The sequence below is a fragment of the Coregonus clupeaformis genome, chromosome 6 (assembly GCF_020615455.1).
Source record: "Coregonus clupeaformis isolate EN_2021a chromosome 6, ASM2061545v1, whole genome shotgun sequence".
NCBI classification, from domain to species: domain Eukaryota; kingdom Metazoa; phylum Chordata; class Actinopteri; order Salmoniformes; family Salmonidae; genus Coregonus; species Coregonus clupeaformis.
This window is the reverse complement of record NC_059197.1, coordinates 23,183,259-23,246,625: the sequence shown is the minus strand read 5'-3', so window position 1 is coordinate 23,246,625 and position 63,367 is coordinate 23,183,259. Positions and strand designations below refer to the sequence as shown.

Sequence of the window (63,367 nt, the reverse complement as noted above, 5' to 3'; positions counted from 1 at the left end):
TCAATCAAATTCAATCAATCAAATGTAATTATAAAGCCCTTTTTATATCAGCAGATGTCACAAAGTGCTATACAGAAATCCCATTAAGAGCACCATCATCTCCACAAACAAGTCTCCCCTATCTGACCTCCCCGTCTTCACACTACTCAACACTGCAGCCAATCAGAGCAGATCACCACTCTGAGTGGTTTCACCTCCTCCACCCATCTCAAACCTATAATCATGGCCATCAACTCGACCGCATACACTGACACATAATCAGTTAACAGATTACATACTCTAACATTGAAATCTGGGATATACACCCCTGCCCACACCCTACCATTCACAGGATCCTTTGAACCATCTATACTGTATATATCCTTAAAAATGAATACAACCGATTATCTATATATATCTCTCCACACCCCTTCTCACGTCCTCACCCCATACTCTCCTACCCTCAATCATATCCAGATCTAGACTTGGTTTCGGAAACAGCCACGGAGGAACGTTCCCCAATGCAATTGCCGGCCCCATCTCTTTCTCCCCCAGTCCATATTCTACCACTTTCTGCCCAATTGTCCACCCGTACGCCCTCTGCTTACCCACTCCTCGCTCCCAACATTCTCCAGTTGCCGTGACCGCAGGATGTCCTTCTGAACTCCCTTTCAACCTCGCCCAGTACGCTAATGCAAGTTTGTCCCACCTTATCCTCAGTGGCAGTTCCCCACCATCCACCTGCAATGCCTTAACAGGTGTCGTCGTCCTGAAGGCACCCACGCACAATCTCAGGGCCCTTGACTGTATCCTATCCAGGTGCTGTAGTATCGTTTGGCTGCTGATCCACATACAAAGCACCCATAATCCAAAGATGATCTGATCAATGCCTGATACATACACAACAGTGTTTGTCTATCTGACCCCCAATCATATCCTGCCACTGCCCTCATGAGGTTCAACACCTTCCTACACTTAATTTCAATATACTGAACATGTCTCTTCCACGTGTGCCTCTCATCAAACCACATACCTAAATACTTAAACTCAGACACCCTACCTATATCATGACTGTATATTTGCAGACTAACATCTTTAATCTTCCTCCTAGAAAACACCATAAAGCAGGACTTGGCCACAGACATCCTAAACCCCCATGTTAGAGACCAATCTTCCACAACTCCCACAACTTCTTGCATCTTCCTCATCACATATTTCACATTCCCACCTCTCTTCCATACAGCCTCATCATCAGCATACAACGCCACACCCACTCCCTGTCCCACCTTCTTAAATATGAAATCTATCATCAGGGTGAACAACACAGGACTAACCACACTTCCCTGAGGAGTACCATTGTCCACTTCAAACCACATTGACAATTCTGACCACACCCTCACCAGTATGACCCCGATCTAATAGGAAGTCCAGGATCCAGTTATACAGACGTTCCCCAATGCCTCCCTTTTCTCTATCTTAATCGTTCTTCTCGCCATTGCTCTCTTCCTTTTATACTCCATGAAATTAATTTATGTCAAGCCATTCATAAGTACCTGTAGAGCTATATCCCTTTCCTGCACCACCTTTGAGCACTCATCTGTCCACCATGGCACCACCCGCGTCTTCCTCCCCCCGAACCCACTGGTACAGTCACATCTGCAGCTGATATAATTACAGACGTTACTGCCTCAGCGCACTCATCCACAGACCCCTCCATTGATAACTTTTGTCCCGCCCATCTTCCAGTTAGCTTTCTCAAAGCACCACCTCATGTTATTGCCTCTACTCTGCATACACACATCCATATTTAACTTACATCGAACCGGAAAATGATCACCCGGCTATCTGACCAGCGCCCTCACTGAAAGATGGAGAGGAGTGTTGGTACCTGCCAACCTTCAGGGTCTACCATCCACAAAAGCCAAGCCAGGTCAGGGTGGTTTTAGACTCCAGCGTGCAGCAGTACTGTCTCTCCCTCAACAACATACTGCTCACAGGCCCAGACCTAAACAGCAGCCTCCTGGGAGTTCTCATCCGCTTCAGGAAAGAACCTGTAGCAATAACAGCAGACATCCAGCAGATGTTTAATTGTTTCATCGTGAGAGAAGATCACAGAAACTACCTGAGATTCCTCTGGTACCGAGACAACGACGTCACAAAAAACATAATCGAGTACAGGATGAAGGTCCACGTCTTCGACAATAGCCCATCTCCTGCCATCTCCATATACGGGCTCAGGCAAGCTGCACAAGAAGGTGAACAGGACCATGGGGCAGACACCCAACAGTTTGTGGAGAGACTTCTATGTCGATGATGGGCTCAAGTCTCTGCCCACAGATACAGAGGCCATCGATTTGCTACGGAGAACACAAACATCGCTAGCAGTGTCAAACCTACGACTGCACAAGATCGCATCGAACAGTGCAACCGTAATGGAAGTATTCACCCCAGAAGATCATGCCAAGGGCATTAAAGACCTAGGCCTCTGAGGAGAAACCACACCCATGCAACGCAGTCTTGGATTATGCTGGAAAATAACAAAGGACCCCTTTACCTTCAGAGTATCAGTCAGTGACATACCATTCACGCGTTGCTGAGTCCTGTCAACAGTAAATAGCCTCGTCGACCCTCTCGGCCTGGTAGCTCCGGTAACCATACAGAGCAGAGCCATACTGCGGGAACTCTCCTCAGGCACTTGCGATTGGGATTCACCACTCTCTGAAGAAAAGCTGAAAGAATGGGAAGGGACTCACTACAGGATCTGAAGCAGCTTCATATCCCACGTACGTACAGTGCCTTACAAAGGTATTCATCCCCCTTGGCGTTTTTCCTATTTTGTTGAATTACAACCTGTAATTTAAATTGATTTTTATTTGGATTTCATGTAATGGACATACACAAAATAGTCCAAATTGGTGAAGTTTAAAAAAACTAAAGATTAAATAACGGAAAAGTGGTGCGTGCATATGTATTCCCCCTAAATAAGATCTGGTGCAACCAATTACCTTCAGAAGTCACATAATTAGTTAAAAAGTCCACCTGTGTGCAATCTAAGTGTCACATGATCTGTCACATGATCTCAGTATATATATACACCTGTTCTGAAAGGCCCCAGAGTCTGCAACATCACTAAGCAAGGGGCACCACCAAGCAAGCAGCACCATGAAGATCAAGGAGCTCTCCAAACAGGTCAGGGACAAAGTTGTGGAGAAGTACAGATCAGGGTTGGGTTATAAAAAAATATCAGAAACTTTGAACATCCCACGGAGCACCATTAAATCCATTATAAAAAAATGGAAAGAATATGGCACCACAACAAACCTGCCAAGAGCGGGCCGCCCACCAAAACTCACGGACCAGGCAAGGAGGGCATTAATCAGAGAGGCAACAAAGAGACCAAAGATAACCCTGAAGGAGCTGCACAGTGGAGATTGGAGTATCTGTCCATAGGACCACTTTAAGCCGTACACTCCACAGAGCTGGGCTTTACGGAAGAGTGGCCAGAAAAAAGCCATTGCTTGAAGAAAAAAAGAAGCAAACATATTTGGTGTTCGCCAAAAGCCATGTGGGAGACTCCCCAAACATATGGAAGAAGGTACTCTGGTCAGATGAGACTAAAATTGAGCTTTTTGGCCATCAAGGACAACGCTATGTCTGGCGCAAACCCAACACCTCTCATCACCCCGAGAACACCATCCCCACTGTGAAGCATAGTGATGGCAGCATCATGCTGCAGGGACTGGGAAACTGGTCAGAAGCCCAGACCTCAATCCAATTGAGAATCTGTGGTATGACTTAAAGATTGCTGTACACCAGCGGAACCCATCAAACTTGAAGGAGCTGGAGCAGTTTTGCCTAGCTTATAGAGACATACCCCTAGAGACTTGCAGCTGTAATTGCTGCAAAAGGTGGCTCTACAAAGTATTGACTTTTGGGGGGTGAATAGTTATGCACGCTCAAGTTTTCTGTTTTTTTGTCTTATTTCTTGTTTGTTTCACCCCAAAAAATATTTTGCATCTTCAAAGTGGTAGGCATGTTGTGTAAATCAAATGATACAAACCCCCCAAAAATCCATTTTAATTCCAGGTTGTAAGGCAACAAAATAGGAAAAATGCCAAGGGGGTGAATACTTTCGCAAGTCACTGTACACCACGAACTCCCACTCGAAGGCAAAACGCACAGAGCTGTGTGTGTTTTTAGACGTTTCCAAGACGTGGGCTTCATTCTAGGGAAAGCCAAGCTAACCCCTCAGTCTGAGCCTACTATACACTGGCTCAAACTATGTGGAGCAGTGTTGGCAGTAGAAATGGCAGAGCTCATCCTAGATGAAATAGACCTCAAACCAGACACCATCAACTTCTACTGTGACAGCAAAGTAATCCTCGGGTACATATACAATGAGACTAAACGCTTCTATGTGTATGTGCACAACAGAGTCCAACACATCCGACAATCAACATGGCCAGAGCAGAGGCAATACATACCTACAGAACACAATCCCGTTGACCACACCTCAAGGTCAGTTCCCTCTTCCCAGCTCACCACTACGTCATGGTTCACAGGACCAGCGTTCCTGTACAAACCCGATCATGCCCAGCCAAAGACACAAGATCTGTTCGAGCTTGGATGTCAAAGTCCGCCCCCAGGTAACAAGCCTCATCACGCAAACCAGATACAGTAAACTTACCTCAGAACGATTTGAGTGCTTCTCCACATGGAATTCACTACTGAGAGCCGCTTCATTCCTCATCCACATTGCTCGCTCTCACAAGTCAGACTCGACAGGTCAACCGACCAAATGTAGAGGCTGGCATCAGTGCAACAAACCCTGACTCTGGAAGAACTGCCTCAAGTCAAAAAAGTCATCATCAGGTCTGTTCAAAAATACATATATTCTGAGGAGTTCACTGCACTTGAAGAGAAAAAATACATTCCTAAGAGCAGTTCACTCACAAAGCTGAATCCCATCCTGGACGAAGGTCTCATCAGAATAGGAGGCCATCTGAAACGCACAGCTGGACAGTGGTGAGAGAAATTCCCTTCATCCTACCAAGACACAACCACATATCTACACTGCTAGTACGGCACTACCATGAACAGGTGAAACATCAGGGCAGCCACTTCACTGGAGCAGCAGTCAGAGCAGCAGGCCTAGAGATCATTGGGGGTAAGAGGCTCATCAGCTCTGCACTACACAAGTGGAAGTTCCGTGGAAAAAATGAACAACAGAAAATGGCAGACCTGCCTCCCGAAAGCCTCAGTACATCCCCTCCCTTCACATACTTGGGGTTGGATGTCTTCGGCCCTTGGACAGTCACTGCTCGCCGTACCAGAGGAGGTCAAGCTCAAAGCAAAGCTGGGCAGTGTTGTTCACCTGCATGAGCACTAGGGCAGTGCACATCGAAGTCATCGAGTCCATGCCCTCAGGAGGTTCTTAGCCATCTGTAGAACAGCAAAGATCAGAATGTGGAACAAACTTCATAGGGGCATGTAAGGAGTTGGAACTCGGAAAGGAGAAACATCAGAGGCCTAGTGTCCAGAACTACCTCAGTGAACAAGGCTGTACATGGGAATTCAACCCTCCTCACTCTTCACACATGGGAGGTGCCTGGAAGCACATGATTAGGGTGGCATGCAGAATCCTTGACTCCATGTTGTACAAAACAAGTCGCTTCACCTCTCACACTAAATTCTGTGCACCCTTATGGCTGAGGTCACAGCTGTAATCAACGCCAGACCTCTCGTTTCCGTCTCCACCGATCCAGACTCCCTATACATCCTGACTCCTGCTATGCTACTTACCCAAAAGGTAAGATTTTACTGACAAAGATCTCTTCAAGAGCCAGTGGAGACAGGTGCAGAGTCTCGCCAGCAAGTTCTGGTCTCACTGGAGCCGCGAGTACCTCCCTACCTTGCTGAGCTGACGAAAGTGGACTGAAGCTCATCGCATCCTACAAGAGGGAGATCTTGTGTGCTTCTAAGAAGCCAACCTTACTGAAGCACACATTTGTATCACTCTGTATTGGCCTAGGCCTACTACCAGCTACATCACTCTCTTGGCCACCCACATCATCCTCTACTCTCTTCACTGCTTCAGCATAAAACACATTCTGTTCTACTCTGACCCAGGCAACCTCAACCTGTCTCTCGGGCACTTCTGATCGCCAGCAACATGGGCATCCCCAAAATATGACATATATTCTAATATGACTTTATCAGGTAAAGACTCTGCTTCAAAATTCAAAAGGACAGACAGTTTCTTCTCAGTTTCACCACGCTTGCCACCGGGTCTTGCACCAAATGGCGGGCGTCACAGACACAGGAATTTTACATTTTAGTTGCTCCACCTCAACACTTAACGTCACCCCAGTAATCACTAATTTCAAAGGCGCTCTGCTGCGGAGAGCAAAGCAAGTCACAGGTCTTGTCCCTAGTCGCGTGAAGTGTAGCGCCCACTCCATCTGGATGGAAAAAACACAGAAAATCATCACAATTCTACTTCGAGCTACCTTCACCGATTTAACAATACCCAACTTTTTTTTCTATCCAGCCTGAGACTACATACTGTATGGATCAGCCAAAAGGCAAGGATCCACTTTCTCCAAATAGTTCACTCCCACTGGGCCTGAATCATCCTTTGCATGACCATAGGGGCAATGGTCAGACTTGGAGGTCTTCACCACACCTGCCGCCCACCACACGTAATTCAGGTTCAATTTTGAAGCCATCAGAGACAGCAGAATACGGTTGGTACTTAGCACCATTCTTCCTCAACATACAGTGGGGAAAAAAGTATTTAGTCAGCCACCAATTGTGCAAGTTCTCCCACTTAAAAAGATGAGCGAGGCCTGTAATTTTCATCATAGGTACACGTCAACTATGACAGACAAATTGAGAGAAAGAAAATCCAGAAAACACATTGTAGGATTTTTAATGAATTTATTTGCAAATGATGGTGGAAAATAAGTATTTGGTCACCAACAAACAAGCAAGATTTCTGGCTCTCACAGACCTGTAATTTCTTCTTTAAGAGGCTCCTCTGTCCTCCACTCGTTACCTGTATTAATGGCACCTGTTTGAACTTGTTATCAGTATAAAAGACACCTGTCCACAACCTCAAACAGTCACACTCCAAACTCCACTATGGCCAAGACCAAAGAGCTGTCAAAGGACACCAGAAACAAAATTGTAGACCTGCACCAGGCTGGGAAGACTGAATCTGCAATAGGTAAGCAGCTTGGTTTGAAGAAATCAACTGTGGGAGCAATTATTAGGAAATGGAAGACATACAAGACCACTGATAATCTCCCTCGATCTGGGGCTCCACGCAAGATCTCACCCCGTGGGGTCAAAATGATCACAAGAACGGTGAGCAAAAATCCCAGAACCACACGGGGGACCTAGTGAATGACCTGCAGAGAGCTGGGACCAAAGTAACAAAGCCTACCATCAGTAACACACTACGCCGCCAGGGACTCAAATCCTGCAGTGCAAGACGTGTCCCCCTGCTTAAGCCAGTACATGTCCAGGCCTGTCTGAAGTTTGCTAGAGTGCATTTGGATGATCCAGAAGAGGATTGGGAGAATGTCATATGGTCAGATGAAACCAAAATAGAACTTTTTGGTAAAAACTCAACTCGTCGTGTTTGGAGGACAAAGAATGCTGAGTTGCATCCAAAGAACACCATACCTACTGTGAAGCATGGGGGTGGAAACATCATGCTTTGGGGCTGTTTTTCTGCAAAGGGACCAGGACGACTGATCTGTGTAAAGGAAAGAATGAATGGGGCCATGTATCGTGAGATTTTGAGTGAAAACCTCCTTCCATCAGCAAGGGCATTGAAGATGAAACGTGGCCGGGTCTTTCAGCATGACAATGATCCCAAACACACCGCCCGGGCAACGAAGGAGTGGCTTCGTAAGAAGCATTTCAAGGTCCTGGAGTGGCCTAGCCAGTCTCCAGATCTCAACCCCATAGAAAATCTTTGGAGGGAGTTGAAAGTCTGTGTTGCCCAGCGACAGCCCCAAAACATCACTGCTCTAGAGGAGATCTGCATGGAGGAATGGGCCAAAATACCAGCAACAGTGTGTGAAGACTTACAGAAAACGTTTGACCTGTGTCATTGTCAACAAAGGGTATATAACAAAGTATTGAGAAACTGTTGTTATTGACCAAATACTTATTTTCCACCACAATTTGCAAATAAATTCATAAAAAATCCTACAATGTGATTGTCTGGATTTTTTTTTCTCATTTTGTCTGTCATAGTTGACGTGTACCTATGATGAAAATTACATGCCTCTCTCATCTTTTTAAGTGGGAGAACTTGCACAATTGGTGGCTGACTAAATACTTTTCCCCCCCACTGTACATCTTCCTACTGCACTCGGCTCTTCTCTTTCTTCCTCGCTGTCCATAACCACGTCGATCCGTTCACCGCGCTCATGCCACGCCTTCATCTGCTGTACTGCCTGCAGAACACGCACTGATGGTTTTATCCAATACCCACCTTCTGTTCCTTACCCCAGTTTACTAGTCTGGCTATCTCTGGCCTCTCCATGCTCCCAAAACGTGCCACAGTCGTCAGCCAGGTCTCCTCCTCGTCAATCATCGCCTGTTTCTCGACACCATGGTCACGTTAAACTTCTTCTATGCTGCAGTAAAATTGATGACATGCGTGTCATGAATCATGAATCATGAAACATAAAATGTAGCCTATGCTAAAATATCTAGAAAATAACTAATTAATACAAACAAATACAAAACGGGGATAATTTGCATAGAAATTTGGACTCAATTAGGGGATTTATGTCAACTCAGCAAAATTGTTTCTCTGGCTTTGACTGTACCTTTTGTGTGCCAGTGTTTACTTTTCCATTAAAACAAATATGCACATTATAGTGCTGTTATGTGATCTTAATCTAGTATCATCACATACCACAAAACACCTGATATATTGTGATTTATTTCACTGAGCAGTGTGAATTTTACTATGATGACACTATAGTCACAGAGTTTCTAAACCATGCTTTTCTATGGTTCCACAGTGGAAGATCCATTATGGTAAATCTAGAGAAACAGCTTTAAAGGGATACTTTGGGATTTTGGCATTGAAGCCCTTTATCAACTTCCCCAGAGTCAGATGAACTCATGGATAGCCTACCATTTTTATGTCTCTGTGTCCTGTATGAAGGAAGTTAGAGGTAGTTTCGCGAGCCAATGCTATTAGCGTTAGCGCAATGACTGAAAGTCTACAAGAAAACTGGTATTCACATCTGACTCTGGGAACTAGATAAAGGGCTTGATTACCAAAATCCCAAAATATCTCTTTAATGCCCTTGTAGGCACAAAGAGGGATGAAAATAACTTTGGCTGCCACACAGACTGTGCCCTACATGGACATGGATGGATGAATGTCTCTGAAAGTTCCTCAAATTCTAAAAATCAGTTTTTGCTTTGTCATTATGGGGTATTGTGTGTAGATTGATGAGGGGAAAAAAAACGATTTAATCAATTTTAGAATAAGGCTGTAACATAACAAAATGTGGAAAAGTCAAGGGGTCTGAATACTTTCCGAAGGCACTGTATACTGTAAAACTCTTATGTAGTGTAACTATATCAATTTTAATGTTAAAATGTTTCTTACACTTTATGTATAGTTATTCCAGCTCCAAACTATGTCTATTATTATTATTATTATTATATTATTATTACTGATTACCAATTAAACCTAGAAGTTGGTGGAGAAATCATGCTCATTATGGTAATATTTTGGGATATCATCTCATTCCTTGTAGAGGGTAGTTATTGTTTTGTTCCACAAAGCAAATCCTTTAACAGATCACACCTTGAAAAGGCTCCTGAACACGATAGCCCTGATGGTGTTACTACTGCAGAGTGGGAAAAGTGATAATTATACTGATTTAAAAGGAGTCACAATATGATAATTATCAGGTAATTTCACATGAAATCAAATACCAAAAGGCTAAATAAGTCTGAATACTGATGTAAATAAGGTATGTCATTTCTAAAAACCTGTTTTCGCTTTGTCATTATGGGATATTGTGTGTAGATTGCTGAGGATTTTTATTTATTTAATTCATTTTAGAGTAAGGCTGTAAAGTAACAAAATGTGGAAAAAGTCAAGGGGTCTGAATACTTTCCAAAGGCACTGTACATATTTATGGTTTACAATATGCAAAGCTGAGGTTGAGGTTTTGTGTAAGCAGCCTGTTTTAATATTGGCAACATGCTATTTATATGATGCATCATGCAAAGTTTCTAATGAATGACCAACTGTGGTTACCATGGTGTTCCACCCTCAGTCCTGCTATAACATTTCAAATGGGGTAGTGGTCTAAGGCACTGCATCGCAGTGCTAGCTGTGTTACTAGAGAACTGGTTCGAATCCAGGCTCTGTCGTAGCCGGCCGCGACCGGGAGACCCATGGGGAGGCCCACAATTGGCCCAGCGTCGTCCAGGGTAGGGGAGGGAATGGCCAGCAGGGATGTAGCTCAGTTGGTAGAGCATGGCGTTTGCAACGCCAGGGTTGTGGGTTCGATTCCCACGGGGGGCCAGTATGAAAAATAAAATATAAAAATAATGTATGCACTAACTGTAAGTCGCTCTGGATAAGAGCGTCTGCTAAATGACTAAAATGTCAATGTAAAATGTAAATGTCTCTTTGTGAATTCAACACTTCCCTGATCCATCCTACAGATTATGCGTCAATGTGAGAGAAAAAAATGGGTGTTTCCAGACTTAACAGATTGCCATGCACACCTTGCCTCTCACCTGTGAACAAGGAAATCATCTCTGCCTCACATCACATAGCAGGCTATCTGGGCTGTGTTAAAATTAGAAAGAAAAAGGTTAAAAAATAAAATGCAAGAAAGAATATCCTCTTGGCTTACCAAGGTTGCCTTTATGTTACGTAAGTACCACTGATTTATTTATGTTGTATAGTAGTTTGAACCAAAACTTTTTTGTTGTACATCCTTTCCTTATTACCTGACCTTGTTACTGAATAAATAGACAGCATGATGACTCGGATTACAAAAGAATAAAGAGAGACCTTATGTGCAAAAAATAATAGATCTCTGTTAAATTTGGTTACATGTTTTGTCATGTATGGTTTCATTAAGCTTTTAATTTGAAACCAGTTGTTTCCTAGGTGATAAACCTTAAGTAAACCATAGTTTATGACTCAGCTGTCCACTGTCATAAACCACATAACTGACTTAGAGGCACTTCAATCGTTCCTGTCCGAGGTCAAAGCAGTTGAAAATAAACTAATGCTAAGTTTTTGAATGACATTTAAAAAGTAAAGAGCAGGGGACATTTTAGTAATGGTTAACTGAGTATACAAAACATTAAGAACACCTACTCTTTCCATGACATAGACTGACCAGCTGAATCGAGGTGAAAACAATGATCCCTTATTGATGTCACTTGTTAAATCCACTTCAATCAGCGTAGATGAAGGGGAGAAGACGGGTTAAAGGAGGATTTTTAAGCCTTGAGAGAATTGAGACATGGATTATGTGTGTGCCATTCAGAGGGTGAGTGGGCAAGACAAAATATTTAAGTGCCTTTGAACAGGGTATAGTAGTAGGTGCCAAGTGCACTGGTTTGTGTCAAGAACTGCAATGCTTCTGGGTTTTTCATGCTCAACAGTTTCCTGTGTGTATTAAGAATGGTCCACCACCCAAAGGACATCCAGCCAACTTGACACAACTGTGGGTAGCATTGGAGTCAACATGGGCCAGCATCCCTGTGGAATGCTTTCGACACCTTGTAGAGTCCATGCCCTGACGAATTGAGGCTGTTCTGAGGGTAAGGGGGGAGGGAGGGAGGGAGGGAGGGAGGGGGGAGGGAGGGAGGGGGAGGGGGGAGGGAGGGAGGGAGGGAGGGAGGGAGGGAGGGGGAGGGAGGGAGGGAGGGAGGGAGGGAGGGAGGGAGGTGTACCCTTCTTTCTATTATTTATACAGTTTATTAGCGTACACCCAATATGTTCCCCCTGTTGATGTTGCTTATTATGCATTAAGGTTGAACCAAGAGATTACATGTAACAATAACACTTAATTAATCAACATATCTATTTATTATGGCAATCGAGATGTTAGCTATTAAAATCAGAGCCAACAATAATATCAAGGGATTAGAAATCCAGGGCTTAAAAACAAAGGTGTCATTGTACGCTGATGATTCATGTTTTCTTTTGAATCCACAACTTGAATCCCTCCACAGCCTCATAGAGGATCTAGATGCATTTTCTAACCTCTCTGGATTACAACCAAATTATGATAAATGTACTATATTATGTATTGGATCACTAAAAAATAACAATTTTACATTACCATGTAGTTTACCAATAAAATGGTCTGATGGTGATGTGGATATACCCGGAATACATATCCCAAATTAAATAAATGATCTCACTCCAATACATTTTAATAGAAAGTTAGCAAAAATAGATAAGATCTTGCTACCATGGAATGGTAATTACCTGTCAATTTGTGGAAAAATCACCCTGATTAACTCTTTAGTATTATCCCAGTTTACCTATTTGCTTATGGTCTTGCCTATGCATAGCGAACAGTTTTTTAAATTATATGAGAAGAAAATATTCAATTTTATTTGGAACGGCAAGCCAGACAAAATTAAACGGGCCTATTTATATAATGAATATGAATTCGGAGGACAGAAATTATTAAATATTAAAGCATTAGACCTTTCACTAAAAGCTTCAGTCATACAAAAGTTGTACTTAAATCTGAACTGGTTCTCTAGCAAATTAGTAAGATTGTCTCACCCAATGTTCAAGAATGGCCTTTTTCACTTTATTCAGATTACAACCTCTCACTTTCAGTTATTTGAAAAGGAAATAATCTCCCAAATATCACTATTTCTAAAACAAGCCATAGAAAGTTGGTTGCAATTTCAATTTAATCCTCAAGAAATGACAGAACAAATAATGCAACAAATATTGTGGTTAAACTCAAATATACTAATTGATAAAAAAAATATATTTTTTGACAAAATGTTTAAAAAAGGTATAATCTTCGTAAATTATATCATAGGTAGGACTGGTGGAGTTATGTCGCAAATGCAGCTAACAAAAACATATGGAAATGTCTGCTCTAACCAAAATTACAACCAAATAATTGCAGCTTCACCACAAAAATTGAAGAGGAAAGTGGAAGGGGGAAAAAGTAAGGAACTTGTCTGTCGGCCCTGCATTAAAGAACATAATTGGTTAAAGAAAATTGTGATAAATAAAAAAGTATACCAGTTTCATTTAAGGACCAAAGGATTGACAGCCTGTCACGACCGTTGGAGAAAGTGGACCAATGCGCAGCGTGGAATGAGAACATACTTTTATTTTAATTACCAACACGAACAAAACGATAATGTGACGTCCTTGGTTACAAACACTAACCATACACGGAACAAGATCCCACAACACACTGTGGAAAACAGGCTGCCTAAGTATGGTCCCCAATCAGAGACAACAAGCAACAGCTGATTCACGTTGCCTCTGATTGAGAACCACACCGGCCAACATAGAAACAAATGAACTAGATAATAACCCTAGCACACAAAACACATAGAAACAACACACCCTGGCTCAACATAACAGAGTCCCAGAGCCAGGGCGTGACAGTACCCCCCAAAGGCGCGGACTGCGACCGCGCCAAACATAAACCGAACAGGGGAGGGCCGGGTGGGCATTCCTCCACGGAGGCGGTTCCGGCTCCGGGCTTGACCCCCACCCTCCAACAAACCCCCCAAAGCGCCCCTGGTCCGGTCTGGCCCTGCTGGCCGGAGCTGGACTGAACACTGGTGGAGCGGATTGCTCTAGCTCCGGAGTGGAGCAGCTGACCGGTGCCGGACCAGGCACCGGTGGAACAGGCACGGGCTGTGCCGGACTGACGACGCGCACCACAGGCTTGGTGCGGGGAGCAGGGACGGGCCGGACCGGGCTGACGACACGCACCATTGGCTTGGTGCGGGGAGCAGGGACGGGCCGAACCGGGCTGACGAAGCGCACCACTGGCTTGGTGCGGGGAGCAGGAACAGGCCGGACCGGGCTGACGACGCACACCACAGGCTTGGTGCGGGGAGCAGGGACGGGCCGAACCGGGCTGACGAAGCGCACCACTGGCTTGGTGTGGGGAACAGGAACGGACCAAAACGGGCTGACGACGCGCACCACTGGCTTGGTGCGGGAAGCAGGAACGGGCCGGACCGGGCTGGCGACGCGCACCACTGGCTTGGTGCGAGGGGCAGGAACAGGCCGGACCGGGCTGGCGACGCGCACCACAGGCTTGGTGCGAGAGGCAGGAACATGCCGGACCGGGCTGGCGACGCACACCACAGGCTCGGTGCGAGGGACAGGAACAAGCCGGACCGTACTGGGGACACACACCACTGGCCCTACACGGGGATCAGGAACGGGCCGGACCGGACTGGCAACACACCCCAGTACCTCTCGCCGTGCCTCTACATTCTCCTTCCCCCTGGTGACCAGTGACTCCCGTAACCTGGCGGCCTCCTTTGCCAACCCGCTGAACCACTCTATCCCGGCCTCCTGCTGCCCCGTCGTCCACGGCGTGAGCCCCCCCCTAAAAATGTTCTGGGCATCTCTCCTCCCCGTGGGCCAGGCCTCCATGGCTCTCGCCAGACTCTCGCTCCTCTGCTCCCAAGTCCAGCCTCTCTCCTCCTCCCGCGGCTTGACCCAGTCGAGGTTGATATCCTTTAGAGCCCTCTCTGGCGTTGGCTCCTGGACACGCTGCTTGGTCCAGTTAAGGTGGGATCTTCTGTCACGACCGTTGGAGAAAGTGGACCAATGCGCAGCGTGGAATGAGAACATACTTTTATTTTAATTACCAACACGAACAAAACGATAACGTGACGTCCTTGGTTACAAACACTAACCATACACGGAACAAGATCCCATAACACACTGTGGAAAACAGGCTGCCTAAGTATGGTTCCCAATCGGAGACAACAAGCAACAGCTGATTCACGTTGCCTCTGATTGAGAACCACACCGGCCAACATAGAAACAAATGAACTAGATAATAACCCTAGCACACCAAACACATAGAAACAACACACCCTGGCTCAACATAACAGAGTCCCAGAGCCAGGGCGTGACACAGCCGTCCCATATAGATTGCAAAATAGTTGGGAATAGATTTTTGACGTACCAATTCCATGGCATAGTGTTTATGAACTGATACGCAAAACGACGCCAGATTCAAAACTTAGAATTTTTCAATTTAGCAGACTTAGTATAGAATTATAATTTTTTTAACTTACAAATTGAGACCTCCCGAGAGGCGCAGCTGTCTAAGGCACTGCATCGCAGTGCTTGAGGAGTCACTACAGACCCGGGTGCGAACCCAGGCTGTGTCACAGCCGGCCGTGACCAGGAGACCCATGTGGCGGCGCACAATTGGCCCAGCGTCGTCCGGGTTAGGGGAGGGTTTGGCCAGCTGGGATTTCCTTGTCCCATCGCGCTCTGGCGACTCTCTGTGGCGGGCCGGGTGTCTTCAAGCTGACTTTGGTTGCCAGCTGGACAGTGTTTCGTCTGACACATTGGGGCGGCTGGCTTCCGGGTTACGCGAACAGTGTGTCAAGAAGCAGTGCAGCTTGGCAGGGTTGTTTTTCGGAGGACGCATGGCTCTCGACCTTCGCCTCTCCCGAGTCCATAGGGGAGTTGCAGCAATGGGACAAGACTGTAACTACCAATTGGATATCCTGAAAAAGGTGTCAAAGTAACAAAAACAATGTAACTAACATATTGAAATGTATAAAAATATTGCTGTACATATACTGCATTATTTGATCTTTATTTGTTTTCTGTGTCAGAAGCTCTGGTGAATGTCATCAGGCTGGAGAATGTCACCAGTAAGTTAATCAGTGTGAGTTGGATGGGTATTAACCTGGACCAGCAGATACAGTACAAGGTGAAGCTGGCGTCTGGTTCCAACTCAACCCATAGTGAGACCTCAGCCACCAAAGCTGTTTTCTCAGACCTTACTCCTGGAACCATATACACTCTGATTATTGAGTACTTATCCTGCAGCATTAAGAAAAACTTTTCAACAGACATAATCACTGGTATGTCAAAATGTTTTCAAGTAATCTGCTTGAATTTACTAAGAACCTACTTTTGTCACAAAATATATAGATCAAATGAGTACAATGGGACGTTTTGTGCAAACATCACATTTGTTTTGCTAAATGTTCCTTTATCCTTTTTCTCCTTAAGCTGGAAAGGTCTTTGAAGCTTTCACTCGAATTCCAGGCAGAGAGTTTGTGTCTGATTATACAAATATATCCAGCAAACTTTAAAAAGACTTTGTGACCAATTTCACCATGCAGGTAAATATTCACTAAGCATTTTTTATAATTGCTTTTTAATTTATGTCATATTCAATGCCTTCGGAAAGTATTCAGACCCCTTGACTTTTTCCACATTTTGTCAGGTTACAGACTCATTCTAAAATGTATTTAATTGTTTTTTTCCCTCATCGATCTACACACAATACCCCATAACAACAAAGCAAAGACAGGTTTTTATACATTTTTGATAATAAAAAAATAGAATAAAATGGAAACATAACATTTACATAAGTATTAAGACCCTTTATTCAATACTTTGTTGAAGCACCTTTGGCAGCGATTACAGCCCTGCGTCTTCTTGGGTTTGATGCTACAAGCTTGACACACCTGTATTTGGGGAGTTTCTCCCATTCTTCTCTGCAGATCCTCTCAAGCTCTGTCAGATTGGATGGGGAGCGTTGCTGCACAGCTATTTTCAGGTCTCTCCATAGATGTTCAATCGGGTTCATGTCCGGGCTCTTGCTGGGCCACTCAAGGACATTCAGAGACTTGTCCCGAAGCCACTCCTGCGTTGTCTGTGTGCTTAGGGTTGTTGTCCTGTTGGAAGGTGAACCTTCACCCCAGTCTGAGGTCCTGAGCACTCTGGAGCAGGTTTTCATCAAGGATCTCTCTGTACTTTGCTCCGTTCATCTTTGCTAGTCTCCCTGTTCCTGCCGCTGAAAAACTGCCACCACCATGCTTCACTGTAGGGATGGTGCCAGGTTTCCTCCAGACGTGACGCTTGGCATTCAGGGCAAAGAGTTTTATCTTGGTTTCATCAGACCAGAGAATCTTCTTTCTTTAGGTGCCTTGTGGCAAACTCCAAGCGGGCTGTCATGTGCCTTTTACTGAGGAATGGCTCCTGTCTGGCCACTCTACCATAAAAGCCTGATTGGTGGAGTGCTGCAGAGATGGTTGTCCTTCTGGAAGGTTCTCCCATCTCCACAAAGGAACTCTAGAGCCATCGGGTTCTTGGTCACCTCCCTGACCTAGGCCCTTCTCCCCCGATTGCTCAGTTTGGCCAGGCGGCCAGCTCTAGGAAGAGTCTTGGTGTTTCCAAACTTCTTCCATTTAAGAATGATGGAGGCCACTGTGTTACTGGGGACCTTCAATGCTGCAGAAATGTTTTGGTACCCTTCCCCATATCTGTGCATCGACACAATCCTGTCTCGGAGCTCTACGGACAATTATTTCGACCTCATGGCTTGGTTTTTGCTCTGACATGCACTGTCAACTGTGGGACCTTATATAGACAGGTGTGTGCCTTTCCAAATCATGTCCAATTAATTGAATTTGAATACATTTCTAAAAATGTATAAAAACCTGTTTTCGCTTTGTCGTTATGGGGTATTGTGTGTAGATTGCTGAATAAATGTTTTTATTTAATCAATTTTAGATTAAGGCTGTAACGTAACAAAATGTGGAAAAAGTCAAGGGGTCTGAATACTTTCCGAAGGCACTGGAATATAACCCTGTATGATTTAAATGTACATATTTCTTTAAAGGTTGAAAACAATCTCCCGAAAGAGTACCAGGACCTTATCAGGGCTAAAGAATTGGTGATGGTTGTGACCGGTGTTCGCAGAGGAAGTGTGATCGTTGGCTTTGATCTGATCACTGCTCTGGAGGTCAAACTGTCAACCTCTGACGTGCAGAACAGCGTCATCAATGCGCTGAAATCATCTGCACCCGGAGTGGATCTGAATATCACCTCTGTCAAAGGTTCAATTCCAATAACTACATACAATTATCTATTCTATGCTAGTTAATCAATCAAGTGATCTTTGAATAAATATTCAAGAACTAACAGAAATAAGGACGCTTTGGATCAATTGGATGATAGATTTGCATATCTAGGTATAAAACAGAAGTCTACATTCACACCAGGTGGTTATCATGTCGCCATGTGTATTTAGTGGCTTTTAGTAACTTAACTTATTACTTTATTACAGAGGCAGATATCTGCCAACGAGGAGATCACATATGCTCAAAAAATGCCAGCTGTGTCAGAAAGGGACCTTCACATACTTGTGAATGTAAGGCAGAATTCTACGACCAAAACCCAACCGTACCGGGTACTGACTGCAAGAGTAAGAAACGTTGTTGCTTGAAATGTGCGCCACACTTTACATTAAATAAGTACTTTATACAACAGCAACTACCAGTGGAAGAACATATGTTATTACCCTGTAATACACTAGTAAGTACATCCAGTTAAGCGGTATTTACCACTATTGCACTCACTATTTTGAAGGAAATATCTCTGTAGGTGCAGATCCATGTAAAGGCTTGTGTTCATCACGTGCTCAGTGTGTGGTTGGTCCTGGAGGCAGCCATGAGTGTAGCTGCCATCCTGGTTAGATAGATCAGAATCCTGTTAACCCTGGGAAGCTATGCAAAGCTACACTAATGTCCTCTGTCTCAAAATGTATCTGTCTCAATGTCTTACTTGAGTATCTTACACATACTTTACATTACATCTTCATGTCATCAAAATGTACCCACTCTAGATCCTGCGGACTGTTTTGATCAAGAAAATGAAATTTGCTCATCCCAAAATCAATGTCTTCCTTCCAAGTTTCTCTGCTCATGTAAGTTCTGAAATCATACCAATTCTTCAGATCTCACATACGGTATTCAGAGAAAGAGGAATCTGTAATACTGAGGCCTATTTGTGCCTCTGACTGAGTCAGGATGACCTACAGCTTATTATAACAACTCTCTCTGCTTCCCCCCTACAGTGAGGAATGTTTTCAAATTAACAGCAGAGTTAAACTCTTGGATCTTCAATTCCTCTCTGTACGACCCCGGGAGCGATGCTTGGGCATATACCTCTACAAAGATCATAACAACTGTAAGTGCATAGATTTGTAATTATCATGATGTCATATTATTAAAAATGCTATCTTAAAACACTATGGTTTCTTTTCCATAATTACTTTTTAGACTAGACATCTACTTTACTATTTTTTTAAAAATCCAGGTTGTCCCCAGAATGCGGCGTGTTCTGTCAGAGCCATCCTTTGACATGACAGTGGTGGGCTTCCAGAGGGGTAGTGTGGTGGTCAGGATGATGTGTGGTTTTAATGGGAATACTTCCACTGATGAAAGAGCTCTCCAGACTGCTCTCCAGGACACTATCTGCAAACACCTGGACATAACCGCCATAGCTACCTTGAAAAGTATGTTTAAAACATAGGATTGTTTTGAATGAATTGGCATTTCACGGTGATGGTGTTTGTTTTGTTCAATTAATGTATGTGTCTTGGTTGTGGTTTCACTAATTTCTTCTATTTTATTTTGTGTGGGAGGCTGCTTATCTAATATTTTCCTTTCAGTAGTTACTGATAGACATTGACCAAACATCTATCTTTTCCCTGTAGGAATTTCCCAGATATCAACGGCCCCGGGAGAAGGCTGGAAAGTGGCAACCATAGTCCTTGGAGTTCTGCTGGGCTTGATTTTGTTAGTCGTGGTTGTTATTCTGATCAGCACCACAGTGAGGAGAGCAGCTTGCAAGCTGACCTCATACAAAATCCAGCACACAGAGCACAACAGATAGGTGGTGTCCAATGACTACTTACAATGATGTTATTCTTACCAGGTTTAGTTCAGAAATTCTTGAAAGACAGGACAATCTCTATTTCTTTCCACAAATATATTTCTTAATATTAACAACATTTGAATTATATATTTTGATAGACAAAAGTATCAGCTATCACACCATGTAAAGGAACCACGTCCTAATTCTTTAATTGTTTCATAAAATGCAACTAACTGGATTCATGTCAACTCCGTCAGACACCATAAAAGGCATTTCATTTTTACATTTATTGTCCAACAAGTGTTTTATAAAGGCCTTGATTGTTTAATTCTATTCAAATATGTAATACAACTCTTCAAACGTATATTAGTTTTATTTTATAGTTATAATGCTAATTTCGTTAGCATTTTGGCATGTTTTTCAAGATTCAGAACATAAAACAACATTTAGAAAGCAAACATTATCCCTTAGGTCTAGCACAGCAAATAAGTCTGTAGTTTAAGCATATGTTGCAACAAGGTGAAAATATTTTTTTGAATATTGATACAAATATTGATATTAAGAGGGTTAGCCATCCGTGAGTTGACAAGCCACTGATGGGGTTGACAACGAATATTCAAAACATACATAATTTTGCCTCTAAAAATAAAAGTTTAATACAAACACTTGTAATATATAGAAAAAATATTAATTTGAAAACCCCCAATAAAAATATAACCATTCTATCAGATCTTTCAGCACTGTGACGGAGTTGACTTTAGACTAAAATCTGATGGAGTTACGGAGTTGACTTTTGACAAAAATCTGATGGAGTTGATGTTTTACAGAGTTGACAAAAATATAATTTTTCTTCTTCATTCAAGTAATATACAAAGTTTTTCCTCAGTTCCTTTATGACTCTAAAACCAAATTATATCATGTCCTATATTAATCTATCTGGCAGATGGCGTTGACAGTTTATGGTTGTGACAATGGTGATTTTAATATTGTTTGTTTAAATCTATCAAAAGTAGAGAACTTTTTCAGTTAATATTAATTATTGCCAGTTTTCAGTTAATATTAATTATTGCCAGTTTTTAGAATTTTAAACACTTTTTTTGAGAGTTTGAAATTGCGACCCTTTGCAAGAGCATTTCCGGCATAGAGCCGACATGGAAATTAATAATATTGAAAATATTTTGACAATTCCAAAAGCAAATCTTTGCCCTAATAAAATTCCCCTAAATGTATTTTTTAAGCTCAAATAACGCAACAAAATAACAAAAATGTAAAGTATAAAAATACAGTTTCGCTGCTGGACAAGGATTGTCCCGACTTTCAAGAATCCCTGAGTTAAGATTTGTCACTCATGAAAACAGGAATAATAAGGTATGGATCTGGAGAAAACATTTACTATTGGAATAGGAACTAAATGTATTGTTTTGAAGTGTTATTGTGTACTTATGCAATTTCACTGAGGGCATAATGGCCTGGATCTTATTGCAGTGGATAAGAGTACTGAAGCAATGCCATGAACCATAATGGGCTCATGTTAAGTTTGTTTGCAGTCTTATTATTTTTCAGTTAGTAATCAGCATGATTGAGGGCTTGGTAAAAGCATTTAAATAAACATTTATTTTGTATTTTGATATTATTCGTTTTGAATGTGCCTTTAAACGTACCTGTATTTGTCTTGGAGGAGGGTGATTATATTTAGCAGACTAGCGCCTCATTCGCTCCTCCGATCTCCTTCCCTTAGTCCAGACTGCATGATTATATTGGTGGGGCCTTGACTGGCCACATGGCAGCAGTGGCAGTCCTGGTAGGCTAGACTTCTCTGGGGCAGACATACTGGTGTTCCCTGGGTAATAACTCCCAGACAGGAGAAGCTGTCTGTCACTCCAGATCAGAGCCCTTTCCTGGTTGGCTCATTATTCATTAATAGGTCTCATCATGTCTCCACTGAGTCCAGTCTCTCCTCAGTTAAATAGCTGTAACCTGTGAGAGTGTCTACATTGGTTACCTGTATCACCTTGTTCTATACAAAAGGTAAAGGAAGAAGAAATGTCTGATCATATCCATTTGAAGACGTAGCACTGTTTTACTTTTTACCCAATGGGAGATACAAAGTCAGCTAGACTTCTTTAGAGTGGACCTGATGAATGTAGATTAAAATAATTAAACGTCACCTTTATTCTTATAAAAGGTGTATAGCACGGCGAGCTAGGTGCGTGCAGACACTTCTGGCAAAACAGGGGACACAGTTCCACTGCCATCTCTGCTCCTCCATTCAATATTTCATACAGCTCGCTCTCCAAATAGTGGCCCATAACAACTTAATTATTTAGGAGGTTTTACATCAGGATGACTGAATTACAGACAAACAACAGACCCTGCATGTGTTCAGTCCTTCAATGGATTGGCTAGGAAAGCATAAATTACTGTTTCCATTTTATAGCTGCTGTTGTCTGAGGGCACCTTTTGTTTGTGGGAAGCAATGTCATTTGTTGACTCCCTGTTTAAGGGACCGTTTATATCTCAGAACTAATTCCTGATGATGGTTTTCTGTTCCTCATTTAACAATAGTGGGAAGTGTTCCTTGTTTTACAAATTGTAATGCAATTTTCTTTCAAGTTGACTGCATTTTGTTTTTCAAGTTGACATGTAAATGGTATTGTACTTCATGCCTATATGCTTAAATAATTGTAATTTGCCAGAACGTGAATTCCACTGCCATAAGAAATCTCTTTATTTTACCACCCAATGGGAAATAACAAAGCAGCCAAACCATCTTCACTGGACCTTCCGTAATTCCTCTGAATCTTTAATGTCCACTAAAATAAAAAGAGGCCGTTTTGGTGCCCTCATTCATATTCTAATGGGTTTTGCAATCTCTCTCTGTCTATGTAGCGTAATGAAAATCACAAATACCTCTTCTGAAGGAGTCTGAGAGAGTGTCTATGGGCCAGTTCAAGACTTCAATAGAGGTGCATTAACTAATACTGTATCATGATAATCATTCACAACATTCAGATTCTGCTTCAACATTTTTAATTAGTTCATTCAGAGCAAGCTGAGAATACAAGCACACAATCACAACACATCTGCAGTATATGACATCATATTGTCATCATTTCACACGGTCTGAGTACATTCGCATCAAACTGACAGCATATAGATGAGAGAGTCATAGCACCGAGGTGTGGTGTGCTCAGCACATTAGTTACTGTCCTGGGGGGCAGGCGCTAGGAGCCGGCGAGCTGTGGAGGTCTAACACACTGAACCCTGACAGGTACCAGAGAGCAGGGTGGTCTGGGGGTACAATAGACAATAGCAGACACACAGCAGCGTATGGGAGGACTGCCACATACTGTAACATACTGGCGGACTGCAGGTGCACAGACATAAGAGAGACAGGGTGAGATGCTTTCAGAGTAGCACTCACACTCACTATGAATAGATGTGATACCAATGGTTCCAGACAGGCAGCTGCATGTTCCAAAAAGCAGATTTGATCTTCTAATCCTGGCCCACTCCTTATCTTTTTACACCTAACTATTGAGCCCATTGAAGAAAGTGGAGGTGATTGAGTAAATACAATAGGTTCTCCTATTTCCTATATCATACATATGCTCATTTTAACATTATACATGGTTTTGCACACCAATAGATCACAGCTTTGTAATGGATAAAATAACGACATCATTAAAGACGGGTGTATTATCAGAAATACATCAGTTTTCATACTGTATCAAATAACTGGAAAGTGGACAAAGTGGTTCTCACATTGAAGAAGGCAGTAGAACCATGTGTGTGAAGGTAGAACTTCAAAGCTGGTGGGTTGACATAACAGTTACAATAGGCACTAGAGTACTAAGTGCTATCTTTTGTACTGTAAGTCAGTGACAATTTTCTTGTTTGTTTGTGTAGACACTTATGGTATGAGATCAGACTATCACTACACATGCAGTAATTTTGGAAATGTGATTTCTCATGAATGAGAAGCTAGATTGTGACCGTGAGAATAGGACACTAGAACGCTACTATACAACCAGAAAGAGGGCCTTGCATGCAAGCTGTAGCAATTACATTACAGTTCAATTGGTTTCTTAGCAACCAAATTGATGAAAACAGATATCCTCCCGAATATGATGAAATATGAAATGAAATCTAGGTCCAAAGAGTAGAGTCACTGTAACCAGGAAACGCTACAGTAATTAAGATTTTATATCTGCAGAGACCACATAGTCACTGCCGTCTAAGAGATCGAAAAGAAGAACTATAGACAATCCATCATCAGTATGATGATAGGTAGTCAGAAAAAAAAGCAAAACCTCTCACTGCCTTCAACAGCCGTTTAAGAGCCATATACTGTTCTTGATGTACAGTTTGTGTATCAATGGCTCTCTGTTTTAGAATGTTTTTCTTTCTACAAAGGATTGACAAATGCAACAAAAGAATGTGCAAAAAATGTGCTGAAGTTTTAACAGAGAGAGGACGTGCACACACGCGCACACACGCACGCATACACACACACACACACACACACACACACACACACACACACACACAAAGCATTATAGTTAAACGACAGCATGGTGAAGATGTCAAACTGTCAACTTAAAAGCTCCACATCTAGTGAGTATACACAGAGACGAGGAACATGAAGGAAAATACAGAGAGAAAGAGATAAACGAAATGGATGAGAGTTCTCTAATTCATTAGGCAGCGTTTAATTCCCTAAATAAAGTAGTGCAGAGATGTTTTGTTTTTACTTTTTTGCCTCAGCCAGTCTATTGCTTATCTCTTTGCTCTTCTTTGAGATAACGACTCCCTCTGGCTTGGACTCGTCTGGCTTGGTGCTCGTGGAGGTTTTCTTCTTGGTTGACAGTGCACCAGCGATGGTCTTCTCTTTCGCCTTTTTCACCATTTTGCTCGTTGTCGTTGATGTCTTTTTTGGTTTGGTTTTTGTCTTGTCCACCTATAGAGGCAGAGAGGAGGGCATTGTGTACTTCACATCCTCCTACAACTGTAGGTAAACTACACAGTCAAAATGTCATCAGTCCAGGTTACAGTATCATCTTTGGAATGATACTGTATGATACAGTGATACAAAGAGCTCATGAATCTCTAAGGTGAACACTGGCAATTCATTTCCTGGAGATGTTACAGTAAATCTTTATTCTGAGCATGCAATACATACCTTCCTGTTACTAACATCAAATAAAAATAAAATAGCAAATGTCACTATCTTGTTTTTTTGTTTTTTGTTTTTTTAGTTTTTTGGGGGAGGGAATGGATCAGCTTAATATTGCAGATAGATTGTATCTTCTATCAATGTAATTGTCTACATCACTTCCAATCCCCCATGTTTTTTTTTTTTTTGTCACTATCTTGTTGGTAATATTTGCAATACGTGGTTAGTGCACTTACGATGAAAGAAAACCACTTGTGTCCATTGGAACATAATCTCTGTTTAGAAAAACTAATTTCATTTCCATCCTGAAGGTTGTGTCTAAAATACAAACTTACAGTATAAAGTTGGGGTTAGTATATGAACAACTAACTTAATATGCACAATCTTATTCTCTTTCTATGGGACGAGACTATATTTTTGGTCATATTCAACAAATTAGTTTTTTTTGTAAAGATAATTGGGCTTTTTGCCCTTTGTATAAAGTGCTTCTTCTGACACCAATCAAACCAAAGGACTGAGAGTTGATATGACATGCAAAATAATACATTCATTTAATGAATCCAAGCTCTCTTGGTGGTCTTGAGAGAGGCAGTGCAATCTTTAAGGACGTGGCTGACAGCTTTACAGAATGATTGAATTATCTGGCAGTTTGGTGGCTAATGTGACCCTAGTCCTGTTGGTTAAGGTGCATTAATCAAGGTGTGAGTTAATCTGAGTTCAACCTCCATGCCTTCCAGAGAAATTGACAACACACCTGACTACAGCAGATCTAGAATAGAGCTGCTCTCAGTCTCAGAACAGTCCTACAAGAGTGAGAGAGGGAGGGGCCATATAAACATAGCATGCAGACACATGAGACTTTCCTACCGCTCACAAACATGCATGTGGAGATTTAATTAACTTTGATTGATTACATTAGTTTTGTGATGTGCTAATTCTTATCTTAATTTAGTAGTTTAGACAGTTCCTCTGAGATTTTATACTGTACAACATTTCAAAGTGATTAGGACCATGGAACAGGCTACAGTGATGATCTCAATCGTTATAAGTTTAGCATCTAAATCAAAATAGTATATTGCTTGAAGGAGAACATATACATGAAAACAACAATGTCCAAAGTAACTAATGCAGTTTGAAGTTTAATTTGCATTATTTGGAGTCATTGGAGACATAAATACATAAACATGAATTGGCCCGTCACAGCAACAGGTTGGAAAACTCGAAATTGAACATGTATTTTGTGCAATTAGATACACATTTTAACATAAAATGGTAAGTGTTCAGTGTCACATGCATATTGATGTGGGCTCACCTTGGTGGTCTCCTTGCCGCCCGGCTCGTTGTACAGGCTGCGTATCCTCCTGCGCTCCAGCAGCTTGTTGTCAGTGGGCTGCACCTTGGTCTGCTCCCCCTTGTAGGTGGCGCTGTAGCTGGTCTCCAGGCTGGTCTTGTCCTTGTCATCCATAGGGGGTTTGTACTGAGACTGGGGCTTGGTTGACTTCACTGGCTTCACATCTTTGTACGCCTTGAACTCATTCCTGAAAAACAATGAATCAGCAAACTCATTAGATGCCACTGTATTAATTAATCATACAACAAATCACTTAGTTTTATTATGAATCCCAAACAAACATTGTTGTTGCCCAAAATCTGTGGGAGGAAATGGACCGAAATGACATCAGATCTACAGCCAAAGTGTACACAGGGAGGGTAGCATGACTCGTTAGTCACTTTACTCCCCATTACAGTAACTACAACACAGGGCTTCTGTTTCTTTCACACACAGACGACAACTGCAAAGCTCTCTACACATTTTACACAAAAACTCATTGACCTTGCAGTCAAAAACTAGGGAAACAAATGAGGGAGCCCCTCCAGAGAGGCCTTAGAGAGGCCTATGTTGAGAACAATAGACATGATTATATCCACAGCTCCTTTACTGCCTTGGCCCTGACATGATGTGCTACTGTATTGATCTGGTAATAGAGGAGGATGAAACAGGGGACAATCAATGCTGCAGCAGTTATCTATGATAACATTAGTCTGATCATCAAGATCACAGGACACTGAAATGAGAGAACATATGTTATATCAAATATCAAACAAAAAAACATTTAAGATTAATCTAGAAAAAAGCTGACATGTACAGTTCATGATGGAGAGGTAGCGTGTGCTTTCTTGAGTAGATTATAAAACCCAGTAGGGATGACGTGCGCTTTATTGTCAATAGACTGAAGGCTACATGCATCTTGGATTTGCTACTGCTAGTACAGTAACTACCAAAAACGCATGCATAAATTATTAATCAATTGTATTTAAATGTTGTGCACAATATGTTCTTCTCTTACCAACATGTGCACAACATTTAAATACAATTGATTAACAATTGATGCATGTAGTTTGGTAGTTACTGTAATTATATATTAAGATTGAGTATTGGCTAAGCAACACAATATATTGTGTTAGGCCTCATTAAATAATTTTGGCCTCCACAATAAAGTTCATTGTGGCCTAAATTCCATGTTTAATTTAGGGTTGATATACTGTATTTAAACTGTGAAAAAATATACATTTCAGAGGCAGAAAATGTGTAAATACAGTAATTCAATAATAAACATTCAATGAAAATACATAGTCCCACAGTAGTCAGATCCTCACCTATAAGAGCTGCCAGTGCCAGTTGAGACGACCTGTTTTATCTGTCTGTTCAGCGCGTCTGCTGCTGCCCTTCCTTTCCCCTCCACAGTGGCACCTGCCGGTGGCTGTCCCTCCATTTTGGCACTCACTTTCTTCTCTACAGTCTTCTCCTTCTTCACTGGTTTCTTTTTCCTCTCTTTGGATTCTTTCTCTTGCACCTTTTCTTCAATTTCACTCTTCTCCACACCGCTCTCGGGCTCTGTGGCTGCATGCTCCAATTTGCTCCCCACGCCTCCTTCTTGGGCACCAGAGGAGGCAGTGGGGCTGGGTTTGGGGATCCAGGGGTGGTCTCCCTTATTAGGGACAGGCCATGGTTTATAATCCTTCTGATACTGGGTTACGTTGTTGAAAGGAGTCGCCGAGGGGTGATATTCATTCTTAGGTTTGCAGCTGGGCTCCGGGCGTATATCTTTCCATTCCCTGAAATCCTGTCGCATCACGGACGCACTACAGCCATGTTTTCCTGATGCGGCACCAGTCGCGGGCGGTGCCTTGGCCGCCGCCGCCGCCTCCGGTTCACTGTGAGAAGGCTGGGTTTCTATGGTGATAGGTCCGGTCCTCTTCTGTCTAGAGGGAGGCTGAGGATGGAGGTGTTGCACCTCGGCCACATCCGAATATTTCGTGAAAACCAAAGGCACGGCGATGTCCGCTTTGTCTAATTCACTCCAGAAGCGGTTAATGCAGCAAGCCCGTGTGATGCACGGCCATGCCATAATCAACGATGGAGATAGAATAACCTATGCACTTAAAATCTGAATCAAAGTGTTAGGCTACTGATAAGAGTCCTGAAAGAACGTCCTACTCACGGACTGGAGAAGGGGAAATGATGCTCCCTGCGCCCACTCAAATTCTGTCCAGTCAGGAAAATGTACGTGTCTACCTATGTCTCTTTTTTTCAGAAATCCTACGATGCTTGCTAGATGGTAAGAAATGTAAGAGCATTTTAATACAAATTAGCAAAGTCCTTTGTAGGCTACTAGTTCTGCACAGCTAATATAATTTAAGTTGAAATATACTGGATTTGCTGTGTGGAGCACATTGCATTGGCGGTCTGAATCTGCTTTCTGGTTGCGCATCAGAGCGACCCCACCCCGCTACGTTTCGGAAACCTCAGAAGATGCCCGGGGTCTGCACTGTGAACTGTCACCTGGGTCGGTCAAGTCTAGGCCGCAAAGAGGGAGGAGACGCTGCCTGGTTAACCCTCCCTTTCCCGTGGATGATGTAGAGACACGGCGGACCTCGATCTAGTGTACAGTATAGCTTACCTCTGCCCTCACATACTATAGATTCGAATGTATGGTGGGAGATGTACAGGTAGCTGCCAAAATAATGGAAACACTTGAGTATGAGGGATACAAAGTATATTGAAAGCAGGTGCTTTCACACAGGTGTGGTTCCTGCGTTAATTAAGCAATTAACATCCCATCATGCTTAGGGTCATGTATAAAAATGTTTAGCAGACTATTATTATTTTGGCTACCATGGCTATGCCCCCATAGGATGACAATGCCCCCATCCACAGGGCACGAGTGGTCACTGAAGGGTTTGATGAGCATGAACATTATGTTAACCATATACCATGGCCATCTCAGTCACCAGATCTCAACCCAATTGAACACTTACAGTATGTGAGATTCTGGAGTGGCGCCTGAGGCAGCGTTTTCCACCAACAAAACACTAAATTATGGAATTTCTCTTGGAAGAATAGTGTCGCATCCCTCCAATAGAGTTCCAGACACTCTACGCCAAGGTGAATTGAAGCTGTTCTGGCTCGTGGTGCACCAATGCCCAATCAAGATGCTTTATGTTGGTGTTTCCTTTATTTTGGTAGTTACCTGTATATCTAAAGCCTCAAGCTCTGTGAGTAGTTAAATACAGTACATGGCCAAAAGTATGTGGACACCTGCACGTCAAATATCTCATTACAAAATCATGGGCATTAATATGGAGTTGGTCCCCCCTTTGCTGCTGTAACAGCCTCCACTCTTCTGGCAAGGCTTTCCACTAGATGTTGGAACATTGCTGTGGGGACTTGTTTCTATTCAGCCACAAGAGCATTAGTGAGGTTGGGCACTGATGTTGGGTGATTAGGCCTGGCTCGCAGTCGGCATTCCAATTCATCCCAAAGGTGTTCGATGGGGTTGAGGTCAGGGCTCTGTGCAGGCCAGTCAAGTTCTTCCATACTGATCTCGACAAACCATTTCTGTATGGACCTCGCTTTGTGCACGGGGGCATTGTCATGCTGAAACAGGAAAGGGCCTTCCACAAACTGTTGCCACAAAGTTGGAAGCACAGAATCATCTAGAATGTCATTGTATGTTGTAGCGTTAAGGTTTCCCTTCACTGGAACTAAGGAGCCTGAACCATGAAAAACAGCCCCAGACCATTATTCCTCCTCCATCAAACTTTACAGATGGCACTATGCATTGGGGGAGGTAGCGTTCTCCTGGCATCCGCCAAACCCAGATTCGTCCGTCGGACTGCCAGATTTCATGAAGCTCCTGGCGAACAGTTCTTGTGCTGACGTTGCTTCCAGAGGCAGTTTGGAACTCGGTAGTGAGTGTTACAACTGAGGACAGACTATTGTTAAGCGCTACACAGTTCAGCACTCAGCGGTCCCCTTCTGTGAACTTGTGTGGCCTACCACTTTGCTGCTGAGTCGTTGTTGCTCCTAGATGTTTCCACTTCACAATAACAGCACTTACAATTGACCGGGGCAGCTCTTGCAGGGCAGAAATTTGACGAACTGACTGGTTGGAAAGGTGGCATCCTATGACGAGGCCACGTTGAAAGTCACTGAGCTCTTCAGTAAGGCCATTCTACTGTCAATGTTTGTCTATGGAGATTGCATGGCTGTATGCTCGATGTTATACACCTGTCAACACTGGGTGTTGCTGAAATAGCCGAATCCACTAATTTGAAGGGGTGTCTACATACTTTTGTATATATAGCGTAGCATCAATACTGAATAACTATGAGTAGCCCTATGGTGCTTGAGGGTAGTGGGGTGTGACTCAGTGTGAGTAGGCCTACTTTATTGAGTATGTGAAGGTCACACATATCAGTCACAGAGACACTGTTGGGAACAAACATGGAAACACAGAGGGATAGAAAAAGCTACAAACAGTTTGAACAACCAGTGCATTATTCAAAAAATCTACATGTGGCTGAGAGATACAAAGCAACACCAATTATAATGGAGGACATATTAGATAGGCTTTGTGAAAGGGTAAATCGCACAATTGTTTGGGTTTCATATCATGTGGGAACGTTATTTAATAAGCCAATATGAGGCTTATAATGCCTTTAGGCATTTTGTTTCTATCAATGAGACTAAAAGTGGCATTGATGGATAGCCTACCTGTCTTTGCTCATAGTGATCTGTTTAAATCTGTACATTAAGTAAGGAAAAGTTGACAATATAATTCAGGTGGCAATATTGATTCTATTATACGTGATTCACAGAAGACTCCTTATAAATATGTACAGTATGCAAGATACATTTTCACGTTTATTTTCACCATGATTCATTCATTGGTTTCAATGTTGGGTCAAGGTTTCCTTTATCAAGCAAAAATGTTAAGATTACAGGATCATTGCGAAACAAAGACATGCTTTGTGAAGCTACAATAGCTGTTATGAACCAAGGACAGTCTATGAGACACATTGTCTCAAAGCGCTGGAATGGAATCTCTCACCCTATGACTACCATTGGATTTTCCCAGCTTGTGTATCTGTTCATTTAGATTTTGACGCCATGGTCCATGGGCTGATTGCTTAGGCAAACACATTTGTCCAATCAAATAAAACATCTATTTACTTTTCTGTTTGATTTTGCTATCAGACACATTTCCTTTATTAGTTGACAATCATCATTGACATGCAATTCATCCCTTGCTTCAACCTGGTCTCAGAGCATTTAATATTATTCTGTCCTTAAATCCACAACACTCCATTTAGTATGATATTACGTTTCATATGGTATGTATTCATTTTTGGATGTCCATCACCCCTTTCGTATTACATGTTACAAATTACAATTCGTATTATATGTAACGAATTTGCAAAATGTACAACATGTTACGAATTTGCAAAATGCATGATATGTTACGAATTCTAGCTAGGTGGCTAGGTGGATAATGTTAGCTAGGCTAAGGGTTAGGGTTAGGGATTAGGGTTAAGATTACATTTAGGATTTAGGTTAAAGGGTTAAGGTTAGGGTTAGGGGAAGGGTTAGCTAAAAGGGTTAAGGTTAGGGTTAGGAGAAGGATTAGCTAAAAGGGTTAAGGTTAGGGTTAGGGTTAGCTAACATGCTAAGTAGTTGCAAAGTAGCTCAAAAGTAGTAAGTAGTTGAAAAGTTGCTAATTAGCTAAAATGCTAAAGTTGTCCATGATGAAGTTCAAACACGCAACCTTTGGGTTGCTAGACGTTCGCGTTATATGACCACTCATCCACCCTGACTTTTTGCCTAAAGTAATCATCTGTCTTATGTAACCATACCAAACTTAACATATCATACTAATTTGAGTGTCCCGGATTTATATTTAATATGTTACGCCTAGTCTATGAGACAAGGCTGCTTGCTTATGTAGCTTATAAATGGCATGTAATATGACTAAAGAGAGGCAACATAGCCCATTTGGGGCTTTTGACATAATGGAACAGATAATATACAAGGACAATGTTCAGATGTCCCCTGCACTAATAAAGAGAGTACACAATACTCTCTGTGACAATCCCAGCACCCTTCACACTATAGCCCCTCCCTTGAGGGGTATAAACTTGTTCAACCGAGTATGAGAGATCACTGATGTCATGGGTTGTAATAGAGATCACTAGTTTTATTGCCCATTGACAGCTAACATTTTTGGCATTCTATGTTCTATATTGTAGTTATGAAGACAATACTTGCGGCATACACCGGTGTCCTGCGAGGTAAGATAATTTTTACGGGGTGCAGTAAATCCATTCCAGTATCTTCACCCTTAATTTCATTTGGTTTATTTCTTGAATATTGTTGAATATTGGTTACATATTTTGTATAGTTTTCAAGGTCCCGTGAATAGAATCTGATTGCATTTGAAGTAGCAAAGGGTTGACATTTAACTTAATCAATCCTAATGTGATGTGTTCCAGGCACTGGCTCCGTCATCCTGTCAGCCCTGCAGTCCCTGCTCTCAGTGTGCTGGGCCTGGTGTCCCAGGCTGGAGAAGCAGGTCCAGGTCTTCTCTGTCATGCAGTTCATCGTCTCCTTCCTTATCATGGGTGAGATTCTCTGCTGAGCTCTATACACTTCACTGTCAAATGGCTGAAGCACTGGATTCTTGGTTTTTATTTATGTACAGCATATAAATGGCCAGCCTTTTATTGGGTTTCTTGGAAAACTGCTGCGTACCAGAGGGCATAAACACAGCACCACAGTGTTAATGGGATGCATAACCTCCAACTGGCTATGACACAGCACAAATACTAAATTATGATTCTCAAACTTTTTTGTATAGATTCTTGTATTTTTACAGATTTTAAAAGACAATAGAATGTTTTGTCAATGCAAAATGTATCTGTGTTTCATCCCCTGGCCTATCTCTGTGTTGGACCAGGCCCTATATGCTCTGTGGTGATGCTGTACCTCCTCTGGACTGACTACTGGTGGGTCACAGCCTCATACACCACCTGGCTCTTCTATGATTGGAACACACACAAACAAGGCAAGCTAAACGCTACATTACAGCCCTTCAGAGAATACAGCTGGAGTAGGGCACTGGTTGTTCTTCAGACTTACTTTAGCTTTTTGTTGATGATATGGTGTGTTGTCTCCTAGCTGGCCGAAGGTTCTCGTGGGTAAGGAACTGGACAGTGTGGATCTACTACCGAGACTACTTCCCTATCCGAGTGAGTGATAGTAACTGCACACTTATTTGTCACATTCCAAGGGTAAATTAACTGTTGTTAAAGCCAATATTTGCTATTTAGTATAATTTCAATGTTGAGTCTCATCTTTAACAATCTTGTGATTTCAGCTTATAAAGACTCACAACTTGTTGCCCAATCGAAACTATATCCTTGGCTACCACCCACATGGAATATTTTGTTTTGGAGCACTTTGTAACTTTGCAACAGAGGCCAATGGTTTTTCAGCCAAGTTCCCTGGAATAACACCATTTGTGGCTACCCTGGCTGGGAACTTCCGCATGCCATTAGCCAGAGAGTACCTGATGTCTGCAGGTGAGGACACTGGTCTCTGGTTAGTCTCAACCCACACTAAAACAATGAGTGATTGTTCGTAATGTGAACATACATTGTAGATTAATTTCCCTCCAAGGACAGTAAAGGTTTCATTTATATATATGATTGAGTAGTTCCGTAAATGTTGCTCCTAAAAAAGAGTGATTAATTATTATTCTTCAGGGGTTTGTCCTGTGAATCGCGCCACTCTGGAGTTCATTCTGTCATGTAATGGGACAGGGAATGCAGTCGTTATTACTGTTGGAGGGGCAGCTGAGTCTCTGGACTGTACTCCAGGAGTTCATTGTATCACCCTAAAGAACCGCAAGGGCTTTGTGAAACTGGCTTTGCAACAAGGGTGAGTCCCCATGATATACACAAACGATCCACACCAGAAAGCTACATTGATTCAAGGAGATACACTTCAAACAGACTGTCAAACTAATCATCTGGAGGTGAGACTGACTACACTCTAAAAAGAAAAGGTTCCTGGAGTATCCTTTAGGGGTTCTTCAAATTGAAACGGTGGAGGAACCCCTATAAGTTCTTCAAAGAATCGCTTTTAATGGACCCTCAAATAACCTTTTGAATAACCTTTTGGGGTTAATTTTTGAAATACCCCCCCTCCCCTATTATTATTATTAATAATACGCATAACAATAACACACTCTTTTAATTGTCAGTGTTTATTATGATTTTAGTGACAAAGCAGAATAAAAAAAAGTCCAATGGGTATATCCTCTGGCGTGGTGATGTTAATGTGTTGATGTTCTCCGTATCATAGCCAGAATGATTTTGCAGTGCATGGCGATCAAACAGGTTTCCTGTTATATTCATCAGAGGTGTAGGGAGGGTGAAGTATGTGAATCCCCAAAATAGTAATTATACAGATGTTTAACAAAACATGCATATGACAGTATTCATACCTTGGTTTTTGTGGTAAACATTGTTTTGATAATGGTTTCATACACATGCCTTTTCCATAATGTAGAGGCCGATGAAACTTTAATTGAAGAGGTAAGGGAGGAGGCGATTTTCCGTGCCAAGAACCCTAAGGTTCTTCAAAGAACTTTGAGGATCTTAGAAGAACCCTTGTTGAACCCCTAATTTTTAGAGTGTATGTTGTGTTGTGTCTTATTGTGTTATTGTCTACCAGGGCTGACCTGGTGCCTGTGTACTCGTTTGGGGAGAATGATGTGTATAAGCAGCTGATACTGGATGAGGGATCATGGTGGAGGCTGATCCAGAGGAGGCTACAGAAGATCCTGGGCTTTGCCCCCTGTGTGTTTCAGGGCCGGGGCCTCTTCTCCCCTGACACCTGGGGCCTGGTCCCCTTCTCCAAACCCATCAACTCAGTTGGTAAGCTTACCATATTCCCTTGAAATACCAGGGGTCTTCTGTAAAGTTATTTATAGGTTTTTACTATGTAATTACCATTTGACCATGTCATTTCTTGGTAATTTCTGTTCCCCTAAAACAAAGTGCAACCAAATGTTTTTTGTGTGGTTTTTTTCACCCCATTAAGTTATGTATGTGGAGAATGGCCTTGGATCTAATCTAGAATTAGAGTAGATTTGTATCTATTCAAGGGTGAATAACACTGAGACTGTCATCCGGTTAGAAAATGATTTTGCCTTTCAGTTGGAAAACCCATGGAGATGCCCAAGATCAGTTCACCCAGCCAAGAAGAAGTGGATCATTACCACACCATGTACATGAGCTCCCTTACACAGCTCTTTGACAAGCACAAGACCCACTTTGGGTTGAGGGAGGAGGATGTACTGGTGATTCACTGAGGAGTGGTCATACCCTGGCCGGGTCAGACACAAGCACTACTCTTTGGCTGCTCCAGATAAGCCTTGTACATTATGACTGAAGCTGTGACTAAAGGAACAATATCACAGATCAAAGGCTACCTGTCAAGACAGACAGAAACACAATAGATGCTGCCGATTCTTTTCTAGGATAATCACTAGGTGAAGTGTCCTGGGGTAAGATAGTTGTTTGCTGTCTGGAACCGGCTGTAACACATTTTCTGCATTATTGCGCTCATCACATTCACTTCAATATAACCCCCAGGGGGCAGCATATTTCTCTCAATTTATGGTTCTGCTGAAGCAAATAAAACAGAGAATGTGTATTTTAATCAGAACTGGGTTGTTTTCTGGCACTTTCCAAAGATATTTGCAGAGAGAACATTGTGATGTCAAATCATTGCTGTATTTGTCTTAACAAGTCACTTGCATGGCCACACGGGGGTGCCTTGACTCTTCACTACAGTGAACAAACAAACGTATGCCAGCTATTCAAACCTTTTGTAAAGTATTGTATATCAAGCAGGCATGCATTATCATGTATTATTAGTTGCTTGTATGTTTTAATATAACTATTCAGTGGTTCAGTGTGTATATTTAAAGAAACGATTGTTCAAAGAGAGACTATTTATCTAAATTCAATTTTTCCACATAAGAACAAGTGAGGTCAATAGACACTCAAGATGTAGCTGCCACATGATCATAATCTGAGACTATCTGTTCACATAACAATGATAAGAATGTAGGTCTTAATAAAACATATACACACTATAACATTCCCTCTTTATTTAGGAAGGGCATAGAACACGTTATTGATCATAGTTTGAATCACTAATCCCTCACTGAAAGCCCTGAATCTGCCTGTCAGTCAGTGCAGTGGTCCCCAGCCCTTCATCCATCCACATGTGCATCTGTTGAAGGTTTAATGTGTTTGTTACCATATCTTAACAAGATACAGTATGTCACCATATTGACTTTCAGTTGCTTCTCAAACATTACATATGCCTATAAAATATTTGATATCTTTATTTGTTCATTGTAAAGAACTGATGCCTTTGAGCCATTCACCCTGTAATTGTTGTTGTTTTAATTTTCTGGATTGTACGGCTAAACGATCAAAATGTGGATGAACAAAATACTTTATAGTAATATCACAAAGTTGGGTTGACACCTAATCTTGAAAGTGAATCAATAAATGAAAGACAACCAGCTGTAGAATACATTATTAACATGCCATGTATATTGGCATGATTATTTTAAATGCAGCACATACATTTCCAATTTTTACCATGACATATGCCCTTATGTCTCTTGCCTTTACATCTCACCAAAATGAAGGTGTTTTATTTGGTTGTTGCATGAGATTTATTTGCACTCACAGTTAGTTTTTTTTCTATTATGACATGGGTCCAATCGAAAAGTTTAACATAAATATAGCGTTGTCTGAGTAACAGTGGTAGCTGTCAAGCAGGCAGGCATTGTTTGGAACTGTGTTTCTTAGGCAATAATGAGAAACAAAGTTACTTGTTCACTGCACCAAATCACTCTTTCAATTTGAATACATATTCACGCCAAGTATCCCATGAAAACCATGTTTTTGATATCATTCCATTCACTCCATTCTAGCCATTATTATGAGCCGTTTTCCCCTCAGCAGCCTCCACTGGTATGTACTGAATAAGGATAATGAATCTGTAAGACTGACATGCTCACAACCTGCCATTGGATACAAATTATTTGCATGTGAAGTTATAGTCAAATACTGCATAGAATATTATACTTACCAACTACTGTTCTTTCTATTCAGCACTTCAAAAAGAACAGTTTTGAAATGTGTATATTGCATTTTTTGCTATTGGATTAAATGGTGAGCCTATCATTCATTGTCTGATGTATTGGTGACTAAATAAAACACAAAAAAAGTTATACTTTTGAATCATCTGTCCATAGAACATTCTTCCAAGAGTCTTAATGGTCCCATTATGCCTGCCGAAAACCAAATGGTGCATTCCACAGTAAGAACCTGTGATGGTTTGGGGATGCTTTGCTGCCTCAGGACCTGGACCACTTGCCTTAATAGAAAGAAATATGAATTCTGCTCTGTATCAGAGAATTTTACAGGAGAATGTCAGGCCATCTGTCTGTGAGCTGAAGCTGAAGCGCAGATGGGTCATGCAGCAAGACAATGATCTAAAACACACAATCAAGTCTCCATGAAAATGTCTAAAAAGCAACACATATGAAGATTAGGAATGGCCTAGTCAAAGTCCAGACCTAATCCCAATTGAGATGTTGTGGCAGGAATTGAAATGAGCAGTTCATGCTTGAAAACCCACAAATGTCGGCGAGTTAAAGCAGATCTCCATGCAAGAGTGGCCAAAATTCCTCCACAGCGATGTGAGAGACTGATCAACAACTACAGGATGCATTTGGTTGAAGTCTTTGCCAGTGGAAATTTTAGCATGCAAATCTTGGTGGGGCAAACTCAACATTTTATTTTTAGATGCATGCCAGCAAAGCCTCTACACAACACAACACTAAACAATACATTAATTGCACTATAATGGTGACAAACGGTGCCCACAAACTGTTAGGGCCTACATAAAGATGTCCCAACAGCAGAGCTTTCATTTCAGCAACATGGAGTGGATCCTTACCACCGCTACACCTGGCTATCATTGGAGCCTTGTCTGGCAGCGAAACAGTTCATTCAGCCTCTTTTAGTCCCTTTAAAAAAAAAAAACATAGCTGATACGGCTGACTTGCTTAAACAAATGTGGTTTGTACTGACAATTGAGATGTACAAACTATGGCATAAGGGAACGATGAGCAGATAAGAGGCAATCCGTAATTTCGATTAAGACAATGAGCGAGCTAATTTAGACGTAGTCAATATAACTAAATGTTTAGCGACAGAATTCAGAACATGGGCCGTTCTTACAGTATTCTCCCTTTACACCAAGTCAGAAGCGTAGGATAAATAAAGGGGGCATATAAGCAGGCAATGAAAGCTCTTACAATATTCGATGATGACATTTCTCTAAAACAGGCTATAGGCTACATGTGCACCACCAAGTCAGAACAGTAGGCTAAGTTATGAGGGGGAAAGGGACCAAATTATTAGGGTGAGGCACATGGGCTACTAACAGCTTACTACACAACATACACTTAGTATTACTTTATTAGCTACAGTATACATATATCCCTGGCATATTACATAATTTATGCAGCAGCATACAATACATTTTTGGACTCACTTTGTTGTGCTGTGCTCACTTGAACAGGAAGGTGGCACGGCGGTCCTTCTTGTGGGAAAATGTTGTCATGAAACTTTGTCATCAAAGTCTGGCATTCTCTGGATTTATGGTGCTTTCAAGACAACTGGGAACTCTGAAAAAAAACAGGTCGAATCATGACGTCAGTGATCTTCAGGTCGGAGCTCTAGAAAGAGGCCCGGGTTCCCGACTTGGAATTCCGAGTTGGATGACCTTTCAAAACATATTTTCCCAGTAGGAGCTCGTTTTTTTCAGAGTTCCCAGTTGTCTTGAACTCTCTGATGTCTGAGATGTCCCAGTTCCGAGTTTCTAGTTGTTTTGAACGTGGCAGAAGTCATGCTGGCTTGACAGCATGGCCAAGGTATTCAACCTTTTCTGGCCTATGGTGTTGTGTGTGAATGTTTATCCTTTTAAGCTTGGGAAAGAGACCCTTAAACCCAGACTTGGACCACACACCCTCTCCACCGAATAGCAGGCAGGGGAAGCAAAATAGGGATTCCTTTGCAACGCTCGCAGTTAGACACAGATTCCTTCCAAACCACCCATTGTTGAATTTGCGATATCCAACTTGTGTGATGTTTAGGTCCAATGGCCGATGGCCGATGAGCACCAATACGTTTTATCTATAATTTCTCTTCATATGATAAGGATTGAAAAGGATTTGCCAGTAGATTGTTGACGTGATTCATGATGATGACTGCTTGTCTAGCTTGCTAGCTAAGATTTGAAAGTATGATGTTGACATGATCAATTCAATCAAAGCTAAAGTAGATTTAATGTGATTTGACGTCATTTTATCTGTGGCCAATGACCTTGAACCTTCTATGGCAGCACCCAAGGGGGCTTGAACTTTCAAGGTCTCCCTGTAGATTTTGTGACGTAGTCCCCATGAGTGATAGAACACTGAGCCAATCACGGCGCAACTAGAGAAGATTACCAACCCCTACGCTCTGTATTTTCCGCTGGCTGCCCCTCCACCACAGAAAGCACTGAGCTAGGCTGAATCACCTGCATTTTGGAGCTGCCTTACTCAAGAAAAGCAAAAAAGAGACCATGTTTGTATGCGGCTTTATTAACAAAAAATATATTTTCTTTACCTTGTTTGTTTGCAAACTGATATGTGACACGTATTAATGCCAAAATAACAGGAAAAACTGGCAAAAAAATAAATGAAGTGCCCGCATTGTTCTTGGCTCTGTGGGATGTCAGACATACCAAACAGAAACAGCTGTCAACTGGAGCCATATGCACAACTCTCGCCCAATTAAGTGATGACATACTAAAACACCATATTAAGGTTGTTGTTCCCAAGACATATTACAAAGTCTAGTTATTATCAGAATTGTTTCCAACAGGTAATTTTGCGCCGCAATAATGTCTATCAATTTACCATCTCACCAGCTTGTAGTCCTAAAAACTGGAAATGAGTTACCTCTGGTTCGTTCAGCCATTCCTATGGGGAAAATGAATGGGGGAAAATAGGGTTTTCGGAAAAATGCAGAAAATAAGGTCTGAGTTTAACACAGGCTTAGGAGATCTTATATGTTTTGTTCTATGAGATAATATCAATCAGTTAACATGACCATTATGAATTTACCACAGACCTTATTTTCGGTGTTTCTTTTTTTTACAGCTCCATTCATTTCCCCATAGGCTTTGTCAAACATTTTTATAACTAAACCAAGATAGACAACAGCCTGTCGTTTCCAATGGGAACAAATTAGACATAGTGGGCAGAACAAGCAAGGAGAGGGGCAGAGCTAGCGAGATCCTCTTGGCGCGTTCTAGCACAATCTGCATATTTCTGTTAGGGAACGCCTACTCTATGAAATGCGCGGGTGCAATAACTCAATTCGCATTTGCACTCCTTCTAAACAACGCAATTTTTAAAAACTTTTGGAAAGGGTAAAGTCTACAAACCTAAGTCCACTCTGTTCATAACATATTCTAGTTATGGGAATAGAAAATTGTATTGAGATCAAACGCTTCATCGGTGAGAAAATGTGCAGAACGTCGGACTGCGCGCCAGTGGGTTTCCTCTCACTACCATATTTGGTAGTGAGTGGAAACGCCAAGCGGATGCGTCACATTTATACATCCAGTGAAATATCTGTCACATTGTTCTATCTGTGGCTTTGTCTAACGTACGATGGCGTAATTAGTGCCTACAAAAAGACGCCATTACTAGGCCTATGGCTCACTTTCGGGATGACGATATGTACTTTGCCACTTTTGAGATTGGACTGCCATCTTGTGGATTTTCCCAAATAATTTCAAGACAACACTGGGAAATCATAGTAATAATGTAGACTACAGTAAAATTGCAACATTGTCCTCCATTTGCCTCCCGAGTGGCGCAGTGGTCTAAGGCACTGCATCGCAGTGCTAGCTGTGCCACTAGAGATCCTGGTTCGTATCCAGGCTCTGTCGTAGTCAGCCGTGACCGGGAGACCCATGGGGCGGCGCACATTTGGCCCAGGGTGGGGGAGGGAATGGCCGGCAGAGATGTAGCTCAGTTGGTAGAGCATGGCGTTTACAACGCCAGGGTTGTGGGTTCGTTTCCCACGGGGGGCCAGTATGAAAAAATAAAAATAAATGTATGCACTCACTAACTGTAAGTCGCTCTGGATAAGAGCGTCTGCTAAATGACTAAAATGTAATGTAAATGATTATAGTTTCTTGGTATCATCTTCCCTCCTCTGCTCGAGGTTATAGGCAGGTCACAGTAACTGGTGTGCTTGTAGCATAAAGAAGGGAAATGGTATAACCTTTTATTTAAAGTATTCATAAAACAGACTGGCAAATAATGGTGACAAATACATATTTACCCTCCAAAGTTATAGTGATAGCCTATAGTTAATTGGCAACATAAATGTATATGATGCAGTAGAATTCATGCAATGCAGTAGCATTCAATACACCAAGTGGCATTTGATTAGAAACAAATATAATGCAAACAAAAATTATTTTTTAATGGCAATATTCTTAAGGTACAGAGCAATATTAATGATCAAAATGTTACACAATTATGCCCCCCCCCCACCAAAAAAAAACTTGTCTAGAGGTCATATTTTACTCAGACTTTACAGTTACTATTCATATGAACCTATCAAAGACTAAAGCTATAATACAACAGGGAGACATCATTTGAATGTAATTTTAATTGGATTTTGTCCCCTTATACTGAAAAAACTCCATAAGTTCAGTCTTAATATCCTATATCACCACAGTGCTGATCTCAGACTCGGCCTCGGGTTCAGGCTCATCCTCAGGGTACAGTCTGCAGTATTTGTCAACCATGACATCCAGGTCATGCTTAACGTGAGAGTTTATGTGGAGCACGGCCAGACTCTTGCACCTGTGTTTGATAGGTGTGTCACTGAGATAAGTCTGCAGGCGTTTCCTGGATGTCTCAGAGCTGCTGCTGTCCTCCAGCATCAGGACAGGCAGGGTGGTCAGGACCTTCAGGAAGCAGTTGACGTTGGGGAAGAACTTGACGTCCGACAGCTGAAGTGTCTCGTGGATGGTGGAGGGCAGGCGGACCTCCTTGCTCCGGTGCTTCCATTTGATCTTCCAGCAATGCAGCTCAGCGGGCAGCGTGTCTGGGTTGGGGAGGTCCTTGCGGTACACATCTGCATGGTTCTCCTCTGAGGTGTTGAACTTCATCTGGCCCATGATGGCAGGGACCAGGGACAGGCACTTGAGGGCTTTGAGGTTGCTCTGGGAGAAGATGTCGTCCACTTCATCGATGATGCCGCGGATCACCGGGACCGTCACGTACTCCTTGAAGTAAGTCTCTGGCGGGATCTCGCCTGTGTCGGCCGAACGGTGCTTCCGGAGGAACAGACGAGGCACCTTCACCGGGATCTCCATGGTACCTGCCAGATTCACAGCCTCCTCAAACCAAAACTCATGGTATACCTCGATGTTGTCAAATACTTCATTCAGAGAGTGCAGGACAGCTGTTAGACTGTTGGCAGCGAAGAACACATCAAGGGCCTCCCCTTGCAGGTTTTTGCCGAAGGCACGTGTGAAAGAAAGAGCGTTTTTCAGGATGACCAAGGTGACAATGAACTCAAAGTCAGCCAGGGTCTCTGCGATCGAGTAGGCGTCCCCAGTCACAGCGTCAGGGAACTTGACGTTCTCATTGTCCCGAATGCCATCCATGCACAGCAGGAGGGACTCAAGCAGGTCCACAGTCAGTTCAAACACGTTGTGCTGCACTGTCCAGTTAGAGCTGCAGGCCTCCTTCAGCTCGGTTGCTTTCTCATCATTTCCCTGGTGGTAAACAGAGATGGCCTTCTCCAGCTCAGCCTGCAAGGATGGAGACTGCTTAAAGAAGACATCAATCTTTCTCAGGGTTGCCATGACAACCTGAACGCTGGGGAAGGGAAGGCTGTTGGCAAGGTGGATATTCAGTGCGCAGGTGGAACAAGGTGTGTGCATTGCCATGGGGTACTTTCCCATCAGTCCGACTGCCACAGCTTTCATCTTAGTGGCAAAGGTGCCGGTGGCTACATGGGCCTGGCCGCGGCAGTCCTCCATCCTCAGCCCCCACCCGTCTGTCACTTGGGTCTCCAGCCTCTCTACCAGTGAGGCCTCATCCCCTTCGAATGGCAGAAAGTCCAAGAACTCCTCCCTAAGAGTGTTGGACTGATCAACAAACCGCAGGAAGAGAGGCAGGTGTCTCTCCCTAGCGAATTCCACCAGGTCCCCTGTGACTAGTGAGAAGAAGCGACTCTCTCTCACCTCCATGAGGATCTCCTCTCTGACAGTGCTCTCGCAGACGTCTAGGAGCTGGCTCTGCTGGGCCGTGGAGAGGTACTCCACATTCACTGCTGTGGCCTCAAACCGTCTCCTCAGAGCCTCGTCTCCAGCATTAATGCGGTACTCCAGTAAGGCCTGGAAATTACTGGGGTCTCTTTCCACTCCTTCTGGGACATTGGTCTCCAATGGGATGTTCTGCTTTCCTAGCATGACAACAATCTCAAACAGAGAACACAGGTAATCTCGGAACTCCTTCTCCTCTGGGGACAGCTTGATTTCCTCCTCAGCGGCATCTTGACCCTCGGTTGCCTCAACGTCTTTCTTTGAGTGGAGCTGTTCAATGGAGGATGCCACTGCAAGGAAACAAAAAAATTAACTTCGATATAAGCTCATGTTCAACAGGTGTATGGATACAACAATACTTTTAAACAATGCAACTTACATCTTCTCTCTTTAATTCTCCTTATGTCTTCTTCAGTCTGTTAAAAAACATATTTGAAACAAAAGATAATGTAACTATGTTTACTATTACATTGAAAACAGACCTACAAAAATGAAGCCAGTAGTAGTTCACAGAAATGTTCCTTTTTGAAGCAACACTAGGACATAAAGTTCTTGCAAAAAATAAGAGATATAATACCAATTCTTTGATCCGCTTGCGATGTCTGCTATGAGGATTTTTGAGGTGGCTTGTTAAATCAAATATGGTTGGAATAGCAGTATCCTTCAGTACTGTTCTGTAAGGGCTCTGAAAAAAAATAATGAAGACAAAATAAGTTATTTAAATACATGAATATCAAAACACACACCTCAAGACCTCTCAAATGTAAGATTGTCTCTAAAAAGAAAGATTGTTCAGTGAGGTAAACATGTTTCAAACAAAGATGTTTGTGGTTTGACATGCACTTACTGTTTTACAAACCATAGCCGGGTCAAAGTGTTTGGCACACAATCTGTAGTGTTTATTGAGTTGGTCTGATGTTTTCGCCTCCAGATCCGCCCGACGACAGTTCTCAACCCAGAGCCTACATCTGAACAAACCATAATAGGAGGGGTTAGGTGGCATTTCTTTTATAGGCCTAGTTACCTGTCAACTATTAGTTTAAAATAATCAAGGTCCAGACTGAAGACGATGATTGATTATTTAGGTGTGTTAGTGCTGGGGTGGAACAAAAACCAACACACCCATTAGCTCTCCAGGACCAGAATTGGAGACCCATGAATTCAATGGTACCTAATGTATATATGTCCCAATAGTTTCACTAGAGGTACGATGGATATACACCACAAATGCCATGGGGGCTAACTTATCTGTACAACTCAGTTACAGGCGGATGTCAGCACTGTAAGCCACACACACCACCTGGCTCGCTTCAAGTGAACTGGCTAGCAAGTAGGCTAGCCAGCCATTTTCCACATACGAAAGTTAGCTATGATGACTAGCGTGCTACTGAACACAACATAGCTATATTTGGCAAGTTATAGTATAACTGGTTACTCCCCGAGAAAAGTAGGGGTTCATATTGTGATGGTCATACTTTGTCATACCTTTCTGGATCTCTTGGAAACCTGAAAAAAGCCAAATCGGATTGAGTGCTCTTCCTGGTGCAATTTGGAGCCGCGCAAAAATTGGGCATTGTGCATAAACGTTTATTCAATTTCAAATTAATTTAGTATTCAGACATATGTTTTCCGTTTAAATAATGTAAATTACACAAGCTAGCTACCTGTTATTTTGAAATTAACCTAAAAGGCGCGCAACAGTGCTAAGCGTGGCCTGGAGGATTCATCAGAGGAGTTGAGAAAGAGGAAACCGAACTACTTCCGTGTCACAAAACGATGTACGTCACAATGATGTCTCGTCACGTGCTCATTTGCGTTCTCTCTCTATGCACAGATCCAGGATCAGCTCTAACTAACAACCATTTTCCATTTACATTGTAAGGGTTAAAAGAAAAACGTACCTCGGATCAGTGTAAAACCCGTGAACAGAGGCTTCCGTTCGTCTTCAACGTTACACTAACGATTGCTTTACTCTCGTGTCAGAGGTACCCCAAATTTGCAAAAAATATAGCTCGTTTGTCATTGCAATTGGACATATAGGAAATATAGTAAATTTTAAATGGCTAAAGTTCGGGTTCATGAAAAAAAGGTAATACTGATGCGCGTCTATAAATGAGCGCGAGTAATTATGAAACACAGGCATCTATGTTAGATCTGGCTCGTTGGTCTAGGGGTATGATTCTCGCTTAGGGTGCGAGAGGTCCCGGGTTCAAATCCCGGACGAGCCCTCATTTTACGTCTAGAATTAAATAAGCGTGAATGTTGTGCATGGAATCATGGTGATTTCTCTATAAATGTGAATGAGTTAAAACGAGGAAAAATAGAACTCACTGCTTCAAGTTATTGTTCAGTCTCTGTTGTATTCTATGTAATTGCACCAAGTGTATCACTTTTCACGACGTTGTTGCTATGGTACAGCTTTCAATTATTTACATCTACCATTGTTCTCCAAATGTAAAATGAAGGGCTCGTCCGGGATTTGAACCCGGGACCTCTCGCACCCGAAGCGAGAATCATACCCCTAGACCAACGAGCCACGGCATAGAACAAGCTGATCTACATGATTATAAAATAAGAAATTCTACGTGCTCTTTCTTATAGTGATGATGGAACTAATAGAGTTCATAAATACACTTCAATCATAATACACTATAATACTACTCATTTACATCTCATCTACACACATTCAATGTAGCTTGCTGTTGTGTATTATTCAAGAATCACTCAGGCTTTCTTCCAACACTAAGTTAGTACTATAACGTTAACGTTTTGGTTTGTTGCGCTGATCAGTGTATTAATGAGTGTGAATCATTATAATAGGCTACACAAAGGAGTTATTATGGTGTTAAACAGTTATTATTATTGAGCAGAAAAGTGGCCACTATCATGGTAATTTATTTGGTATTTGTGCTGGTAATAAATAGCATTGAGACAATAGACAGTGTATTCCTGGAAGAAATACACATTGGTGTGTGAAGATAAGTTGAGGAACAGAGGCACACAACAGTTCAATTAACTTCTTTTTATATATCATACATAAGACTGTCTTAATATAATACAAAGGGCATTGTCATATACACAGCAAAGTATTGACTAGATCTTACAATCTGTGGATACATGGACTTATCCTTTTCCCCCATGCTGTTCAGTTTTATAGTGCATGTTGCATGTACAAAAAATGTGATAAAATGTGGAATCAAAAAATGAAGGAAAAGATATTCAAATGAAATCAGAGGACTTGCCCTTCTGTAGGGTGAGGGATATGTCAACAAGCACTCAAACATGTGTGAAACCCACAAACATAACAGCCTTATTGAAAATGGAACCACTTTTTTTTCAACCATGTGCTTCTCATACAACCAAAAAGTAAGGTTTGTGGATGCACATGCACTTACAATATACCCTGTGAAAATTAAGGTTTGAAGATCTAGCTTTCCCTGTTTGATTCAAACCCTACCTCATAGTGTTGTCCTGATGTAGTCAAGTACCTCTGCCCAGAGGCCATGTTACACCACTGACTAAGAAAACTGAGATCTTGCCACTGAATGGTCACCAAATTGACAAACAATCATCATACCAGCAGGAGCAAGGTAGTGAGTTCTATACTTCCTTTATTAAAAAAATATATAAATATATACATAAATTCTATTTCCACTATTAAAAAGGGTCTGCATGTCATGACAACTGCTCTAGATCAGAGGTCAATCAGCATGATCTGAAACAGGCTCACACTTAAGAGTCTCTCTGGAGGTTTTCTTCATCTTTATTTTGGAATGTTTAGTACCAGTATGAGTGCCAGCAAAACCAGTTTCTGAGTCTCCAAAACCATGAGGGGTATGAAAAGGATTGGGATTAGAACCTAAACATTCAGATAAAATCATGAGGGGTATGAAAAGGATTGGGATTAGAACCTAAACATTCAGATAAAACCATGAGGGGTATGAAAAGGATTGGGATTATAACCTAAACATTCAGATCAAATCATGAGGGGTATGAAAATGATTGGGATTATAACCTAAACATTCAGATAAAACCATGAGGGGTATGAAAATGATTGGGATTATAACCTAAACATTCAGATCAAATCAAAATATCATTACAGGTAGCTTTACATTTGAGTTTGTGGTTATACCAAACATGATTTGTCCTTGTGATGGTCTCTCCCCTGAATTATGATGACAATAGAATGGTGTCCTGCGGTCTGTGTGTGTTTAACTAAGAAGGCTGTTATGAGCAGGACTTTGGTCTTGTTACTTTTCCAGAGTTGACAAAAAAAAAAAGCATTAAAAAAAAAAAGCACTTCAAAATCCCTGATATAAAATAAAATGAATGAAAAACGTATTTTATTAACTGTAGAGTTCTACGGACATGCATGTCTGCCTAAGTTGAGCACGCATGCTCAGGACATTAGCAAGAGGGCTGACTGGCACCATTTCCATTTGAATAGGACCAGGCTTACAAGGAGGTGCCCTGCCAAATCATTTAGAAACAATTGTCTGTACACTGGTACACAGGGTAATGAGTCTAAAATAGTCTCAAGTTTTATGGCAGTAGCTAGCATGTTGACCAAATGATGTATGAAAGGCAGCAAAACCCTTAAAAATAGTATAAGTGGTGGAAAATGTGGAAATAGAATAGTTGTCTCCATTGAAACATCCGTTTTTTAATTCTGCTACTCTGGAGCCTGCAGAGTAACTACCAATGTCTCTAACCATACCAAGGTTAAAAGAGAGACTCCCCAAAATAATATGGAAACAGGTTTGGTAAAACGTTGCAACCTTAACTGTTAGACTATATGGTAGCTAAGTTCAACAACTGTTTCCAGTTTTGCTAAAGCAATATATTGCCGCTGTTTTGTATTGACATTAAAATAAGACCATGATAAACTGAGTCAAAAGTGGTGAACTGCTACATTATTGGTTACAGACACCTAATATGCTATAGAACAACTGCTTTGGTATAAAAAAATATCCAAAGGGAAAATAAATTCTTGTAAAATTCACAGCATAATTTGAGGAGAAAAAAAGGCAGTCACTCTTTTCAGTTTAAGATGGAGATATTTGTGCAGGTGTTCAGATGAGGAACTACATGCAAATGGGGGGGGCAAAGGTACTCTGGAAAATATAGTTCATTCCACTGTGAAATCCTTAATCTGTGAACAAGATTTTGAGGAAGTAATGTTTAGGAGATTGGTGTGTACAAGACCCTGTAATGTGGGGCCCCATTGATGAGAAATCGTTGTAGAGAAAGGCCTCAGAAATCATCATTCTTAATGACCTTCTTCTATTATGTTTATTCTCCTTAAAGAATTAAGGGCTGTCTACAGATAAAAATAGAGGAAAGCCATGTTAATTCAAATGATAATGTCCAGCTCCGTCCCATTCCAAGTCCATGAGTCGTAAGGCCAAAGGGTTATCTGAGAACCAGCCACTGACTGAACCAGTCTTCCCCGCGCTGGGCCGGATCATTTTCTTCTCCAGAGCCCATCTCTGCTCTCTTGTCAGTGCCAGGCCGGGGCCAGGCCCAGCTCACCAGGCCCCCAGGGCTCTGGACCTAAGGGGGGCAGCGCTCCCCCCTCAGAAGCTCCCCACTCGACATCTTCCACCTGCAGGGTATCCCCTCCACTGTCTGGGCCAGCGCACGCTATAGGAACTCCACTGCTATGTGCTCCCCTCTCACAGAGTTACACAACACCGACAGACAATACGAAATATCACCACAAACACGTTCCTCCTGGTCAAGCTACAGGTTTTAAAAGCAGCTCTTACTTTAAAAAGGGTAAAACAATCAACAACCTGTGGAACAAAAATGTCAGAAATTCCACAGTTTGAAATAAGAGTATGTGTTAGCATTTCATTACTGACAGCTACCTGTAAAACTGCTTCCAACTTTATCCCCAAATGCTCACCAGAAGATTTTGCCATGTAATACCGGACAGTGGTTATTTGTTACATGAATTTTGTGAAACGGCAGATGGATGTCTCAATTTTACTATGGTTTTTCAGCAACATTACTATGTGCCTAATGATTGCAAAAGGAAAAATGGAAACCACATTCTTTTAACAAAGGATCTTCTCTGTAGTAGCGGTTCAGTGATATCTCCCTTCTGACGTGAGCAGCTTTAGTTCGACACACCTGTAGTAAAAAACACCACCTTAAAAATGACGCATAGGGGGAACACACAGCCAAATGTCAGTGCAGTCACGAGCTGGCCATGGAACTCTGCTGCACACACACTCCAGTCATGGGAGACTCCTCCCGGTCCATGCCCTGCCTCATGCCCAGGTGGCCCTCTGGTAGGTAGTGGGCCGGCCCCGTGTTTGTGCCCATGGGGTATGCGGGGTGGGCGGCCATGCCTGTCTCCTGCCGGGGGTTCGAGAAGGCGCCCAGCCCCATGCTCAGCCCGCCGTGGTGCCCAAAGGGCAGGTGGCGGAGCTGGTAGGCCTGGTTGCCGTGGTTCCCAGTGGAAGAGGAAGATGTGGAGGAAGAGGAGGCAGAGGAAGACAGGGAGGTCAAGGACAGATGGCCATGCACCAACTCCATGGAGTCCTGTCTGGAGGCGCTGTGTGTGGGGGAGGTGTAGTGCCGCGGGCGGGGCCGTGTGGCCATCACCTGCGCGTGGTGATGATGGGGGTGGGAGTGGGGGTGCAGGGCCTTGGGGTGCTGAGGGGGGACATGGAAGGTGGTCTCCTGGACTGGGTGGGTCTCTCCGGCCACTGGCTCTGGTCCAACGCCGCCTCCCCACACCAATGGGGGAAGGTAAGTATTTCTTGCCTGTCAGTGGACCACAGTTTCAGAAATCAAATCAATGAATGTCTCTCAAACTGGCTCTGACTTTGCTGATAGCTACTTTATTGAGGAAAAATGTACCTAATATGACTGTGATGTGATTGTCCCACCTAGATGAACGCACTAACTCAGTCGCTCTGGATAAGAGCGTCTGCTAAATGAATAAATTGACAAAATGCTACTTGGAAAGTGTCTTACCATTACATTCCCAGTGCATTTCATTACATTTAAATAATATTGACTAAATTAGGACTTACAATAGGTTGTCTATTGATTAATTTGCTTCTTTAAATGAATGACAAAGACATGTCACCTGTGGACAGAGGGTGTCACCATCAATGGCTGGCAGCACTGCCCCAAAGTGCCCTCCACTGTGTAGGTGGTGATGGGTGGGGTCTGACCTCGCTCTGCCACTGGTACTGGTCCCAGATGACCCTCCTGCAAGAGAGAGAAGAGGGCACAACCTCAGCCTACGTCCATCACATCACATCTCAAAGATAGTGCAAAAATGACAACCCAGCAAAGGCTGAAAATACTTTTTTTGAAGCACCATCAACTGTTTGGTTTCCCACCAGTGCACTGAAAAGGGACCACTTTGAAATATGAGGCCGCAACCGCAATATTCAGAGGAGAGAAAGAGGGTTGATTGAGCCAGGGAGTGTTACCTGAGCTGGAGGAGGTGCTGGAGGTGGTTCCAGAGGACTGGGACTGCTCCAGCGCTGGGCTGGTGGACACACTGCTGCTCGTGTTGGTCCCCTCATCTGCAGTCTTCTTGAAGAAGCTGTGCTGCAGGGCGTAGTAGGGCTGGATGCGGCTCTTGGGGTCGTAGTCCAACATCCGCAGGATCAGGTCCTTGAACTTCAAGTAGTCAGCGACGGCGTGGCCAGACTCCCCCGCCCGCCGGCCACCTGGACCCCCGGCCTCCACACCCATGATGGAGTGTAGCTTCCGAGAGGCTGGAGGCTTATACTGCTCAGAGGAAAGACGGAGGGGATGTTAGGTACTTGAACCCAAATACACAACACTACCAAAAGCCACTGTTGTTAGGATACCACATTGAGAGGGGAATTGCAGAACACTCACCCTTTTGCCATCTTTGGTCTTCTTAACGCTCCATGTGCCATCTGATAGCTTCTCAAAGAACTTCCTGGCTTTTGGGGCTAGGTCCATAATATGATTGGGGGGGATACCTAGAACTTCAACTATCTTATTCATCTGGTCAACCTGAGAATTATAGAACAGAACAAAATACTGCCATGGATTAATGTTAATTGCTTGTATCAAATTCATTCACTTAAGTTGGCTACATTTAAAATGATCTCCAGATAGTCAGTCAAGCCTACTGTACCTCGTTGGCTCCACTGAAGAGGGGCTCTCCGGTGTGCATCTCTACCAGGATGCAGCCCAGGGACCACATGTCGATGGCAAGGTCATAGGGCATACCCAGCAGCACCTCTGGGGAGCGGTAAAAACGACTCTGGATGTACTGGTATATCTGAGGAAGGAGAAAGAGTCAATCACAACCCATTCTTATAGATAACATTACAGATCTCAGCATTACAAGCTTGAGAACAGAACATATGCAAGATATGAGACGTGTGCAAGATGCAACAAGATTAAACTATTTTGGATCAAGACAATAAGTAGTAGATTAGCATACCCTCTGTCCCAGTTGGCAGGAGCTGCCAAAGTCCACTATCTTGATGGCGCTCCTCTTGGGGTTGCACAGCAGGATGTTCTCAGGCTTCAGGTCACAGTGGATGATGCTGAGCTCAGGTGTGGCCAGGAACAGCAGCGCAGTGCAAAGCTGCTGAGCAAACTTCCTGGTCAGGTTGAGAGAGACGCCGCGGAAGTTGGTGTTCCGCAGCAGGTCGTACAGGTTGTATGAGAGCATCTCAAACACCAGGCAGAGGTGGTTCCGGAACATGAAGTGACGTTTCAGGTGAACTACATGACAGGAAAAGGAGACATTCTGTCAGTCAAGTTTGGCTGATACACATACAAGAGAGACTGGTGTAAAACATGACAGTGCTCCATAATGGCTTGGACAACAGACAAGCACTAGAGTGCATTACCTATGTAGTATTTCATCTCAGTGTCATGTTTGTTCATGAGCTCTAGGAGGCGCACTTCAATCTGGGCTTGATTGAGAAAAGCTTTTTTGTTCTTGATGATCTTGATGGCAACCCACTCCTGCTCTGCACGGTCATAAGCTTTTACAACCTACAGCAATCACAAGGAGAGAAAAAACACCAACACATATTTTCTTATGTTTTAAATCACACTAGCTACACAAGTGCTCAAATTGAGAACAATTTCCAAAGTTGATCATGGGAATAATGTTGAATCATTTACAAAAGTGTACCTGTCCAAATGACCCTTTGCCGATCAAGGAGTCGATCTCATAGCGGTCCATCCACTTTTCCCCATTCTTGACGATGTAATCGTAGTTGTCATCGTCGTAGCCATCGTTGAAGACCTTCCTCTCTTTCTTGTGACTGGAGTCTTCACCCTGACCCGTTTGGTGCCGCCGCTTCTTTTTTGCATAATACACCTAAAGTCCAGGAAAGAACACAAATACAGATATGAGCATATGTACTTCCTGATCTAACTGACATTATGACAAATATTCAAAACTATAATTTTTTGTTACGTCTGCAATTCAAACACTGAACAGCAGAAACCAGTCTCACCTCATTGATCTGTTTATAGGTTTTGATAAGGTCTATGGAGAGCTTCCGCAGGGGAGCCAAAGTAGGGTCACGAAAGCACTGGGGCATGTGCCTCTGTAACAACAAATCACAAGAAAATTATTAATATCTCAGACAGAAAAATGTTTTATGAACTTTTCTTACACTTTGCAATCAAAATGATAGGCTAGTTAAAGTTCTGATTTCTATTGGGCAAGTGTGTGTGTATTTCAAAGTATGATTCTGTACATTGTTGAAAGTTTGTGTCTAGTAAATTGAAAGGTTTGTGGGTTGCTTGTATACCGGGTTGGCAGTGAGCTGTTGCGTCTGGTCGCTGTACGGTAGGACCGCAGCAGTTTGGTCAGTGCTTGGCTGGTGGCGTTCACTGTACTGCTGGTGCGTATGGGGCATTGGAGCAGCCATCTGAAGACCAGCAGCGTGGAATGAAAAAGAGGGCGCAAGCCGGACGGACGAAGGTTTGCATGCTGAAGTCTCTCCTCCTGAAAGAAATCAACATTTGCACAAGTTAATGCTGAAATTGTTATAAAAACAAACCGTATACAAACTTCCCCTGAAGTAGTGACAACTCAATTTGATTTTCCAGACTGATTTCTCTGTCAATGGCAGGTTTCCTGCCGTGACAAACTGATCAAAAATACCACTTCAAGAGGTCTAGAAGTGGCACACTTCAGCTTTAACCTTTACTATGTAGTATGAATCTCAATGATTATGAACTACAATTCTAAAATGGGATGTTGATCAATTCTAACTAACATGTTACGGTGAGTGTAATTTAACTCATACATTGACATGAGTAGGAAGACATACGCCTAACTCTTACTGTTAAATTGTGCTATTATTCAAATTATATATGGTGTGTGTTGTATTAGCACCCATGAGAAGGTGCTGACAGAACAGCCATTTGTATTGAATGGAAATGCATGGCTTTACTAGTAATACAATCTAGGTCCTTGTACATTGTGTAAAGGCTTAAAAAACAAAAATATATACCAAAACATGTCCATATGGTAAAGAAAATATTGGCATTTATCTTTTTATTAGCCTTTATCAGGGGGAAAGGCTATATAATATGTACTTTTAGATCAGGAATAAAAATGTAATATCTATACACCCTGGGTAGTTAATCAACCTTCTCTTTATGTGAAAAGGAATCAGAAAATTATTATGTAGCTTGTTCATCTATCAGCATCTCACCAGACAACACAATTCACCAGTGCTACACAGTAACCACTATTCAGAATCCCAGCAACAGCACCTAATTAGCATAGCCTATCACCACAGAGATACAGCGTGATTTGGCAAGCCCATCAATGCACAGGCCAATCACAACGCAGTATGCAAATAGCCAACTTTTGTTGCCAGGGCAGAGTGGCTCCCATTTTCCAATGAGAAAGCAAGAAATAAACAAGAAATAAAATTGAACTTTGGCACACAAGAGCCTGACAGCAAAATAGCAGCACAGCCCAAAACCTGCACTCCATCTGAGAGCACTAGAAACAGAGCTGACCCAGCTGTGGAGGAACAAATATATCCAGACTGGTAAATATTATTAGGAGAACCTTGGAAATAAAGATGTACAGTAGCTACATTCCAGGAGAATCCAGTTTAGAAGTATACAATTGTAATATGCTATTTCTGACATGTCATACTCACAATAATAAAACATGTATTAGGTATAACTGATCGTGGGGGTGACCTCAGAATCTGACAAAAACAAATAAGGTAGCCTAGTCTAACCCTGTTTCTCACTATAATTAATACAGTACTATTCTTGATAAAAATGGTTATTTATATTGTATGTATAATATTATACATTTAATATTATATAATTATATCTGGGGCTGGTGAGATCATGCTTGTCCTTTGTGTAACTGTTCAATAATGCCAGTTGTTCAAGAATGCTTCCAAGCTCACAAAATGCAAAAGACTGATGATCTGTAAGGATGACTGGCATTTCTCTTTCACTCCTTTTAAATGTAATCCCAATTCCAAATTGTTAGTTTAATAATGCAACCGAAATTCCAGGGAGAATGCACTGTAATGGTCAAAAGGAACACGACATGGCAGTGGTAATCAAGAATTGAAAGACTGAATCTGAACATCTGGAAAGTCAAATAAATAATATACATCTACAGCCACTGACATAACTGTGTTAGAATTTTTTTTCACTTATGGTGGAAATGTCTTCATCATGTGCAAGATGCTTTGCACCAACAACTGAAAGTTGTTTTGAAGTAAGCAGGTAACTGCTTTATTTAATAATTGAGTATTATATTTTTTGATTGACAAGATATGGGGGGGGGGAGTTCAGAAGGCTGCCTCCTCCCCACCAAAGACAAAATATAGCAGCTAACCTGGATGCATCGTCTCCTGTAAAATTTCATATCATCCTGGGAGGAGAGTCCAGCAGCAAACCACAACCCACTATAAAGAACAAAAAGAGATAAGTATCATTGACTGTGCATTTTAGGTGGGAGCTACTTTCCAAAAGCACAACAACTTTGGTGGAAAAAGGGGAGAGGAAAAAAACCAAAACATTGCAAAGGCAATGGATTACCCATACAACATTTCCCGAAAATATTTATTGTAAAATTAACATTTTGTAAATCTAGAAAATAGAAAGCTCTAATCACTCCAACAAATCACCTTTTCCCAGCCAGTCTGGTTAATTTCAGTGAACCAATTATTCAAAGATTGTCAACATGCCGAACACAATTAACCTTATAAATCTAAGACTATGAGGCTGTTCACTTTTTGCAAGAACAGTTCACACAGAGACAGGTGCCATCCTAACAAGCAGGTCAAATCAGGTGGACCATTGTTGTGGACCTAGTAAAACTAGAAATCTCCTCTCAGAATGTCTATACTCATTGTCAAAGCCATTACATGTATATGCCCGTGATGAAGATGATGACCTGAATGCCTCAACCGCAACTAACTAATAAAAGACAATCAAATATTACACTAAGTATTTTCAGTGTGGGAAGGCTTGCTAAATATGATATGCAGTATAAGCCTACACTGCAATGCAAAAGTGTTGTGAACACAAACTGCACACCATTTAAATTATTCAGAACAGTGCATATAAAATAGAGGTAATTCTTCCTACTGTTCCACTTAGGATAAACAAGGTAATTGCTTATAAAGCATAAACGATCGAAACATTCCCCGTTTTCAGGACCGTCTTCTGAACAGTTCCTTTCCTGGCTATTGAGTCGAGGCATGAACACAGGCCTAGCTACATGGATATACCATTATAATAATAATTTTAATTATTGTATGTAGCTTCATTTCTAACTATCTTCCCACAAAGTAACTATGTCTTTCCTATGACATTGTTTATTTATTAAAAACGACTCACTCAGTTTTGTTACATACTTGCACACTCAAAACGGGCTGTCATCAGTTCAAAATAAGGGATTGTTAACTGTTAGCTAGCTACTCACAGGTGATGGAGTATTTCTCGCCATGGTTGGAATTTCGAAAGTAAATCATCTGTTTAGTTCAGCCTTCTCAAGAGCAGAAATGTCAGCGGCAAAGTCTGACTTCGGCTACAATGACAAATACTACCTAGCTAGGTTGCTCACTAGCTAACATTACCCTTACAGCTTTGGTACGTTAAGGCAAGCAATCCGTTTCCTCTCGCCAGAGTGAATGCAGTGACGATGTGTTCTGCGAGAAAGCTGTATGGGCCTAACTTTAGCATACTAGCTACGACCAGCTAGCTAGGTGGCGAACTAACTAACTAGCAAGCCAATAATGCTGGATATTATGGGGCCTGAATTGTTAACTGGATACCTTGTTACTGTTACCTTGCCCCCACCTTTCTAACAGGTTAGCTTGCTACGGTAGTTAACATGGCTAACGTTAGCCTCGCTTGCCCATAAACACTTAACGTTAGCTAGCTAGCTATTAACTTACATTAGCACTTTGACGTAACGTTAGTTAGCCGCTAGCTAATGTTAGCTACAACTAAAGGGTACAATGTTGTTAGCAAAAAAGGTTAGCTAACTAGCTAGGTTTAAAACATGTTAGGTGTAGCTAAATCTAGAGCGCTAACGTTAGCTAGCGAATCTGTACTGGCTAATGTTAGCGACATCCTCCGGCCAATGCAATGGTTGCTGATCGTTAGCTAGATAGTTATAGCTAGTAAATTAGTTAATTACCACCCATGTAACGCTAGCTACCTTTATTACACAACACACATAGTCAGCTTCATACACGGGCTCACCTCTGATGGCACGATCTTCATTTAAAGTCAAATAACCTGTATGATAGGGCAACTTATCCAGCTTGAGCTTCTCTGCCCTCAGTCGTCGGCTAAGTTAACGTTAGCAGTCAGTCACAGTCAACACAATTCCCGTAACGCGAAGGTGAAAAGGCTCCTCCACTGGCCAGCCAAATAAAACTTATTGACGATCAAATGCGTCCCCAACCAAAAAAATTAGTTATCCACCCAAGTTCGACTAGCTCGCATGTTAGCTAGTTGACTAAACGAACGTGGCTACTGCTGTTAACTAGCTAAGGTTAGCTAGTTAGCTAACAAGATTCTGTAGCTAGGAATTCAACCGCTAAATAAAGGTTGCTACATTCAGATTGTTCCATTTTCTTGTAAGCTCACCACGGGAAACACGGACGTAGGCAATCATAACGAATAATAATCAAGATCCCAAAAATATGAAACAAATATCATGCCCTAAAATATACGCTTAATTTGGACAATCATTTTTATGTCAATTTACACAAAATGGCGCGCGTCCCAAACCTGCGCAGTGAACCGGTCCAGTAGACCAGAGACACTGACAACTATAAGTGCGGCTCCCCCTAAATATATTTAAACTATGCTAAATCATTTGCCTCTTAATTGTCTGAATCCGATCCATTTGACGCATTGTTTTCAACACAAATGTCAATGGTATATCCAGCGATTGCGTTATTCCGGCGGGAAGGGAGAACATTTGAAAATAATCCGCAAAAAAACCTTCTGACAAAATGGCGATGGCCTGAGTTGTTACTATGACAACTGTCAATCAAACTATCCCAATCCCCGGATGAACCAATGACGAGGATAATTCAACCATAGATTCAACGTTGAATGCTGTCATAACTTGTCAATCAATCAGTAATTCTAATGAAGAAATTGTCTCAATTTAACTATAACATTCTAAGGTAGAATACAATAATCTAGATAGGATTTCTAAATTATTTTTAAAAAATGCATCAATAGTTGTGTTGCAGGAATTTGCCAAACTTTTTTGCATCCATGTTTGAGGCAGTCATAAAACTGTATGACTGCAAAAATAAATTTTCAGAAAATTAAATGCAAGACATGCATACCTAGTCTTCTTCACAGTCAGATTGACATCATGATACCTGAATATAAACAAGCTGTGTGATATTGTTGAATAGAATATAAATACATTCCTTATCAGGACAGAATTAAATACAGTTTTTCTTTTAGTGGCTGTTGAGCTTTACAGCAGAGACTAGATGTATAAAGGGTACCCACATTTTATTTATCTTTAGCCTATACTGTATGGCTGTCAGCTTAAAGGTTCTCTAAGGTTCTATGAACTCAGTTTAGCAAAACTTGATGCTTGACATGGATTTACTAGTAACAATTAACGTGATAAGATATTCATAAATCAGATCAAACTACTGAAAGCAACCTGATTGAAATATCCAAGTGGGATCTTATTTGTAACATTTTTTATCTCTCTGAATGATGAAGCAAATCCATGTGCTATGTTCTTTGGCCAATGGATGGCAGCATACATCCTTTCTATGTGAAGTTCTGGATTTCTGATTATCATGGTCTTGTATGATTCTGATTCCAAATTGACTTACCAGAGTCATGCTATTAGTGTTGAGGAATGCTCAATAGTGGTCCAATTGTAAAATATGGATTTATGGATGATAGGGATTAATAGAGAATGATTCTCTGGGATTTTGGGGTGTATATACAGTGGGGAGAACAAGTATTTGATACACTGCCGATTTTGCAGGTTTTCCTACTTACAAAGCATGTAGAGGTCTGTAATTTTTATCATAGGTACACTTCAACTGTGAGAGACGGAATCTAAAACAAAAATCCAGAAAATCACATTGTATGATTTTTAAGTAAATAATTTGCATTTTATTGGATGACATAAGTATTTGATACATCAGAAAAGCAGAACTTAATATTTGGTACAGAAACCTTTGTTTGCAATTACAGAGATCATACGTTTCCTATAGGTCTTGACCAGGTTTGCACACACTGCAGCAGGGATTTTGGCCCACTCCTCCATACAGACCTTCTCCAGATCCTTCAGGTTTCGGGGCTGTCACTGGGCAATACGGACTTTCAGCTCCCTCCAAAGATTTTCTATTGGGTTCAGGTCTGGAGAATGGCTAGGCCACTCCAGGACCTTGAGATGCCTCTTACGGAGCCACTCCTTAGTTGCCCTGGCTGTGTGTTTCGGGTCGTTGTCATGCTGGAAGACCCAGCCACGACCCATCTTCAATGCTCTTACTGAGGGAAGGAGGTTGTTGGCCAAGATCTCGCGATACATGGCCCCATCCATCCTCCCCTCAATACGGTGCAGTCATCCTGACCCCTTTGCAGAAAAGCATCCCCAAAGAATGATGTTTCCACCTCCATGCTTCACGGTTGGGATGGTGTTCTTGGGGTTGTACTCATCCTTCTTCTTCCTCCAAACACGGCGAGTGGAGTTTAGACCAAAAGCTCTATTTTTGTCTCATCAGACCACATGACCTTCCCCCATTCCTCCTCTGGATCATCCAGATGGTCATTGGCAAACTTCAGACGGGCCTGGACATGCGCTGGCTTGAGCAGGGGGACCTTGCGTGCGCTGCAGAATTTTAATCCATGACGGCGTAGTGTGTTACTAATGGTTTTCTTTGAGACTGTGGTCCCAGCTCTCTTCAGGTCATTGACCAGGTCCTGCCGTGTAGTTCTGGGCTGATCCCTCACCTTCCTCATGATCATTGATGCCCCACAAGGTCAGATCTTGCATGGAGCCCCAGACCGAGGGTGATTGACCGTCATCTTGAACTTCTTCAATTTTCTAATAATTGCGCCAACAGTTGTTGCCTTCTCACCAAGCTGCTTGCCTATTGTCCTGTAGCCCATCCCAGCCTTGTGCAGATCTACAATTTTATCCCTGATGTCCTTAGACAGCTCTCTGGTCTTGGCCATTTTGGAGAGGTTGGAGTCTGTTTGATTGAGTGTGTGGACAGGTGTATTTTATACAGGTAACAAGTTCAAACAGGTGCAGTTAATACAGGTAATGAGTGGAGAACAGGAGGGCTTCTTAAAGAAAAACTAACAGGTCTGTGAGAGCCGGAATTCTTACTGGTTGGTAGGTGATCAAATACTTATGTCATCCAATAAAATGCAAATTAATTACTTAAAAATCATACAATGTGATTTTCTGGATTTTTGTTTTAGATTCCGTCTCTCACAGTTGAAGTGTACCTATGATAAAAATTACAGACCTCTACATGCTTTGTAAGTAGGAAAACCTGCAAAATCGGCAGTGTATCAAATACTTGTTCTCCCCACTGTATGTATGTACATATTCTTGATGATGCCCGATGGGCGATCATTTTTAGGATGTAGTGTGAATAGAATGACAGAGCCAACAAAACATTCTTTAACAACTTTCTTCAAAATGTAGGCTACACTTTATTTTAAACAAAAGTACAAAAACAAAAGCCAGTATTTACAATACTTGCATGGCAATATTTACCCTCTTTGGTCTTATTTCCAATTTGATGGTTTCACATTAACTACAACGTAGGAAACAAACAGCAAGCTGACAGTTCAAGATATCATGTGATAAATATCATAGAAATCCACAGAAGGCTCAAAATCCACAGAAGGCTTACATTATAATTATTATTGTCAAATACCTGCAAGAAATTACTATCAATTGTTCAGTACCTTTAAAGCTAAGTGGTGAAATTTGTGAGAATAACTGAATATAACTAACAGAGATGCTAACCTTGAACAATATAAATAGTGAAAAATAACCAAAACATATCACAATTACATCCAGGTCTGATATATTTACAGGTTCATTAAATGCTGCTCATAACCCTGACCTAAGTTGTGAAGTATACAACTGCTGGACAACTTGTCCCTTTCCACATTAAAAATGACATGAAAGCACAGAAATAAACACTATGAACACAACTGAGATAAGACATTCTGTAATGTAGTGGTTATGTCCAAACTAAACACAACCCACTGATACACAGATGGTCAGAGTGTAATGAATGCATAAACAGCATCAATCTTCTGATACTTTTGATGATAAAAATGTACAAAAAATAAACAGGAACCATGTAACATGTCATGAAATAATTTGTACAACAGATCTTCTACTTCCTGCAATGCAAGGCGATGCATCTTGGTTTAATGCTTAACTCATATTACCTTACAACACCCAAAGCTGGTTATGTAGCCTATACCCTTAGCCCTTTCATTAAAATGTTCTACCGTTTATTTTCCCAATGGAGACTACACAAAATGGCAGTGTATATGCCATTAAAAACGGACAAAATGTACTGCAAAATGTACAGCTTGTACTGACTGTGTTTGGTTGTGTTGATGATATGGAACTGAGACGTAACAGCGGTGAAGACCTTCAGCTCTTCCGGATGCATTGAGAGTCAGGGAGGTATAGACCAATGTACACATCCTTACAGAAAAGGCAACTGGTCCAGTAGTAATTCTACCAGCAATAACATTAATTAAATCCAAGCCAAACACTCCAATTGTAATTGTTCTAAATTTGACCAAATCCCTCTTAACCAACACATGTAACAAAAACTATTATAGTAGGAAAGTTAATGCATTTTATCCATAGAGTAGACAATTTAGGCTTATGTACAACACATATCCTTTCATTTAGCCAGTTTTTTTCTTTCAATATTGAGAGGATTTAAAGTTGTGTGCATAAGTCCGAATCCAAATGATCTTCATCCAATTCAATGCCCCCTTTTCAAATTTTAACAGAAGTGTGCAAAAGCTTCTAGTTGCCGCTTCCGCACTGCAGAAAAAAAGAAAAAGTGATAATGTTATCTAAAACATAAGAAGTAAATATTCTAATATACAGTAGTAGGTCTGTTTTTCCAAGACAAGTTCTTTACCCTTTTTTTTCTCATTCTTTAAACATTCCTTTTCTTTACACCTCAACTTTCTGGCTGTTCTCCTCCAGCTTCTCCTCTATTTTCTCCTCCAGTTTATTGCTCTCCTCAGTGGATCCATCCTCCTTCTCACCGGTCTTCCAGCTGCCTTGCCTTTTAACACAAATCAGATTGTTTAACACAAATCACAGCCCTCCAATAATAATACATACATCACCATAACATGCTATATATGAATGGCATTTTGATTTGATGCACTTACTTGGATTTCTTCATGTACAGCCAGTATGCTAGGCCCACAACTACAGTGGCCAGGAGCAGACCCACAATAACTCCCACCACCAACTTTGTTGTGTCACCCTCATCTGATGAGTCTGTAAAGGCACAGATAGAAAGGAAAAACATCAGAAACTAGGAGAGAGAACATTCTGCAAATGAAGAGACTGTAAAAAAAGACATTTACGTACATGTATATATAAACAGTGTTGGGTGTGCTACTTTCTGAATGTAATCCTTTATTTCAATTACTTTTGAATATTTAGTAATTTGTATTTCATCGGCCTGAACTACTTCATCCAATGTATTTGGTAACAATATATTTTCTGGGTCTGTAATTTATTCCCCAAAAGAAAATATATTTGTAAAAAAACTTTTCTATACCATTTTTTTTATAGCGGTTCACAATTTTGTGTCCCCATTTCACCCTGGTATCAGAAGTATGCTGGCATAATGGTGTGATAAGAGTGTCTGATAAATTACCTACATGTAAATGTAAA

The 63,367-nt window shown here is 41.9% G+C and overlaps 5 protein-coding genes, 1 long non-coding RNA gene and 2 other non-coding genes across 16 annotated transcripts in view; 3 read left to right on the top strand and 5 right to left on the bottom strand.

The window, feature by feature from the left end:
* The first annotated feature begins 18,889 nt into the window (after window positions 1-18,889).
* Window positions 18,890-20,044, top strand: LOC121568401. The gene is made up of 4 exons (XR_006001249.1): window positions 18,890-18,965; window positions 19,116-19,228; window positions 19,358-19,556; window positions 19,758-20,044. It is a non-coding gene; the product is annotated as an uncharacterized LOC121568401 (long non-coding RNA).
* Window positions 20,045-22,931: 2,887 nt separating this feature from the next.
* LOC121568005 (microtubule-associated protein 6 homolog) lies at window positions 22,932-28,514 on the bottom strand. Of its 2 annotated transcripts, XM_041878480.2 has the most exons (4): window positions 27,753-28,514; window positions 26,407-26,632; window positions 25,849-25,897; window positions 24,830-24,878 (listed from the first exon to the last, which is right to left on the bottom strand). In XM_041878480.2, the coding sequence occupies exons 1-3, from the start codon at window positions 28,502-28,504 to the stop codon at window positions 25,853-25,855; spliced, it is 1,023 nt and encodes a 340-aa protein (XP_041734414.1). In that variant the 5' UTR covers window positions 28,505-28,514; the 3' UTR covers window positions 24,830-24,878; window positions 25,849-25,852. The 2 variants fall into 2 exon arrangements, with proteins under 2 accessions (XP_041734412.1, XP_041734414.1); XM_041878478.2 differs by lacking the exon at window positions 25,849-25,897 and having other exon boundaries at window positions 22,932-24,878.
* A 67-nt stretch (window positions 28,515-28,581) lies between these two features.
* LOC121568006 (diacylglycerol O-acyltransferase 2-like) lies at window positions 28,582-37,766 on the top strand. Of its 4 annotated transcripts, none has more exons than XM_041878483.2 (9): window positions 28,582-28,659; window positions 32,685-32,726; window positions 32,928-33,056; window positions 33,392-33,499; window positions 33,613-33,683; window positions 33,812-34,016; window positions 34,200-34,374; window positions 35,173-35,375; window positions 35,658-37,766. In XM_041878483.2, exons 2-9 carry the CDS (start codon window positions 32,687-32,689, stop codon window positions 35,810-35,812), a joined length of 1,086 nt encoding a protein of 361 aa, XP_041734417.1. In that variant the 5' UTR covers window positions 28,582-28,659; window positions 32,685-32,686; the 3' UTR covers window positions 35,813-37,766. The 4 variants fall into 4 exon arrangements, with proteins under 4 accessions (XP_041734417.1, XP_041734416.1, XP_041734418.1 ...); XM_041878482.2 differs by lacking the exon at window positions 28,582-28,659 and adding an exon at window positions 28,960-29,040; XM_041878484.2 differs by lacking the exon at window positions 28,582-28,659 and having other exon boundaries at window positions 32,544-32,726; window positions 34,257-34,374.
* Window positions 37,767-41,862: 4,096 nt separating this feature from the next.
* On the bottom strand, window positions 41,863-45,685 carry LOC121568004 (52 kDa repressor of the inhibitor of the protein kinase). 2 transcript variants are annotated; one of them, XM_041878476.1, is made up of 5 exons: window positions 45,421-45,685; window positions 44,783-44,903; window positions 44,513-44,620; window positions 44,315-44,351; window positions 41,863-44,225 (listed from the first exon to the last, which is right to left on the bottom strand). In XM_041878476.1, exons 1-5 carry the CDS (start codon window positions 45,507-45,509, stop codon window positions 42,322-42,324), a joined length of 2,259 nt encoding a protein of 752 aa, XP_041734410.1. In that variant the 5' UTR covers window positions 45,510-45,685; the 3' UTR covers window positions 41,863-42,321. The 2 variants fall into 2 exon arrangements, with proteins under 2 accessions (XP_041734410.1, XP_041734411.1); XM_041878477.1 differs by having other exon boundaries at window positions 45,411-45,466.
* Window positions 45,686-46,091: 406 nt separating this feature from the next.
* On the top strand, window positions 46,092-46,163 carry trnap-agg. The gene has a single exon. It is a non-coding gene; the product is annotated as a tRNA-Pro (tRNA).
* Window positions 46,164-46,399: 236 nt separating this feature from the next.
* On the bottom strand, window positions 46,400-46,471 carry trnap-cgg. Its single transcript has one exon. It is a non-coding gene; the product is annotated as a tRNA-Pro (tRNA).
* Window positions 46,472-49,037: 2,566 nt separating this feature from the next.
* Window positions 49,038-58,427, bottom strand: LOC121568003 (dual specificity tyrosine-phosphorylation-regulated kinase 1A-like). Of its 3 annotated transcripts, none has more exons than XM_045219245.1 (12): window positions 57,667-58,427; window positions 55,790-55,859; window positions 53,718-53,914; window positions 53,418-53,510; window positions 53,090-53,278; window positions 52,800-52,947; window positions 52,385-52,671; window positions 52,073-52,219; window positions 51,808-51,948; window positions 51,390-51,693; window positions 51,038-51,162; window positions 49,038-50,709 (listed from the first exon to the last, which is right to left on the bottom strand). In XM_045219245.1, the coding sequence occupies exons 2-12, from the start codon at window positions 55,797-55,799 to the stop codon at window positions 50,137-50,139; spliced, it is 2,214 nt and encodes a 737-aa protein (XP_045075180.1). In that variant the 5' UTR covers window positions 55,800-55,859; window positions 57,667-58,427; the 3' UTR covers window positions 49,038-50,136. The 3 variants fall into 3 exon arrangements, with proteins under 3 accessions (XP_045075180.1, XP_045075184.1, XP_045075188.1); XM_045219249.1 differs by lacking the exon at window positions 57,667-58,427 and adding an exon at window positions 56,882-57,606; XM_045219253.1 differs by lacking the exon at window positions 55,790-55,859.
* A 2,678-nt stretch (window positions 58,428-61,105) lies between these two features.
* The window catches only part of LOC121568002 (CD166 antigen homolog), a 74,446-nt gene continuing 72,184 nt past the window's right edge, over window positions 61,106-63,367 (bottom strand). For both annotated transcript variants that reach the window (XM_041878475.2, XM_041878474.2), the window contains 3 exons: window positions 62,854-62,965; window positions 62,595-62,744; window positions 61,106-62,494 (listed from right to left, as the gene is read on the bottom strand). In XM_041878475.2, the coding sequence (XP_041734409.1) occupies window positions 62,630-62,744; window positions 62,854-62,965 (227 nt within the window). In that variant the 3' untranslated portion in view covers window positions 61,106-62,494; window positions 62,595-62,629. The remainder of the gene's footprint in view (window positions 62,495-62,594; window positions 62,745-62,853; window positions 62,966-63,367) is intronic.

Bases quoted from the DNA above. Each gene is read 5' to 3' on its own strand.
- LOC121568006 (XM_041878481.2), top strand. From the start codon at position 32,669: ATGTTCTATATTGTAGTTATGAAGACAATACTTGCGGCATACACCGGT. The intron at 33,057-33,391 runs GTGAGATTCTCT...GTGTTGGACCAG, and splicing joins CGTCTCCTTCCTTATCATGG to GCCCTATATGCTCTGTGGTG. The intron at 33,500-33,612 runs GCAAGCTAAACG...GTTGTCTCCTAG, and splicing joins TTGGAACACACACAAACAAG to CTGGCCGAAGGTTCTCGTGG.
- LOC121568003 (XM_045219245.1), bottom strand. The intron at 53,279-53,417 runs GTGAGACTGGTT...CCTGGACTTTAG, and splicing joins CCTATAAACAGATCAATGAG to GTGTATTATGCAAAAAAGAA. The intron at 52,672-52,799 runs GTAATGCACTCT...CCTGTCATGTAG, and splicing joins TGAGATGAAATACTACATAG to TTCACCTGAAACGTCACTTC.
- LOC121568004 (XM_041878476.1), bottom strand. From the start codon at position 45,509: ATGCCCAATTTTTGCGCGGCTCCAAATTGCACCAGGAAGAGCACTCAA. The intron at 44,621-44,782 runs GTAAGTGCATGT...ATTTTTTTTCAG, and splicing joins CGGCTATGGTTTGTAAAACA to AGCCCTTACAGAACAGTACT. The intron at 44,352-44,512 runs GTATTATATCTC...GTTTTTTAACAG, and splicing joins GCAAGCGGATCAAAGAATTG to ACTGAAGAAGACATAAGGAG.
- LOC121568005 (XM_041878478.2), bottom strand. From the start codon at position 28,504: ATGGCATGGCCGTGCATCACACGGGCTTGCTGCATTAACCGCTTCTGG. The intron at 26,633-27,752 runs GTGAGGATCTGA...ATTGTTTTTCAG, and splicing joins GGCACTGGCAGCTCTTATAG to GAATGAGTTCAAGGCGTACA. The intron at 24,879-26,406 runs GTGAGCCCACAT...CTGCCTCTATAG, and splicing joins GCGGCAAGGAGACCACCAAG to GTGGACAAGACAAAAACCAA.